This window comes from Dermacentor albipictus, chromosome 4 (assembly GCF_038994185.2).
Source record: "Dermacentor albipictus isolate Rhodes 1998 colony chromosome 4, USDA_Dalb.pri_finalv2, whole genome shotgun sequence".
Taxonomy (NCBI): Eukaryota; Metazoa; Arthropoda; class Arachnida; order Ixodida; family Ixodidae; genus Dermacentor; species Dermacentor albipictus.
In genome coordinates, this window is record NC_091824.1 from 37,564,067 (window position 1) to 37,625,594 (window position 61,528).

At 46.4% G+C, this 61,528-nt stretch overlaps 1 protein-coding gene across 1 annotated transcript; it reads left to right on the forward strand.

Moving 5' to 3' along the window:
- Positions 1-30,969: 30,969 nt before the first annotated feature.
- LOC135916743 (antimicrobial peptide microplusin-like) lies at positions 30,970-41,909 on the forward strand. Its single transcript, XM_065450191.1, has 5 exons — positions 30,970-31,101; positions 32,130-32,191; positions 34,649-34,738; positions 38,173-38,199; positions 41,677-41,909. Exons 1-5 carry the CDS (start codon positions 31,023-31,025, stop codon positions 41,818-41,820), a joined length of 402 nt encoding a protein of 133 aa, XP_065306263.1. The 5' UTR covers positions 30,970-31,022; the 3' UTR covers positions 41,821-41,909.
- Positions 41,910-61,528: the final 19,619 nt, after the last annotated feature.

Consider the following 61,528-nt stretch of genomic DNA (forward strand, 5'->3'; position numbering starts at 1 on the left):
GCCCACCCCTCATGTAAAACCCCTCTCCAGGGGCATTTGAGGAATAAATAAATAAAAAAAATAAAATAAAATCTGAGGTTCCTGGAGCTGCTTTTCAAGAGCATTCAGGCGGCCGGGCTAACAGTGCGCCCCAGTAGGTGGTTTTGAATGGAGGAGATTTACTTCCTAGGTCATCGAGTTGGACGAGGCAAATTGCAACCATTGGAAAATACGCTGGACAAGATTGAAGCTGCACCATGCCCATCAACAAAGCGACAGGCACGCGCCTTCCTCGGATTGACCGGTTACTATCGGGAATTCATCCCGAACTACGCCGAAATCAGCGCTCCTTTCACGGAATTAACCCGGAAGCATCGGAATTAACCAGCATGCGAAGAAGCGTCTCGGGAACTCAAACGGCAGATCTCCAAAGACCCGCTATTGCAACTCCCGAATGTAAACCAGCCCTTCGTCCAGCGCACAGACGGATCGGACACAAGTCTGGGAGCGGTGCTCATGCAAACCCACGAGAACAACAAGCTCCACCCCATAGCTTTTGCCAGCCGAAAGCTACTACGTCAAGAGGCCGCCTACAGTACGGTGGAGTGCGAGTGTCTGGCGCTGGTCTGGGGGGTCCATCAATTCTCTATGTACTTGTATGGCGGTCAACCGACCACCAACCTCTCAGCCATATCCTACAGGCGAAACAATTGAACGGTCCGGTACTTCAATGGAGTTTACTACTTCAGGAGTATCAGTTCACTGTCGTCCACATTACGGGAAGCGAGAATGTGGGAGGGGATTATTCGAGGCGAATATAAGGATATATCCAGTTGGAGATCTTTATTATGTATACATAGGCGCGTAGTTTTCTGTTCGATTAACCTTTTTTTCGTATAGTAAACAATGTAAATTGTGTGTATGTGGTTTTGTATACATAGTACAGTGTTTCTCTTCTTGTTTCTCAAAAATGCCACTTGTGAAAGCGAATATTATTTTGTAATATTCTGAAATTGGGGGCAGTTGTCATGGTGGGGTATTATTCGATTCGGGCAAGCACCGATAACGGGTGCCAAAAAGTCGTGGAAATAGGAACCGGCGAGCAAGACGGGTATTGCCGGCCACTCGGGCAAGGGACCGAAAATAGGAGAAGGCCAGCTTAGAGATTACTTTTTGTTGTGGCTTGGCGCGACCGTGACGCCACGACGATTTTTTGTAGGAACCGCTGTGTACTCTGTGCCCCGCGCGTGCATTGAGAACCTTGCTATGAAAGAAGGGGTGCAAACACTCCGAAATATGTGGTGTCTCTGTGCAATTATGTGTCCACGAATGTGTCCACGAAGCGCCCTATTGCCGGCTGCCGTCGTTTCTCCTGTGTTTGTGAACGAACTATAGAGGCCCGCCACGGACTCAAGGGAGTGCGTGTGTGGTGCAATACAAGTGCGCGACCTTTCTCAGCAGCGGGGTACCACCCGTTCCCTCGCCCCTAATTAAAAGGGGCGCGACCAAGACCTTGGGAGGAGCCGGGATACAATTGGGTGAGCTTGATTGGATCGTCACTAATATCTGCAGTTCCCAACACAGGACGCTATAGGGAAAGGAGAAGTTATGTAAACGCAGGTTTTATACCGAGCTAAGCAGTCAAGACGCTGAGCCTACAATCTGTTGGGAAGCGCCAAAGAGCTAGTGCCGTCCAGCATCGCCTAGGCCACCTAGCCGCGTCTGAACTGCGAGTTTCTAGTTGTCGTAAGAGAAGACAAACAAACGTCTGCAACGAAGCTCGCGGTAGTTCCCGTGAAGTTAGCTCAACCTGCTCGAGGGAAAACGTCAACCTAGACTGCCGGGAAACGCAGCCCAGCAATCGCATCCACCGCAACCTGATCGGCTTGTCAGCTTTCTTCGGAAGAGCTCCGCCGTCGACTCCACGCTTTATGGACTTGCTGCTGCTGCCCGGCCGTGCGCTGCCATCATGTGTTTTCTTTTGAACTCTTTTTAGTTTACCACCGTTAAGTGTGTTTTGTGTAGTGTTAATTTCTACATTTACTGTTAACTGTTCCCTGTATTTCTTTTGTCTTCATCAGCGATCTAGACTAAGTGCATGTGTGTTAGCATTGTGTTTTTTCTGTGTCTTTTAAATTGTGTGTTGTTGTCAGTCTATAAATTTTTTCTTCTCTTTTTCTCCCGACTCTGACTCCTTCGCTGTGTTCGCTTGAGTACGGAACGACCTTCCGGCTTGTATACCCTGTCGACGAGGTTGCGCCGACGACGAACAGGTGACAAGCCGTGACGAAAACAAAGAACAACGTCAAGCAGGCCACCTGCCTGCCACTCGCATACTGAGAAACACGCTCATGTGTCTATAGTCCGATTGCAGACAATGGCGGACGGAGTCTTGCCGTCTTATTCTTCCATTCTGTGCTTCCATTTTACTCAGGGTGAAAAAAAGGTAAACTTCGATAATTGTAAGGTTTTGTCACTCTGACGTCAAATAAAGAACGAAGCTGAACGAGAAGCCGTACCGTTGCTTTGTTATAACTAGCGTATTCGTGTGCGTGAGTCTATTTACGTATGACATATTCACTAATTTACTATCGCGTGCCTAATAGGGGCCTCATGTAAAATTGGCCGTTTCGCCTGATAGCAGTGGGAGGCATTGAAAATGATAGGAAAATTTAGCGTAGTGCTGAGAGTGTCTTACAACTTTCTCGTGATGAAGATCAAGGCCCTGTACCTCGATTGTGCTTGAAATAAGATATTAAGGAAACCGCCTTCGTTTGCCAGATTCCATGGACAGGATTACGGTAATTTAGTGTGACGTTTACTCTTTTATGTTTAGTTGTATATGCAACAAGAGTGCATGAGAGTGTTTATTCCGTAAGAGCATGAGAGCGCAAACGCCATCGGCGACGACGCAAGTGCGCCTCGAGCGTCCTTCTAACTGCTCTCTCAAGAATAAGTACGAGATGTCAAATTTAGTAATTCCTGAAACCAACAATAAGACTATAGTCACTGAAAACCTGAGAAATGCAAACAAGCTCCTCCCAGAAAAACGTAGTGGACCTGCCCTCCACCTCTGAAAAAAAGCCGAGCCTGCAGGAGTCCACTCACAGCTCAATGATTTGGCTCAGCTAATGTAACTGCTACGCTAATTAGAAAGTATGAGCTGATTGTTTCAAGCTAAAAAAGTTAGCTGTGGCTAGAAGCTATATGAAGATTACCTATAACATTTACCCTCAACGTACATAGTTTACCATTAAACCAGTGACGCAAAGACGGTTCTGGCGGAGAAAACAGTTGTTTTACGCGCTCCATGCCGCCTGACGTCCAGCAAATAAGTGAACATAATTGTATGGCACATCTCGGCAAATTGTGTTCGAGTGTACAGCGTACATATTATAACCTCGTAATTCTTACATTGTCACCAACTACAGGTGTCCGCAAACGCTGAAGCTGGGCCTCAGCTATTAGTTGGGCAAATGTGAATTGGAAAACGAGTCTCTTGCAATTAACAGACCATTACACTAATTCACATTTGCCCATCTAATGGTGTGCAGGCTGATTGCAAAAAATTAAGACACCGCCATTAGCTTGGGAAACTGCCTCACAGCGAAAGTAGTTACAAGCAAGGTCCATTGTGACATCCATTAACAGGATGCTGATGGTGTTAAGCAGTCCATCACCTCCTCTTCTTCATTTCCCAGTGTTGAACCAGTACTCATGTTACATTGTCTCATCCAATTTGAGCAGTGAAATGTTGAGTGCAGAGAAACAAATGCAAAAGCTGGTAGATGGCTGCGCACCCTCATTGTGATTTGGGTCTCCTGTTTTTTCACCGTGTTGCTTAAATTTGGTGCTGGCTGCCATCATGCAGTCATTCTTCATTAGAGAAACCAACAGGTTACATACAAATGGCTAGCACGTTGATTAACACTTGCTTTTTGTGATATTCTGTTACTGGAGTGTGACCGTTCAGAGATGCTTCACTAGTTGGAAATGTGCACTCTGTTCAAGGAGCTAACTGTGAGAAAAACAAATTTTATTATATTCTGTGATTTTACATGGCGAAATCATGATGTGATAATGTGCCACACTGTAGTGGAGGACCCACGGTTAATTTTGACCACTTGACCCTTACAAGGTCACATAAAAAATTTTGGTTATGCATCGCATGTTCACGTGACCTCTTGGGTGAGTTCTACTGCAAGAATTTTTCAAATTGGTTGAATAATAACCGAGATAGAAATATTTCAGTGCCGTAAATCCATGATTTCAGCAGGCGAGCGTCACCGCCAACAAGGACACTCTCTCCGCTTGTCCCGTGTATGCTCCGCAAGAGAAATTTCTCCCCTGCGTTCAGAACTCGAAGATCGCGTCGTGCATACGTTACGGGAAGGTCAAAAGTAAACAGAATGGGCTGTGAGAGTAATACATGAACCTCGCCGACCTTGTCGGCGATGAAAAATCTCCATCATGCCAATCGGTGCAAAACCGATTTTCGTCGCCGAAAAAAAAAAAAGCCGCGCTTGTCGCAAGCCAATCAGATCGCATAATTTGTGCCTTGCTAGTACATTAGCGATAATCATCTAGATTTTCACAATGCGTGGCATGGAAGCACATCAAGTTGGAAGCACACGCAGTTGGCGTACAGCGAAGATAGGCAAACCGATAGCTAGATTCACTTGTTCGTGGTGTTGCGTGTGATCCCATATTTGTGGCCTGACACTGCAATGACACCACAAAAACTTCAGATCAGGCACATTTCCAAGACTCCAGTGAAGAAAAAACGAAAAACAAATTTCTCCAGCAGTAGTGCCGAGCCCATGCACTTATTGGTTAAGAGACGGACCGCCTGAATGCCTGACTACGAAACACTTCTTGTGTAGCTTCCATAGCTTTGCACCTTAACTATAGGCTAAGCTTTTGATGAAGGCATGTAAAACTAGGTGGACGCGTTTTTGCGTCAGCGTTTCTTTTTCCCGCCATTGCGCTTGTTACAGTTAGGGGTTCTGAGGCATTTGCGCAGATCAGTGTGTTCGAACAATTCCATTGTGCGAGATTGGGTGATGATATTAAGAAATTCGCGGACGCAAGTTGGAATCGGCTGGCGCAGGACAGCGGCAATTGGAGATAGCAGGAAGGGGCCTTCATCCAGCAGCGGACATAAAAGATGATGATGATGATGATGATGATGATGATGATGATGATGTGTGAGCTGCCGCAATCGAAGCGCGTGTGTTGCCCGAAACCACTTGGAAACAAGCTAGTGACATGGCCGTCTGCTTTTGTGTGTTATCATAAGCTAGGCCTCTACATTTTATATTGAGAAACACTCTTATGGTGTGCCGAGACGGCATCGTTCGATTTGCTGCAGGAGTGATGCAGGAGGAAAATGTGCTCAGAACTTTATACTTGCCATGGACTGTGGCCCTCGAAGTCAGAAATCTGAAGTGCGCAGGTTGCGCGCAGCCATCTGGTATGTTGACGTACATTTTGCTCTACCTTTATACCAAAAGTCTTTGGCGACACAAAGCGCTTTCGCGATGAAAAATTCAAGAGAACGAGCGCAAGTAGGAAACATGCGCTCATGCACAGGAATAACACGTTACACTTGTGCCCGAATGCACTCTACGTAATGCAGAACATGATTAGCAACAAGATAAGAGACATGGATAAGCACGAAGCGGTGAAAAGAATACAATGCAAAAGGAGAAACGCTCACGAGTGTCCACTCAGTTATTCATAAGCAATTCTCGAAATAAAGTAATTGATCTGGAAGACAGCTCGAATGAGGCACGCAATCCATGAGAGCAGAGGAATTGACGCCATTTGCCTTTCAGAAAATGCGCTCACGGAAGAGTTGCATATGTAATCGTGAAGGCGCATGCCCTACGGAGGGCAAAGGGCTCAACGGGTAGCGGGAACGTCTTATTAGTGAGAAAGTTTTTGCGAAATGGAGGCTCGACAGTGTGATGGTGCGGCGAGTTGCAACAGAGAATCGTACGGGACAGCTCTGTTCTTCAAGCATTCAGTTGCGGCAGCTGGAAAATGTAGACCAGGCGACCACATAGAAGACGCGAGTTCCCTCTGTGGTGTACAAATTTAAAGTGACTTGTCTCTATAGAAGGCCCATTGAGCGCCGGGCAAGCTGCTAGTTTTCAAACCATGTTACGATCAAACTGTATGTTGTCTTGATTTAATTGACGCAAAAACAAATATTGTAACGCCACGGGCACTAGGCAGCGACGGGTACAAAGGCGCTGCCTTTCTAGGTGATATTTTCCCCAATTCCTAGTAGAAACCTTATTTATTTATTCAAAAGAACCTTACAGGCCCTATGGCAGGCCATAAAGTAAGGGGGGCATATTAAATAGTAAAGGTGTAAAAAGTACAAATTTCCAACAGGAACAGTGCTATAAAAAGATTACCGTGTTACACAATATTGAAGGCACTAGGAATACAAAGCAATATCTGAAGGCACACGAACACTTGTTACTGATAACAGAGCAAAGGAATACCGTTTATGAAAATGATATACAACATGGCGAAAATGCACGATAACATACACTAGATTGGTCTCTCGTGAACGGTATTAAATGGGAAAAGCATGAGTAACTGAGTGGAACGTGTGGGGTTAGATATGGAGGCTATGTTATCAGGGAGGTCATTCCAGAGACGAATGGCACGTGGTAGTGCCGATGATTTAAATGCATTTGTTTTACCGTATATGTGCATGAAACTGAACTGATTATGTAATCTGCGTGAGAAAGAGTGGGGTATTTGTAGTTGTAACCGGGTTCGTTTATTAGTGCAAATATATTTGTGGAATAAGCACAGAAGAGCCATGTTGCGGCGGATATCTAATGGCGGCAACAGTAGGTCTAGTTTAATTTGTGTAATGCTTGAGTTTATACTGTAGTTACGGGATATGAACCGGGCTGCTCTATTTTGTATCATTTCCGTCATATTTATTAGGTAATTTTGATGAGGGGACCAAATTGGGGAGGCGAATTCTAACTGTGGCAAAATGAATGTTTGGAAAGCGAGTTTTCGAATGTTTGGCGGGGCATTTCGCAAATTGCGTCGTAGATAGCCAAGAGAACGTGATGCTTTGGCGCATGTAGAAGTGATGGAAGAGCTTTTGTAAGCTTCCTATATTGGGTCCTATGCTTCTTTCACTTCAGTTTCTCACATAACTAAAGTGCCACGCCGAAGTTCGTTCAGCCTTTAAAGGGACACTAAAGGTTAATATTAAGTCAACGTGAACTGTTGAATACCATCCTAGAAACCTAGAAACGCATATTTTCTGTGATGAAGAGACCTATTTTAAGAGAAAATGCGTTCTAAAGCGTCCGCGTACCTCTAGCGCAGTTAAAATCGCCCGCCCTCTGATCTAGGACAGGTGAGGTCATGGTCTCATAGTGACGTTGCGCCGTCGGTGAGTAAAACGGCGCCCGCAGACGGCGCTATACGGCTTTTCTGCGCAAAACGCAAACGCGCGGCCAGACACAGAGCCAAGACAGAACCGACAGAAGCGCGAAAGCGGAACTATGGTGGCGAGCGGAAGGGAAAGCGCGCGGCGATAGCTGGTTCTTATTTTATGACGCCAACTTTGACGCTCGTTGCAAAGGACGACCCTGACAATGACACATTGGCTCGCGATGCCGGGATAGACTTCAGCGATTTAAGCACTGATGAACGTGACCTGCTGCTGAGGGCTCGCGCTGCCGGCGTCGTTGCGTACTACTACGACAGCAACTATATGTCATGGTTGTACATATTCGCACATTTGTAGCGTTTCCTTCGTGAAAACCAAATGCCGCGCTCGCCTGCAGTTGTTCTTGCGCTTCGTAGAATGCAGGCAAGACCGATGGAAGAGCGCTACGGGAAAGCATTGCTTTGAAAGGCACTCCACACGACTTCAGTAAGTCGGCGTTGAACTCGTGATCCTCAAGATGAAAGGGCAGCGAGCACACTATGCGATTTTCCGACTCTTTGCCAACGCGATGTGGCAGAGGTACGGCACTTAACCACTTCGGACGGAGAGGTTCACTCGTTGGCACACAGTGATAAGTAACGTTGCATTCGCCGCTGCAACTGCCATTGGCCAAGTTCCGCGGACAGTTCGCGCATGCCACGAGATCACATGGACGTGGCATTCTCGCTGCTTGTTCCAAATGCAAGTTTCGCGTGCCAGCAGAACCAGTGCGGCACGACACGATAACGAGACAACTGAAACTCAAAAGCGCACGCGCAGAGTCGAGCGAAAACGAAACATTTCGACCGCCCATACTACTCAAGGGTAACGTCAAAATGTTATTTTTTTCTTAGAATCGAACACAAGCAGACAAGCAGAATTTTCTTCCATCTTATACCCTAATTTCTTACCCTAATTATACCCTAATGATCTTTTTAATACACGTAGTTGAGTACTAGTGACATAAATTATGATGAGGAGTTCCTTCGTCAACGGGCTAGTACCGGAATGTCGCTGGGGGTTCTCGAATTGTGTCATGCACTTACCTCAATTTCTCGGTTACTAAAGGTCTGTTCGCGATTATATTGACGCCTTAGACGCTCTAGAGCATTGCTTTATCACTTTAACTTGACTTCATCGTAACCTGTAGTGTCCGTTTAACTGCAGGAAAAAAAGAAGGAAAAGAACCTTGGAATGGCGTGAGGGTTCAGGTGCAGGGATGAGTAACTTGTCGTCCATGCCAGGTGAGAAGGCATATATGAATGTGGTATGCTGTAATATCGGTGATTGAGTGAGCGTTCAAGACATTCATGATAAGGAGAGAGCGTGGCAGCGTGCCGAAGATAAATAAAAGCCATCAAGCTATAGTATACCAGTTATACTATAGTTTGACACAGTACACCTAGTATAGTATTTCAAGCTATACTAGGTATAATATATATATATATATATATATATATATATATATATATATATATATATATATATATATATATATATATATATATATATATAGTCATATCATGAGAAGCCAACAACACTGACACACCAAGGACAACATAGGGGAAATTACTTGTGCTTAATAAATGAAGTAAAGAAACGATACATTAATTGAAATTAAAGAGGGTGAAAATACAACTTACCGCGGGTCGTTTTTTCACCCACTCAAGGACCGAAATGACAGAATGCATGGCTGGCACGGAGACGTCGAACAAGTGTGCTGGCAGGCCTTTAGAGCTATTTTGCTCGCGGTTGTAGCGACCTGAGCCCTTGTTTCGCACACATAGAGCGCCTCGTATATGAGCTAGACATCGTAACAGCTAGGATTATAATAATACGCGCTCCTTCATTAATTACCCTTGCACAAGCACCTCAGAATCACTATGGACCTGCGCCACGTAGCCAATATATCAGTGTTACTGTACAACTTTCACAAGGGTCTACTGCTACGAAATTGCATGACGGCCATTTTTCTTTACCATACATCTGTTCAGCATTCATCCGCAGAACGTAGTGTTTTGCCAATGTGGCTGTACAGCTCTCAGAATGATCTAAGGCTCAGATTGCATGGAGACGCAAGTTTTAGTACTTTCACATACTGAGTACAAAATATTCCATTCCCACGAATCTCCAAGTGTGTTGTATGCTCAGTTACATTGAGAAGTAATGCATCGGCACGGCGTAATGCATTGCCATTAAAGTCATCCGAGAAAATGCATCACGTCCAAATGTATCCCCCTCCAACTATCAGAACTTAATTAGCTGCCGCCGCAAATAAAACAAAAGCAACAAACACGCATCGGCACGGCAGTCGAATTCAAAAACTGTTTCCGTTCCCGCGAATTTCCTGAGGTGTGCGCTATGGTGACCTTGCTCATCGACACTAATGAACAATGCATCGGCACGATGTAATGCTTTGCCACTAAAGCCATCCGAGAGGACAACTCACTTCCAAACGTATCCCCCTGTTGACTATAAAAGTGTAATATGCTACCGTTGCCACAAAATAGCAACAAACTCATCTTCGACACGGCTCCTTCGCCTTGCCGGCCACGCATTCTGTCGATTGTGCTGCCAGCTAGGCTAGGTACGAGCGGAGCTAATAACTTTCTTCCCCGTAGTACCTAGCCGAAGAGAAATCTTAAGGACTGAAATTCCCCACATTTCTCTCTCGCAACCACTGCTCCTCGCGCATGCGCAGAAAGAGCGGAGAAATCCAATTATGATGTACTCGTGGGGGTCTTCTGTGTTTGCCGCAAGATGGCTCTGCGTGTGCGCAGAGGGCAGAAGAAATGTAGCGGAAACGTACTTCGCTACTCGTGTAACTGCGACTTCTGTAATGTACATGCTCATAATTGCCGATATACACCGCAGTACAACTTTCTACGGCGCGTTTATAAGGCACGACCGCATTCATTAGAGGCACTTTTGTCCCTCTTTGAACTGTCGAACTCGTGGCTGAGGGGTAGCGTCTCTGTCTCACACTCCGGTGATCCTGGTCCGATTACTACCCGCATCTTGCAAGTAGTTTTCTATTTATGGAGTGCCTTCCCGGATTTATCGCTCACGGCCAACGCGCCGACGCCGACACCAAAGCCGAAGACACCGGCTTTTCTGCGACACGAGCTCCTTAACGCTGTCGCGTTAAAAACAATATGAACTACCAACACCAAATTTTCTGACCACCTATTGCGAACGTTGCTTTTGTACGTCTCCGTTTTCTGTCGTTTCCCTACTTTTCTTCCACCAATCTTCCAATCGCCTCTTCCAATCGCCTAGGTGAAAGACTCCACAGCGCCGCCTCGTGGCCGCAAATGCTTCCGGGATCGTCTGCTTCACGCGCGAGCACTGCCCGCGCCTCCCCATCGGCCCACTGACCCTACTCAAGTGCACTGTATACAGTCAAACCGCATTTTCTGTGTAATGATGAAATGCTGATGTCAAACCACTGCGACGGATTAGTCGCACAATTTTTCACTCTTTCGAGTGGATTGGCGATGAATGTGTTGCGAGGGTTTTGAGTCGCGGCCAATTATTTACTTGGAAGTCTCAGAAACGATTCGTAGGCGAGTAATTGGGCAGGTTGTGCTACATGAAGTACCATGATGTTTTATGAAGCGTAAGGTTTTATTTTCCGGTGAATTTAGGTCACTCGAGTGCGAACCACCTACGTCCTTAAAAGGAAACCATTTCTGCGGCCTAATTAGGCTGTGCAGATGTTCGTTTTCCATTAAAAGGAAAATTTTTGGTGTGCCTCTTCGGCATCTGTTCTTTAGACTTCTAGGGATTCGTGAAAGTTTATCATTACTATCATAGAAGCCGATTCTCGCTCGTTTTGTGTTTACATTTCGTTAATGTCTATCTCATATACTATATGCTCAGCTAAAATTTTGGCATCGATTAATTAATAACCAGTTCAAGAGTAAGTCATCAAAATATTTCCCTTTTTCAAATTCTAGTGCAGCACGACATCTTTACATCTTGACTGAGTTCACTAGCCATCCACGGCGGCCGCATTTCGACGGGGGCGAAATGCGAAAACAGCCCTGTACTTAGGTTTAGGTGCACGTTAAAGAACCCCCGGTGGTCGAAATTTCCGGAGTCCCTCACTGCGGCGTGCCTCCTAATCAGAAAGTAGTTTTGACAAGCAAAACCCCATAATTCAATTTTAATCACTAGGTATTATGACACCTGCATTCATTTCATTCATTCATTTTTCCGCTTGCAGTTTAGGAGTGGAGCCAACTCGGTCCACTGATTGCTATTTGTTTATCCCTAACCACTTTTACCTGCAGCACGTAGAATGCAATTGTAAAAAAAACACTAATGATTAGTTTTTGCGTATAATCTGCATAGAGAAACTGTGTAGAATTGTGTGCTCTTACTTTCCCTAGAGCTTGTCTTCCTGTTAGACTACACTAGAATGAGAAATTCTATTAGCTGCCTTGCTTTTTCGCATTACTGTTAAGAAGAGCTCTTTTAATATTGACCATTGTTTATATATATAGTATTGTCCATCTTCCTTGGTCTCACATAAGGCATGATAAATATTGAAAATAAATAAACATGGCAAAGCCAGTTCAACTTCACTGCTTCCTCGTAATCTTCGATAGAATATGCAAATGTCTACCGTAAGGGTACGGCGACCTTCTCCAAACATGTCTGTCATGTTGCGAGCTACCATAGCGGTAATGCACTTTGGATGACTACTGGGCCCTAATAACACTTGTGGCTATAGGTGACTGAACAGTCAACATGGGAAAGGCGCAGGGTGACTCTCCTTCCTCCTTAATATTTTCCTTTTCCTTTTCTCCCTTCCTAACAAGTGGCGAAGCAATCATCTCGACCATGGTCATTCTCTGGGCATTTACATCTCTGTCTCAGCTAAATCATTTTACTCTTCAATGCGCACTTGTTTTTCTTAACATAAGGCCTATACTTCTACCTCGGTACTCGCATACAGTTTTTGTTGTTCTGAGATACCACACAAATGTCACTGGTTATTCGGCGCGGCAAAAAAAAAAAAAGAAGCACATTAGTCATTAGAGGTTACAGGTTGTGTCGCGACTTCTCTACACATTGTTCTACACCCTTAGACAGCCACAAATTGCAAGCACAGCAGATAGCACAAATTATGTTACTCTGACAGATTGCGCTGATTCCTTCGGTGAACAAAAAGTTTTCAACCATGAACCAAACGTCAACAAAAGTATAACGCGTCACATACACGAAAAACAAAAGTGCAAGCTTTATGAGCAACGTAAACAAATAGTTTTTTCTGCGTGGGAACCTCTCAACCTAGTGAAGGTGATTCATAAGCTCATTTTCATTAAACACTGCTGCCGCTGAAGAAGAGTCGAGTTTCGGTACTTTAAGCTCCGATGACTCTGGGTTTTTTCTTTTCAATGCGTAGAATTCTGTAATTTCTTTTTCGCTTGGGCTAGCATTCATATGATTCAATTTCGTATGTCTACTACGTTTAAATATTTCACCTGAGCTTTCTTTTATCCGTCTATCCCTCTCAAAGTTAGCGGACGTTATACTAACAACGGAGACTTCTTGGCTTTGGTGTATAGAACCCCCTCTATCTCGACGGTTCATCAAAAAGTGTGCCCCACCGAAGTTGCCACTGCTCCATGGCGGAAACTCTACTCGCTCGCACGTCTTTGTAAGTTTCATTGTTATCAAAGAAATTGACTTCCAGGAACCGGCGGATTTCCTTAAGGTTGCAATCCCTTTGATACATGTAATCAGGATTCGGTTATGAAGAGGTGTCTGCTAAAACAAGATCAGTAACAAGCTCTTATAGACATTCATAATCCGCCCGCTAGCTGACGTCATTGAACATTTCACACATTTCTAAAACAGCTGCAAATGTATTGGACCGTTTCTTGAATCCCAAGGGCCATTTCCCGTTCTGTTTCACCTAATCTTCTACAAGCCCTACACGTCTCTTGTCAAAAAAGGGAGAAAAAAATTATGCAGATCCCACGCACTGTGGGAATCGATGTAAGTGAAGCTTTCCGTACTGGACGCTTTGATTGACGATAATTAGTGGTGACGTTCGCTGCTAAAGCTTAATTTCTTCAACATTTATGCTAATACGAGAGTGGTGAGTTGATGTTAAACGTTACCTTGCGTGCACCACTGCCGCTTGTCTGCGCAATGCACAGTACACACAGGGAGAGGTGTTTGCTTGAGGCGTTGTTGCGCGTCATATTTTATAACTTCTTAGAGGGTTGAGCGTTGTCATTGTCTCACATGGCACATCGCATTGCGGCAGAAGGATTAAACTTAAATTCGATTATGGGGTTGTGCGCGCCAAAACCATACTCGGATTATGAGGTACGCCGTAGTGGTGGACTCCGGATTAATTTTGACACCTTGATGTCCTTTAACGTGTCCCTCAATCTAGGCGCGCGCGCGTTTTCTACTTCGCCCCCGTCTAAATGCGGCTGCCGCGATTGGGACCAAATATACGACCTCTAGCAATGCCATAGCCGCAAAGCTGACGCGGCGGGCACAAAAGTGTTGATTTGACGTTCGACCGCTTCCGCAGTGTCTCCTGGACGCGGTGGTGCGCTTTAATTAATGATGATTTAATGATTTAATTAATTAATGATGCTCTGCCCTGCATAAAGCGCGAGAAAGACGGTGCGATTTTTCGTGCGATCGGTCGTACGGCGCGTCGTTTGCGACCTGCCGCATGCGACGACTCGGGACACATGGTACGAATGAGCGGGTGGGCGTAATTCCGCCCAGAACTGACGCCCTTGCGTGGAAGCTCGGAATGCTGCGTAAGTTCGAACAGAAAGTGAAAGCAAAGGTATTAGCACAGCACTCTTGTTTGAAACAAAAGATGAAACCGCAGCCTCACACGTCGGTCCCCCAAACCGCAGCCCTCGAGGCCACTATTGCTGCCCAGCAGCTCCAAATTCAGGAGCTGTCGCGCCAGCTGCAGGCCGCGCTAGTGCGTCTGTCCTCCCCCGCTCCTCCTCCTACTTCCCCAGCTCCCGCACCTCCACAGCCGCCGTCGCTAGCTGAGCAGCCGATGAATACGGCATCCTCTGCTGCATCATCGCGAGCCGCCTCCCCCAACCGCAGTCCCCCGCTCAAACGCCAGTCACCTTCCTCCGACCCCGTCGCGCCCAAGCGTGACGTGATTCGTCAGACAACCTCCTTCTTGGAGGCGTTTGAGAAACGCGTCATGGCCCGCTTTGCGCGACTTGAGGAGCGCGTCGCCAGTATCGACACCCGTGTGGCCGCCATCGAATCCCACCTTACCGCCCTAGACACCAGGGTCGCGGCCTTAGAGACCCGCCAAAGCGCGACTGAGGCCACCGTCGCACACCTGTCGCTCCCTGTCCCACTCACCCCGGCACCTACCCCAACTCTGTCGGGGGACTCCGCCATCCATCACGGATGGCGGAGTCCCCTGACACGTGCCTTAATTTCTGGCAGTGGAACTGTCGGGGGTTCCGCAGCAAGCGGAACACCCTGCAGCTCCACCTCCAGAACATCCCTCCCGACACTCTCCCCTCCGTCCTAGCACTCCAGGAACCCCTAACCCCCGTGAAACTGCGCGACTACACCTCCTTCCATCCTTCTTCTGAGGTCCGCCCAAACGTTGCCACACTGGTGCAGCGCAACCTTGCTGCCGTGCAGCACCAGTTGGACGTTTCGGACTGTGCCCATCTCCTCCTTGAAATCCTTCCTCGCCGTCGCACTGAGGCAAGCCTCTTTGTTCTCAATGTGTACAGCCCTCCCAAAGCCCCTTCAGCTCCTCTCCTCCTCGTCCTCCGCCGAGCGCTCTCCTGCGCTGGCCGCAATGCCCTGGTCGTTCTTGGCGACTTCAATGCCCCACATACCAGCTGGGGCTACCCCCAGAACACTCGCAAAGGCCACTCACTCTGGACTTTCATCCACAACGAGTGCCTTTCGGTCCTTAATGACTTCGCTTGCCCCACCAGGATAGGATCTAGTGTTCGACGAGACACCAATCCGGACCTACCCTCGCCAAAAATGTCGCCAATCCGACATGGACTAATACAGGGGTTTTCCTCAGTAGCGATCACTACGTCCTCTGTACAACTTTCCCACTCCCCTCCCTTGCTCGCGCCTCTACTCGTCCCACCCAGATAGTCGACTGGGACCGCTTTCGCTCCACTCGTCTCTCTACTTCCTCCTCTCCTCCTATCACCGATCTCTCTGCCTGGATCGAGACCCTTTTGGCGGACGTCCACACTGCCACATCCACGCTTCCTACAGCACCACACTCCACTACGGCAGACCGCCGTCTGCTGCACCTTTGGGAGGCCTATCACGCTGTCCACCGCCGGTGGCAGGCTCAGAAATACAATCGCCGCCTGCGCCTCCGTTTGGCCCGACTCGCATTGGACATGGCGGAGCACTGTGCCTCTCTCGTTAGACAACAGTGGGGCCAGACCTGCGACCGCATGGCAGGCAACCTGGGCCTCCGCGACACGTGGTCGCTTCTCAGGGTGCTGCTAGACCCTACACACACTAAAGCTTCCCAGCGCAAGGATATCTCCCATCTCCTTCATTCCTCCCCACTCACTGATACTGACTTCCTGGCGGCCCTCCGGGACCACTACCTATGCACCGACCTACCTACTCCGCTTCCCACCTACTCCGGCTCCCCAAACCCTGACCTTGAGGCAGACATCTCCGTGGGCGAGGTTCGTGCGGTGCTACTCACACTCCGCACCACCTCGGCCCCGGAGGCAGACCGCATCACCAACAAGGTACTCCGCAACCTAGACACCCCCTCCCTCGAAGCCCTTACTGATCTCCTCAATACACATTGGCAGGCTGGCACTCTTCCATCCTCCTGGACCCATGCACGTGTCTCATTCATCCCCAAACCCGGCAAACCTATTGCCCTCGAAAACCTCCGCCCCATCTCTCTCACCTCCTGTCTCGGCAAGCTGTTCGAGCATGTCATCCTGGCCCGCCTCCAGACCTATCTGAATGATCATGACTTTTATCCGGACTCCATGTTCGGTTTTCGTCCCCAGCTGTCCACCCAGGATGTCATGCTCCAACTTTCCGAGGATGTCCTACACCCCTCCCACCACAAACGCACTCGAGCTATCCTGGCGCTGGATCTTACTAAAGCATTCGACAATGTACACCACACCGCCATCCTGGACGCTCTCTCCTCCCTCCATGTCGGACCCCATGTCCATGCTTACGTCACTGCGTTCCTCGCCCACCGCACAGCCGAAATCTCATACGGCCCACTTTCTTCTCCTTCCTTCTCCCTTGGCAACAAGGGTACCCCCCAAGGCTCTGTCTTGTCCCCTCTTCTGTTCAACATCACCCTCTTCCCGCTGGCACGTGCTTTACGAGCTATCCCAGCTCTGTCTCAAGCTTTCTACGCCGATGGCATCACCCTCTGGGTTACCACCGGCAATCTTGGCGACATGGAGACCACTCTACAGGCAGGTGTGGACGCGGTAGCGGCTCACGCCCGGGCCATCGGGTTGAGCTGCTCCCCGGTCAAATCGGAGCTTTTGCTCCTTCGGCCTGGGCAGATGGCCCCCCTATCGCCTTCTCCACTCTCCGTCTACCTTGACGGCCCACCCATTCCTCTCGTCTCTACCCTCCGCATCGTAGGACTCTTTCTTCAGTCCAATGGCAAGCAGACCACCCTCATCACTCGACTCACAAACACTGTACACCACACTGTCCGCCTCATACGCCGCATTGCAAACCGCCACCACGGCATTCGCGTACACGACCTGCGCCGCCTGGTCCAGGCCTTTGTTCTCAGCCGCTTCATTTATTCTCTTCCGTATCTCTACCTTTCTCGTACCGAGGAAGACAAAGTCAACAGCCTCATTCGCCACACGTATAAGTCAGCCCTGTCCCTTCCCACATCTACGTCGACGGCTCGGTTACTGTCGATGGGCGTCCACAACTCCCTGACGGAGCTGACGGAGGCCCATCGCACGGCCCAGCTCCTCCGTCTCTCCCGCACCCGCTCGGGTCGCGCACTTCTCACCACCCTTAATCTCTCCCCTCTTATTCCTCTTCCCACATCACTGCCCATCCCTTCCCATGTCTTCCCCCTCCTAACCGTTAATCCCCTCCCAAAAAATATGCATACCGAACACCACCCCTCCCGTAGAGCAGCGCGAGCCTCCGCGCTCTGGCGTCAGTACGAACGGCAGGCCACCGTGGCTTACGTAGATGCTGCCCCGTACCGCCGCTACCCAGCACATGCCCTTGCCGTCACTGACAATTCTCTCCGACCCACTCTTACTGCCTCAGTCTACACTTCTACCTCTGTCGAGGCCGAGGAGGCAGCTATCGCCCTTGCCATCACGCAAACCTCCGCGAAGTACATCTTCAGCGACTCCAAACCTGCGGTCTACAACTACGCGGTTGGACGGGTGGCACACCCGGCCATCGGAATCTTGCGTTCCGATACCGTTCCCTCTCGCCCCATCCAAATCATCTGGGTGCCCGCTCACGCGGCCCATCCTGGTAACGAGGCGGCCAATTCCATCGCTCGAGATTCGACTGACCGAGCAAGCCCGCCCCCGCCGGGAATGGATACGCGTGACGCGCTCCTCACGTACCGCGATATCACGCAGCACTATCGCCTCTCTCGTCTCACCTTCCCCCCTCCACACCAATCCCTTTCCCAACCCCACCAACACTTATGGCGCCACCTTCAGGCCCATACCTATCTTACTCCCGCACGTCTTGCCCTCTTCCACCCCGGGACGCACTCGCCGGCTTGCCGCTTACGTGACGGCTCCCGCACCGATTACGATCACGTCCTATTCTCCTGCGCGGCACACTTGCCCCCTGCCTCTTGGCGCCTAAGCAATCCGCAGCAGTGGGAGGCTGCTTTGTCCAGCACCGAGCCTGATATCCAACTCCGGCTCGTGAAATGGGCGGAGGACGTCGCGACTAGGCATGGCCTGGACGCCACAACCGGCAGCCTGAAGGCCGCCCACAACGCTGCTTTTTAATTTTTTAATTTGTTTTTACTTTTGGCCTTCTCACCAATAAAAGTTTTTCACCACCACCACGCAAAGTTGAAATTTTCCTGATGTCTACCACGCTCCAAGCCGGCTCTAGATGTGGTCCTAGAGAGGGTTTTTATTCCACGATCACCAAAGCTTCCAACAAAGCCTTCATGAAAGTTGTTCTCCTACATTTGTTTTGTACAGCAGGTACAACACGTTCTTATGGTTCACAAATATACACCTTCTGCAATGGTGGGTGTTTAGCCCAGTGGGTAAGACACTTGATTTTTGATCGTGGAGACGTAGGTTAGGAAGTAAGCACCACCATCGTTTTTCCTTTCAAATTTACTTTATTTTATACATTAATTTCATTATAGCGATTGGCCTTACGTGACAGATGGATGGACGGATGGGTTTCCTCGTTCTGTAGGCACAGAAACGCTTACGCGTTAACAGTTCGTGGCCTGCGCGCACGCGCTACGAGCCTAGTTGAGTACGCTTTAGTGTTCTGACACTGTTACGTTCGACCTGCGGAGGCTGGCGATCTTTGGGGACGCGACACTCCCCAACTGAACGGCGTCACCATGTCTACTGCGGCAGGTCACTTTCTAAGGACGACAATACGGCTGTCCCCAACCAAACGGCGCCACCACGTCTACAGCGGCGACTCGTTTTGTAAGGACGACAATACGACAGTCCCCAACCGAACGGCCCCAGGATGTATACACGCAGTCGGCGGACCAGGTCTTGTTTGTGGATTCGCCATAACCGTCACGGTTTGTTTGAAGCGGCGTTACTCCTAGAAGAAGGCGTTTTGCGGCGGCATCTCGCGGTGGCGTCTCGCGGCTCTTAGAAGTCACTCAATGGACAGATGTGGCGGCCACTGTCTGTGGGGTCAACTCTGGGACCAAGAGGCGTCTTCTCAGGGTAAGACCCGTGTCTGCGAAAACCCTCTCACCTCGGCGTGGTTAGTGAAACCTGTGCGGAAGTGAGTACTTAAACCCTCCCCCTCAAAGGTGGGTCGGATACGATGTCTTTGGACGCTCCGAATCGGTCGACGGTTTAGCGGCAGTTTTCTTTCACCTAGGGATTTAGGGAGCACAAATTGTATATAAGGAGCCGTGGCGCGGCTGCTGAGGGTGAATTCCTCTTTCAGTCATGCTAGACTGATGAAGTGTAACCTTCTCATGTAGATAATGCAAATGAATCTCACATTGCTCTTTCTCAATGTGAACAAGTCTCTCCCTTCAACAACGTCCTCAGCGTGGATAAGTTGGACGGCGGCATGAGCCAGCTACCATCTATTTCATGCCCGACCCCAATCATTACAGCACCTACAGCATGTTGACCGCATAACATGGCCTTACCAAGGCAAGGCTAGTTTGCCGCAGTGTGATTAGTGGGACATATCAGCATGTTCCCGCCCTTGCAGAAAGAACACATGCCGACAATACAAGGCGAAAGCGACGACTGGGAGGGTCCTTGATCGCAGGGATTTGAACTTCTTCATCGCCTACTAAGAAGTGGCGCATGCTGCGCGGCTTTGTTAAAGACCTGGTGCGGGCCCCATGGTGTTCAAATCAACCCTGCGTGGTCACACAGCATAGCCAAAATGTTTCCTCGCAAACGCAACAGGGTTGGGCAGCGGAAGCGGCTGTGTCAGCTTATCCAAGCAATCATTGCCCGGCACCGGCGCGCGTACTCACAAAACCTTCTTACGCTAGAAATGTTCGTAAGGGGGAATTTTCGCCAATCCTGACGTTGAACGTGCTGTTAGAGAAGGCAGCAGGCCAATGGCAAATATCACTTTCGAAAGGAAAACTTCGTATTAGGCCCGTGGAGCAAGATTCGCACTCACGAAAAAAAAAAGATCTGCATGTCTTAGCCTGCATTTTATTCGACACTGAGACTAACTTTCTGCAATATGTCATCAACAGACATGACTGGGCATAGCGAAAATGTTCTAGTTGCTTGTGTTGAAACACTTTCATTAGTCAAATGACTCAGTCCTCACCGCAATGTGGCTGCTGATGTTCACAAGTAGAAACATGGACTCAGGGTTCCTTGGCACAGTGGCCCCTTTTTCAACCAAGATACATTTCATTCATTAATTTTTCATTCAGGGCCAAACTCGCAGGATCGAAGTAGCTACAACACAAAAAATATACATGAACACTATTAGATTAAGCATAAAATGACCAGAAACTTAGCATGATGGCATATGCATCCGATATACGAATACTCAACAAGCATAGGTGCCCACGCAAGTAATGAGCAAGTAAAATTTCGAAGGAAATCTTTAGGTAGGATGTCTTACCGCTGCTTTATTGAGATCATATAATTTCTGGTCAGGTAAGTAAACAAGTACCACCAAGTTATGTTCTACTCTGTAGCGTACACAATGTATCTCTCTGGCTATTATTCTGGTAACCTCCATAATAACACTTAGTTTTTGTATTGAAGAACAGCAGGTCGGCCCATATGGGTTGTTTCGGCCGACCGCTTTTGTTCGAAACAATGGGTGATGTGTCTGTATAAGACAATCACTTGTCTTCGTATACCATAAAGGTCATTTGGGAGAAACATGAACAGGCACAAACATAGCACGGCGTTCCAGGTAACCCGCCTCAGTGGGTGCCGTTAGCTTAAGGTCTCCTGCACGGGGACTGTAGGTAAAGGCGCACATGCGAAGTTTCAGCATTCTACACTTGGATGATTTTTATAATGCAATGAAGTTTCATAATGGCAAGAGGGTGTGGTTATAAAGTATGCACAAACTTTTCATTGTCACTGCAAGCATAGCTAAGAATTCTGTATTGCTATGACGAAGTCTCACTGTGCCAGATATTCTTGTGCGTCTTCATGCGCTGACATGATGAAAGGTAGTGAAAAAAAAGATAAACAAAGGGAAGCAACATGACAGATCTATTCACTTTGGGCTAACATCTTCATTGGGCCCTCGACATTGAATAATCCCTTTGAAACGGTAACGTGGTGTCATGTCGTTTTTAGATATGTTCTCGCACAACGCTAAATCGTTTCAACGCCTCACGTATAATATCAGTATCAGCCTGTACAAGTACAATCAGCAACCGGTCTGAATGCTTCCAGAAGCAACTCTTAGCGCTATTGGGCAGTACTTTGTTACTAAGCGACCTTTACCCTGCCTTGGAATTGGAACAGGAGCTGCTCTTCATGTAGCTGGAATGTATGCGGCAGGCCAAATTTTAACAAATATTGATACCAGCGTCCTTTGTGTGTCCATGTGGAGGTTTTTGATCGTGTGATGCATCATTTTGTCACTTCTGGGTGAACACATATTGCATCTTTTCGAAAAAGCTCATAGCTTGGTTACACTGAAAGGAAGGTTGTAAGGATCAATCAGTGTGCATTTTCGGTCGAGTGCCTTGAGTTGGGCAATTTTTGTTCAAGAAATAATTCAGAGTACTCGACCGAGGGAAACACACCTCTAGGAGAGTTCGCAAAGAACGCTAGCTTGTCTTTCAAGCTGTTTCCTTGTTTATTTACAAGGGGCAATACGTGGATTTTTTAATATCTCTTAAGCCGTCGTAGGTCATTCCGTAATTTGGCCTCCATTGCGTAAGACATAATGCTAGAGAGAAAGCTTTCCCAGGTTGCCGTCCCCTGTCATCGCACTCACCTTTCCTTTGATTTCACAAGTTTAGGTTCGCCAAGATTTTCTGCAGTCGGGGAGAAACGCAGTGTTGCCCCCGCTTTGTTGTCTTTCTTTCGCGCCAGTGTACAGTCTTCATTCGATCTGGAGACCTGCAACTTACATGAGAGACCATTTCTTCGTGGAATAAATCGTTTGACCTGTGTCATGAATAGAAGCAGTCACATTTGCTAGAGTTTCATTATTACTAAAATTGCCGATAAATAGCTTGTGTTCAGTAGTTTCCATAAATCCAGTCAGCCGATGGTATTGTCTATACGGTGGGCGTGGGGTGGACTGTTCATGTTGCGGTATAGGTTTGAGCGTTACAGCTAAGCAGTTACTCCTAAATGGTTGCTGGAAAATCGATGGAAGAATGCGAATAGTGCTCGATGTATAATAGGTGGCCTCTTTTATTGTTAAAGGCTCACGCACCAGAGGTTACTAAAAGATTTATATAAGTAACCTTGCTGCGCACATACGGAGCCTCCCAACAAGTTGCTGTAAGCGTTAAAGTCATCGGCGATAATGTATGCTTTCGGGAGCTCGTCAATGAGAGTGTGGAATTATGTTTAATTTAACTGATATTTTGGCGATATGTAAATGCCACCGTTCCTTTACAACTTCTTAGAGAGAATCGCTCGTAAGGACACCGCCTCAAGAGGCGCCCGCAGAGAAAATCATGGCAAGCAACCGATATTGCACTTGATGGTCTATCATGTCATAGTCCTTTCTGAAGATGGTCTATTGTCTGAGTAAATTTCTATGTGCAGGTTTGAGATTTGTTCACTGAACACACAGCAACGTTAGAAAAAAATTTATGTATTCTGATATAGTCGAGGTTGCGGTGAAGTCCTTTGACGTTCTAATGCGAAATTTACGTATCTATGTTATTTAATGTCGGTTGTTCTAAGTGTTTAAAACAGAGATAAGTTCACAAAGGCCCTTCGCGATGCCATGGTGCGAGGTATTTCTTTTTAGGAAAGGTCGAAGGAATGGTTCCATTCCTTGTGCTTTGGACGAGTGTTCTTGCGAGCAGTCTGTTTACCATGAAGGCTTCGCCTCGAAAGATGACGTATGAGGCCACCAGCCCGCATGTGGATGGACCCTTGTTGAATGGCGGAGAAGCGCTGGCTGCAGCTGCGGAGGGAGCGCAGGGTGTTGCAGCCGGCTCACTGCGTGTGGGCAAGGCAGCCGCTGGAAGCCGTTGTGGCGCTTCCCTAGGACACTCCACTTTGGCAAAGCTTTACATTGGCAGGAATCTTTCCCGCCTTCGTGCGTCCATAAACGATACATTATGTTTGCCTTCAAGGCCATGATTCTTTTCTTCTTCCATGATGGGCAAGACAGCGAGTATGCGCCACGCTCCTCAGCGTAGCTGACACAGTGTGAAGTGTCATCGCAATGCTCACAGGGTGTTCGTGTGTATTACACTTAGCGCAAGTAAATTGACCTGGCTAGTTCTGCGAACTGTGGCTCAATATTAGGGACTTGAAATCGTCGAGCATGTTCGGCACGCACGGCCTAACTGGGTCTTAATGCACCTCAGTGATCCCGGGGAGCACAATTGAGCCGGGAGTAAGTATTTCGTGTTTCGTCTGCACCTCTTTTCCATCGCGCCTCATCTTGATACGTAGTACACTGATACGTAGTACACTGATACGTAGTACACTTGATACGTAGTACGCTGATTCCAAGGGAAGGGAAGCGTAGCAGAGGGCGGCAGAAAGTTAAGTGGGCGGATGAGATTAAGAAATTTGCAGGGACAACATGGCTACCATTAGTACATGACCGGAGTAGTTGGAGAAGTATGGGAGAGGCCTTTGCCCTGCAATGGGCGTAACCAGGCTGATGATGATGATGATGACACTGATAACGTTTAGTTCTTTCCATTCTTTCGAAAGCTCCTCCCCGGTTAGCTCCATCAACTGATCGTTTGAGATGACGCTGCGGATCGTGTTCGTGGTGCTGTGTGGTGTTAGTGTAACTGGGTTGCCTCCGAATGTTACTACATTAGGCAGCCCATAAAGTAGCTCATTTGACGAAGTTCCGCGAACGAGGGACTGCAGCTTCTGCCAAACACTTGGCAACGAAAAATGATGAGATGCCTCTCACTCTGTTTTCTGGTTGTTTATGGTGGATTACATGTTAGCGCGGAAGATTCTATCTCTTCTGGCCAAAAACTTTGAACATTTTTTGTGTACGCCCCCTTTTTCTGGGGCAGATGAGAAAGCAAGGGGAATGAAATTGCCATAGTTTATACTATAATTCGGCCACAGCACCCACCATCCGCCATGGATACCCACGAAGGAACGCTGCAGTACTTGTATAGCGCAGGTTCTGCAAACGTTAACAGGTCCTCAATACCATAACCGAATATGAGTAACCAGGATTGTAATTCCACACAAGGTTCAACTTTGATGCCTGAAAAATTGGAGGTAAAAACAGAAGAGAGGTAGTATTGATGAAGAGACAAAAAGATTAACATTGAAGAGGAGCGTAGGAAAGGACAGATTTTCCCGGGGTGGGTCAGACCGGCGATGTCGTGTACTTAGAACAGAAGCCAAATGGGTGTGTTGCCTCGATCGAAGGGCTTTAATGTGCCAAATACTGAGCATCGGCTCCACCATTAGGATCACCTTTTGACGTGAAAGGTTATGTATACGCATTTATATATGTATTGAATACTCCGGGCAGTGACTGCCCAAGAGGGGGAGCCATGAAACATGGAACGTAACAAACTGCACAGTGCGGATTAACGGTTGAACACTTTATTAGTAATATAACAAGTCAGAAACAGCTCTGTGATGAAGATGATGCTTGTCCCGTGGTTTAAAATATTTTTTAGCCACATCAAGGTATACTGGAGTAGGAAAAATTCAAACAACGTTATGCAACACTTCTAAAGCATTTAGAGAGTGATAACTAGCATTCGGAAGGGGGGGGGGGGTACTCCTTTCGAACATTCTTCAGAAAAAGAAGGAAAACTTCATTAGGGTACTTTGGGAGCGTACTGCTTTGTCAATAACAAAGGCTGAGTATGACGGCTTCATTACGTTGACAGTAAGGTTTTACAGGAGGCATTTTCCAGGATGGTTTTGTCGAATTAAGACTAGAAATAAAAGGTTAAGACGTAAAGATTTCCTTCCGTACAATATGGTATGGTTACCGTTACGTTCGAATAATTTTGAAGCAGCGTCATTATGGCACTCATCGAAAAGAAAAACGACACGAACAAAAATTATCCGGACTATTTCTAAAGTATCAATCTTACATATATTAAACTATGTACGGGTCTCGTATGACACTTCCGTATTACATTTCTGGTCCTATGAATTTCTGAAAGTTGTTCCTGGATAAACGAGATACACACTGTACGTAGGAAAGGAGAAGAAAGCAGTCTGCACGTATGACGAGGCCCCTAATTCCAAAATTGTCATGCAAAATGAAGAAAGAAATATTTAAATTTTCGTCACGCTACTAAGGGATGCAACCATGTACTAGTACTGTTACCTTTTCAGTTTTTGTTATTCCCAAACCCTAACGGCCCTTTCTGAGCATTACATAAGAGGCTTACATTTAAGGAATAAATATTGTTTAGTTCCTGCCTGCAGCAGTAAAAATGAAAACAGATGGTTGTTTGAGGAGGAGAAATGACACACTTTTATTGTTTCAAGTACAACTACAAAGGAAGACGTGAAAACTTTAGCGTGTTCAAAGCAAGAACTTACGAAAAGCAATGAAGACAATAGTGCAAACATGATTATCAATCGAGTGTAAAAAGGCTCTCCAGCTTATGAACAATTCTTTCGTGGTTTATGTGGAGGCGACGTAAGTGTGCGAGATGATTGTAATGAGGAATGCTAAAAAATAGGGTTGAGTGATTTCGGAGACTACTACGCGTGAGCTGAGCTTCAAATTGAGCGGTTCATTGGTGATCTAGCCGCGGTAAAATGAGCTGTGCGGGTTTTATACAAGACGTGAACGAGAGTGACTGAGGGAAAGCTTGTGAAATTGTTGCGACAGTGCTTACAGATATAACGATCTAGGCACACCACCAACCTAAAACCGCATAGCTAGAAAGATAAGAAGTTAATCTATAATCTACGTGAGAGGACGACGAGAAAGGGGATAAAAACTGGTGACTGCGTATCAAAGTCTGCGTATCGGCCGCATTTCGAACTGTCGAGTCACATTGCTTCGTAAAGCTTTTACAATTTTCCTTTATGAAGGGGTGGTAGGCTGAGACGCTTTGCTACCAGCGATGCTGGCATGTTTTGAGTGACAAATTATATTGACACGTGTACGTATTTATCGGTTCCTCGGGGCTGCTTTTCACCAACTAACAACTTAGTTTTCGCGTAGCGCGAAACGCGCCTGCATGATTCGAACTTATTGGAATATTATTGATGGTTCTAGGCGTTTTCTGTTGTCAACGAACCTTGTGTAATCCGATTGTATGCGCGACGCGTATTATATAGTACTTTCTGGAAGACACGTGGGCACGAAACAATTATTCTAGAAACTTCGATGACTCATGTATGAAAGCCGACACGCTTGACCGGTAGATCAGATTTTGGACGATCGCTGACTGTGTTCGCCGCTATCGTTGTGCCTTGAGTGTACCTTGGTTTTGTGGACACAGGTTCGCCCAATAAAAAGTTGGCCAAGCTACTGACAGTTTTGCTGGTGTGTTTGTTGACCTTCCCTGCAGCGTGAGAATATGTTTAAGTTAGATCTAAGCTTTACCGCTTGCTGTGCCTAGCGTGGGAACCCACGAGATCTGCCATTCGTGTAGGAGTAAGACAAATATTCCCAACGAAAGAAACATCATTCTCCCTGCGACCGATATTCACACGTCAATAAGTTCGACCGATATATTCACTGCCACATGACAGCGGAATGATGTACAGCGTCCCCCTCCTCCTCTTACCCCACCTCTCATCGCTACCGGTTACACAAGTGACTAAACTTGAGCACGTGTATGAGGGAACATTTTCCATTGTTTTATGAGCGTCCGTTTTCCAACCTTCCGGGACCTTGCGTGTAAAAAATGGCTGTGGCTTAGGCAAGGTTAAGCCCAGGATGCGAAGCATACTAGCCTTTATTTTAGTTGTTGAACCACTGTTTAGCCTGGTGAACTGCTGTTGCTTGGCTATATTTGGTTCGGCTAGACGAAGAAACAACTCATGCATTACTGCTTCGCCTTCAAGAGTGGAACGCGACAGCGTTCCCGTCGACCCGCCAAGGGGTGTAAGACAATGGGCTACAGGGCAGCGACTACGCGCCCCGCATTGGACGCGGTGAGCGTCGAGCAAAGCAGCGTTCGGCGCGGCAACGAAATGTGCGCCTGAGCAAGAGACGCACGCCTTAGAAACAGCTCGTTTCTAAGGCAACACCGCATTCACTAGAGGCGCTTTTCCGCTTTGAAGCATCGTACTCGTGGCTCAGTGGTAGCGTCTCCGTCCCGCACTCCGGAGACCCTGGTTCGATTCCCACCCAGCCCGTCTTGCAAGAGTTGAGCCAAAGCCACTTCTCCTCTGTCGTGACGTCACGGTGTCACGTGGTTTCATGGCGACACCGCCGCGCCTGAGGAGCTGGGTTGAGCTCTCGTAATATGCTTCGCATAAAAAGGCATATATATTTTAAGTGACGCATTTCTTAGTAATCGCGGTTCTTTTGATCTCTCTTTTTTCTATCCGCTAGTCACCTGGGTCATCATCACCCACATGATGATGACGAGTCACGTGGTCCGCGTGCACTAATGATGCATTTAGCAATGCGCTTGACATTGAGCTCTTCTTGACTTTCCCGAGCATAGCGCAGTGCCACCCCCTAGACTGAAGAAAATCTTTGTCGTCATGCATACCTAGCGCTGAAGGCCTTCATAGATTACGGATCGGTAGAACATACAGAATAGACAGCGGAGCGAGAAAAAAAAAATTGAAAAGAACTCATGCACAATCTCTGTGACGCCTCCGATTGCTTATCACGACCGAAGACTGTTCGAAACATCAAAATTTGTCTAAACTCCGTCCGTCTTGCTGCAAGTGGCTGTGACTTTGGAAACCAATCATTAAAAAAATATTCTTTGATAAACGCAACAATTTGTAGTTATTTTTACTTCGGCGTTAGTCTTATTGCCTTCTGCGTCTAGAAATGTAGGTTTTCCTGAAAGTTTGGGCTACTATAGGCTAATACAGCATAGTAAACAGCCGCAAGAACATCTGAAGCACACGTACCGAAATAAGACCACTCCATGTGCTACCAATTGTGTTCATCACTGTACCTAAAGGTTCGCAGCGCTATAATTACCTATAGTAACTCTAGTAAACTCTATGGCCTGTAGGACTTGGCTGAGGAGCCCACCTGAACTTTAGCTATTCGGACAGATGACTGAAAGAGCCATGGAATCATCTCGCGGTGTCATTCAAATGCGCTGGCCACTTAAGTCGATGTACGATGCTGTGAGGAACATTCGCATTTTGGAGAGGCCATGAATCGAGATGAGCAACAGACGATTAGAGTACTGCCGGGAAAGAAAGACACGGAAGAAATGCCACTGCGGGCCGAGAGCGAGAGAGAGAGAGAGAGAGAGAGAGAGAGATCAAGGGGAAAGGCAGGGACGTTAACCAGAGTATGTTAGTCTCCGGTTGGCTACGCTACACTGGGGTTGGGAGAAAGGGGTTAAAAAGAGGAAAGAGGTACGGCAAACATTTATGTGCCAAAGTGGAGAAACAGAGAATGCTATACCACAATAGATGTAAAAATTTCATGTCACACGTAGACTCTACATTCTTTCGTTTCTGTTCCTGTAGGTACATCGGAGCCTCTTGCCCCCCCCCCCCCCCCCAAAAAAAAAGTAATGAATTAAATAAACCAGCTGCAACTTGAGACTTTTTGATCCTCTGAGGTCAAACGTTTCAACTGTTGGGCTGTTTGTGCATTGGAAACGTTGGTCAAACGTCATCTTCCTTTCAACCGCGGTTAAACACTATATGTTCGTATTGCTGCGACTGTCCTATGGGGATGTATTCTCGTATGATCGCTTTCGGCGATATCACTTTCAGTGCGCGTTTGTCGGCTGGTTGTGCACGACGTCAGGCGAAGGCGATAGTATCGCCGAAAGTGATCCGCCGAGAATACGTCCCACGTTTTCTGAAAGACACTTGTGCCACACAATCATTCTGCATGGCCTACAATAACTCTATTGTGATATATGGCAAACAAAACATGCGTAACGTGCCTGCACATCTCCCCAACGATGACGCCTCTTAAGGAGTCGCTGCGCGCATTAGCGGTGTGGTTTTTCTTTGTTTTATGTCTAAAGTTGTATTTTGTTTTCATTGATAAAGGTGTTAACACACTCGATGGCAGGCAATCCGGATGTATTCATGCATGTCGCCGGTAAATCACACCTGCCTCTGCAAATAAAAAAAATTGAAGCGAGCGATGTTGTGTTCGCACATCACTTCTTTGAAATAAGTCGCTTTTATGCACTCATATTATTCTTTTTTGAGTTCCACATTCTTCCCACACCGGATCGCAGCAACGCAAAAAAGCGCACTTGACATTTTCATAGCGTGGCGTGTGTTCCCTAGCAGCAGAAGCAGACCCCCATCACGTCTTCAGGACAGTAGTATTTCGTGGAATGTTTGAATAAAAGTACTACTTGACAATGTCTGCATCCTTGGCCTGATAACCAATGTATTCTTATGGTGGCCACAAGAAAGCACATGCCGACCAAGGAGTAAGATACCTTCACACTTTTGAGGTACGGCTCCCAGAAGGTAAGGTTGGGAACTAGGCTCGCGACGGCGGTCGAACATTGAAGTTATGTCTTTTTTTTCATTAGGTTCCGCTCTGGGGAGGCGTTTTTTTTTCGTGATTCTTCACGACCAGGCAGATTTTGTCACACTCTTGACTTTGTTTTCAAATGTTCAACAAGTAGTCGGCACAATTATTGCAACCACTACTCTCTATTAAATCCGGTTGGACTTTGCAGGACCAAATTATGTCCGCAGTGGTTGCCTTCAGATATGGAAGAAATGTAAAAGCTGCGGTCTTTTAGACTCGCTTCAGCAGGAAAAGGGAACTACAAAGGGATATAGCGCTGGGTTGATTATTTGCCGTCGCAGCATACGTCAAACATGTGTACAACTGTGAGCATTGTCTTGGTCTGCAATAAAAGGCGCTTAAAAAGAAGAATAAAGACCTAGGAGGTTCCGTCGTAAATTTTCGGCACATCACAAAATTTGGAAAGCGTCTGTTGCTGGTTATTCATTATTTGTGTAGCAAATATGGTCTATATTGCGTTTATATGAACAATATAAATACATTCACGGAGTTTTGAGAACTACCGTGAACGTGGTAACAAAGCAGACAAATATACATTGTGCTCCGTGACCTATACCACCACTGCTCATGTAACAGGCATGAACTTCACAAGAAACAACGCCCCTTCTTGTGCTGCCTTATAACAAAGGCTCTTGTGCCACACGAATGATTCATGTTTGAAAAAGCATACTTTACCAGGCTAAACTATCTTGGTATTATTTACCGTTCGGGAATATCTAAAAGTAGTTGGTAGACCGACGAGTAAAGTTCTGCATTCTAGAGGTGAAAATCAAGAGCAATTAGGTGATTTGCAGCACTTTACCAGGTAGACTGTTTCGCGGCTCGGTACAGCGAAGTCTTCTTCCTATGCAAGCTCTGTTTTGGTCGTCGCAGCATCGTTGTCTTTTGTTCTTCCTTCACTTTCCATGTATTTTTATTGTTGCGGTGACAGCATCGTAGGCGATGGGTATATAAGACATTGAAGAACTGTGCCTTGTCAGTGTCTCGGCTATCCGTCTTGCACGAGCTGTAGGAGTTCTCTAGGTCATCACTCAACATGAAGGCTGTATTCGCCATCTCCTTGTTGCTGGTCGTCTTCGTGGCTGCAGCTTCTGCCCATCACATGGAGCTGTGTGGTAGGTTCCTCAGCGAGGCGTATCATTTGCGCAGCTGTTCAGAAGGTCTTAGTCTCTAATCGACTTTGTGATTTGGCGCTATCCACAAATTACTGCCATCTTTTTCGCGTCTGCGAGCTGCAGGACGTCATTTAAACCATTACCTACAGCAGTCTGGACACAAAACTACAGGGAAACTGCCGAGCTCTAACAGCGCAAGATATGAAAACTTCGTTCTGTGCCTTTTGTTTTGTTACAGATAAATACCTCACATTGAATATAACGGACAGCTTGCGGCAGTAAACGTCATCGGATCGCGATACACTCTGATAGGGGCGGCATCGTAATCAGATAGGTGCAGAAAATGAAAGTAGCCTAAGTTTATTGGTAGCGGCTCTTCAGCACTACTTAGCAGCCAAGAGCTTTATCTTCGGAGTTTGAAATTAGTGAATGATTGAATGAATAAATTATTATTATGGCATGATTTCTTTGTCCCAGTAAGCCCGGGAATCGTACTCCTTATCGACGTTTCAAATGTTTGAAGCAGTGTAAAATCAGCCCTATCGCCTTCAATACTTTAGCAGACAAGCTTCAGCTTTCCAGAGGCCCTGTTTGTTTTTTTCTTTGACTCTACTCCAGGATAGTATTACTAGTCGTAGAACTACAGACCTATTTCTTAGGTAATTGAGGGCAATCATCAGGGACGATATTCTTTTTGAGGCTAGTGCATACAGAACGTAACTTATCGTTGCCAAAACTCAGTACTTTTGCGTACTGCTGTGGCAATTTAGGAAAGACTGCTTCGCACGCTCTCATCCTTCACCCAGTTATGGTCGAAGCATGTCGCAAAAATTCCTGTACCATTCGCGCGAAAATAGAGCATAAAGTTTACAGTTCATATACCGGCATCTAAATGCAAATAGCTTTGCCGTACAAAGTGGGCTTTACATTATGCCAGCTGAAAAAAGATATAGCTCTCTATAGGGCGTGATGTCAACAATTTCAGTCATTTGATTATAATTCATTATCTTTTTTCCTGCGTGTTCCAGGTAAGAGCCATCCCGAGCTGGACAGGGAGCTGCAATGTATTACGCGACGCATATCTAGACGCGTGAGTGCCCCTTTGTGAACTAGCTTTTCTGCTCCCAGTTATAAAGAAACCATGTCTTTTAACATGTATATCCCACTCCACTCTGCACTCACACGTTTACCCTCTCGATATCCCCCCTCGTCTGAATAAAAGTACTAGCAGCGTCACGACTCCAGTGTGGTGGTCAATCTGTTTCAATGACAATCCACGGCAATTTCTGAGCGAGAATTAGAATACACACAAACAGCAATTTTTGGTATGCGCATGAATGCACAGGAGTGAAGGTGTGTTTCTCAAGCATTGCCTTGCAATGGGAGTCAGAGAGCACATTCTAGCCATGCAACACCTTGTTAACTCGACAAAGAGCTGTGCTACAGTGGGTGAAGTGGAAAAAAGAGCTTGTAATCAATATCCCATAAATAAAGATCATGTAACGTCAATCAATGTAATGTGCACAAGCCAGTTTTGTAGTGATAGCATAACGTGAATTTTAATAAAAGAAATAAAGAAGCACGATAGTCATACGCGCATCCCACGTAAGCGAAAACAGATTCTGCTCCCGGCAGAATATGCTTTCTGCCGGCGATATGAGCCAAATATTACGAGAAATTTGAGAACAGGCATCAATTGGGGATCTAATACTAATTTATAACATCAGTCGAGCTATCCTTGAGTTCCAAATTGTGTTCAATTGCAGAATATATTATTCTGCAATTGAACAATTCTTATTATTAAACAGAAATCTTATTATTGGTCACATGGACACCTACCATGTAAACCTGCAACTGATCAAATTCAAAGTTATGTTCCTTGGTTCTAGCTGAAAGTGCTCGGACTGTTCTTGCCCTAAATATAGCATTGCAGTACGATCGTACTTCATTAGCAGGAGTTCTTGGTGTTGTGTTGAATATTTGTTTCTTATCGATTACTATACCAAATAACATCTGCCATAGCAATCTACAATGTCAAGGATTAATGCGCTTGGAGACTCTTCCAAATGATTCCGCAGAGGGAAGCCGCACTTTGCGCAGACGCACCATTCTCTGAGCAAACGCATTCTGATCTTTCCTAATCAATGGTTTCTGGTGGATAAGTAAGTATGGCTTGTATGACGTAGCCTATGAAATTATTTTTTGTCTCAACTTGCGTAAAGCAGTTTATTATTTCGCTGAACTAGACGTTGTTTATGGATTTAGGATGACGTAACGTATTACAGTATTACACATAGCAGCCCCTTGGCTTATTCAAATCTTAACAGAAACTAAAGCTGCCGAAACTTAAAATGTGATTTCGCTACTACGGCATGTTTATTTTAGTCACTGATGACTAGGCGCTGGCCTTCTTAAATTAGATCAAACTTTGTCACGAGCCAGTATATGTCATAATTAGACCTGAAGGTTAGTTTCAAGATTTACATGTACAGAAACATAAACACGCAACCAAGTTATTGGCAAGGAAACTACTTCTTAAATGGCAGATATAGGTTTCCTATTGAAGATAATAGGTACGTTCACCGAAAGCAACAATTCACAGGGTACCATGAGCTCATTGCCGCATGTCCACGTCAGCAAAGATTGTTTGAAGCTCAAATGGACGGCATTACTAAAATTTACAGGAGCTTATGGGTATCTCCGCAACAAACAGTTGGAATTAGGGTATTCCACAATGCGAGCTTAGCTAACCAAACTTTCAGCAACAAAAGTGATATGTGCTCATGAAGGGATGAAAAAAAATTTATAGGTGTTACTTTAAGACGTCGCTACAAATGCATTAGTAAGATCTTGATGAGGGCTAGTTGGTTCATACTTAGAACTGAAGTGAAACAGCGCTGTTTCGCGCTGTTTCACTTCAGTTCTAACTACAAATGCAGTGTGGATTAGAAATAAAGTGTGGGTATATGACGTTAACCCTAAAGGTGTCATTAGAAGGCAAAATTGTAGCTATTCAGGTAGCGGAATAAACAGCGCTGATAATCGGTTGTTTGTAGGAATAATAATATGAATGCCAAAAGAAGGAAACCTGCACTTAGTGACGGCAGAAAATTAGGTGAAAAAGAAAGAGATTTACGATGATAACTGATGGAAAAGACTTGGTGTATTTCAAGCAGAATGTCTACCTTGTGGCCGAGATGCACTTACACTGCACTGCATGACAATCGCATGTAGCAAATAATCAAGAGAAAAAAAATCATATACACTCCAGGTTAAACGTGTGATTCTTTTTTTCATGTGACCCTCAGTAAGAGCCGTAGCTATTACAATTCGCGGTGAGTTTACGCCGACTGTGCTTCTATTCCATGAGTTCAATTTTCAGCGGGGAACACTTACACTGAACAGCTGCTGTATGAATCAATACATTCGTTTCTTCTTTAATTTTACGTGACCTTGTGAGAATAGGTTTTCTTGTGGATGGAATTGCTGTGCTGACTACGCTAGAATAAATTTATATGTTTTTGCATGTGTACAACTTGTTTTACAGACTCACCAAGCTTTTGCCCATGCCGTGTGGATGTTGCGATGCCCTACCTATGCCTGTGCAATAATGAGGATGTGCTCGTATAATGACCTGGTACGTGTCCGAGTTTACCTTCAGTTGGCACTCGTCCCATGAATGCATTCGCATTAGTTGTTAGAGCTCGTCAGATCGCTACTGCACTTTCAAATTCACTGACCTATGATATAATTTAAAAACAACGCTAGTTGATGCAATATTATTTCGGATAGAGTTTGCCTTTATTGACCAAATACATACAATTGCGTGTCATTGATTAAAACAAGTTAATAAATATAATAGCTCGTATGCTGTAATTTGCCTTGCGTGCGCAAGCTCCTATGCATTTCCGTGGCCTCCCATTACGCCAGTCGGCTTAAAAACAAAAGCTCCCAGATAAAGTAATCCACAGTCTGAAGAAATCAGATGTATTGCACGATGCTTAACACGAAAGCTTTTATCAGGAAAAGTCGAGACGGCAGTGGTAAAAGCGCTTTGCACGACGTTGTTGTGTCCAGCAGTGTATGAAATAGGAGTATCGTGCGCATCGTTTTTTTTCACTTATGAAAAGTACATGGTTTATTGGGGCATATGTTAGCTCACGTATTCTCGATCGTATTGCTTAGCTACTGGGTCATATTTTACGCTTATTTTTGCCACCGTACTTTTACGGGACATTATATTTTTTCGTGTGTGTGGCCAGATAAGGCTCATTACCACTTTTTCTCCCGTAGAGTATTTCGCAGCATTCCCCTGTGGCTTATGTTGTGCCATAGCATAGTACTCGTGGTCTGTTTCTGTCTGTAATCGTCAAAATTGATCAGCCTGTTTTGTTGTCATATCATACGCGATACTTACCGCGCGCTTGCATGGTGCGAATATGTTTTGGTAGTCCTAAGGAAGCTTCATTCTTTCCGATCTTTAAATCCTATTATTGGTCACATGGACACCTACCATGTACACCTGCAACTGATCAAATTTAAAGTTATGTTCCTTGGTTCTAGCTGAAAGTGCTAGGACTGTTCTTGCCCTAAATATAGCATTGCAGTACGATCGTACGTACTTTATTAGCAGGAGTTCTTGGTGTTGAATTACGGCTAGACCTCACATGGTCCCGTGAAGTCGGGTGCATCATAGCGTTTAGGTTATCTATGTCGCCGAACACCGCTGAACTCATAGTGAACAACGTCAATTATCCTTAGTATCCCAGCCTTGCCCAAATCATCTATGTGATATACCTCTCAAGATAATTTGATCAGTGGGAAAACATATGCTTTGAATGATGTCGGTAATTTATGCTACCATCGCAGTACCTTTCGACCAAGAACTCGCAATTAATAACCAGGGAACGCGCTGCCCCTCAATGCTGCTTTGCGCATACCAAAGCACCTTGATGATATCTCCGCTTCACTGGAGTTTCCGCTGTCGTGCCCGGATTCCACTGATATGCCCACCCCATTGCTACCTTATCATCCAGTATATTATCAATCTTCTCATATTATCGAAAATTACCTTTCCAATTCGCTAACAACATTGTACACTATGAAAAGCCCATAACAGTGCACGTGTAGTACTACCAATTCTAATAGAGACGCCGTTTCCTCGACTTGCTTGATTCCTTGATTCCTCTCTTGTACTTGCTTACATTATTTATCAACCTAAGTAGAATTGTGCATGTGGCTTTTATCGTGATCACCCATAATTTCTTATTCCTAACGCTTTGTTTTTTTTTGCTTTTAAGTCTCGCTAACTGGGCTTTGTGTTTATTAGTTCTTGCTGTTGGTGCTCTAATGTACACTATAATAGCCATAACTCGAGGAAATCTCGAATAAGTCCTTACATTTCTATCGGTCCCAGCAATGTACCGCACCGCGTATAACTTAATCTACAAATAAATATATCGACATAGCATACACAAGCGGGAACGCAGATGTGATTTGTGAAAATGAAAAGCCTCCGACACTGCCACGTAAAAAGATACCGTACCTGTCGTATAACCGCATCAAACTACTGATACAACTAGTACGGTATAGACCAAAGCTGCAAATAAAGCCTGACATTATATCTTACTGCCTTCCACTTTGACTATATTGGTGCAGCATTTATAGAATAAGCAAAAAGCGAAGAGCATCAACAGAGATTAGCACGAGTTCCATCATTGAGATATACAGTCTTACGCCGTGTAATAACGTTCACAATCGAGATCAATTTCGCCCTCTGCGTGGTCAATAACGAAACTAGAGCAAGCTATTAGGCGTTGAATACACACGGCATACTGATCTGAACCGAAAACAACGTCCTCAGAGAGACGTGTATTAAAGTCCTGCACGATGGTACTTTGTGTTAATTTGTTGCAAGGTGCAAGCGAACTTATTCGATTAGCGTTATTGTCTGCTCTATTTCTTCATTAGATGCTTCGAGGTGAAGCAGTTACCGAATATATATATATATATATATATATATATATATATATATATGGAGAAACCTACTAGTAACAACGACGGCGAGCACAGTGAGTCGTTTGGAAATATGTATGCTGTATTACAGCTACAGTGTCTTTGAAGGCGTAGTTTGTTGCATTGAGGATAATTTTATATCCATATAAGGCGATACGACATGCGTTCTGCGGAAGGTGACTGCCATCCTCTGCTCCCGCCGACGACTCCCTTTTCCGCATCCATCACAGGGTGAGATGGCGGTGGGAAAAGTAGAAGACTTCCGTTTCCGAGCGCTCCACCCCAGTACGTAAACCTTAAGACGCCCCAAGACGAGCTTGCGGCAGCACGTGTATTTCAAAAAGCTGTAATAGTTCGAGGTAGGCCACGAACGCGCACATAATGTGGTTGCGCGAAAGTACGGACATTATACAGAGGCGCTTTTGTAAAGACGGTGAAAGTCCGACCACCCACCACCGACCACCAGGAAAATTGGCATGGAACCCACAAATCCATTTCTTATTTCAGGTTATGTGTCTATTCAGCCCTCTTTATTGGTTAGATAGATCACCACTGACATCTTTAAGGATGTCTGCAGACCGTGAAATGTCTATACTATTATTGTTTTCCAGAAGTATGCGTTACACACACATATATATATATATATATATTTATATATATGTTGAATAGACAATTTTTTTTCCTAGCTCCTCATTGCTCAAACTAAGCTGTAGTAGTATTTACATAAACAAGATTAATATATTGAGTATAACTAAAGGATATCACGGCAAGAAATGCCGACTCACTGTCCTTGCTCTTTATAAAACAATATATAATAGCGACTACGTTTCTATATTCAACGATCTGTACCTATTGCATCTGTTACAGTTATTTCAGAAAATAAGTGCTTTCAAGGCACTACAGGATGAAACAGCTATTTTTATATCATCCCGAATCCCAAAGTTTTTTTTCTTATATGTGTTTGACAAGTTTTCAACGGTGCAGACATGTACTTTTTGGTGTGTTTGCAACATATTCAGCACTAACGACTTGCCATGCTTCTTTCTTTTAATTCAGGAGGGAGCCATGGCCTATTTCTTTACTGTAAGTGTATTTGGCTATTTATGTTTTGTTAATTTCTCGTAACGAGTCATTGGTCCACACGGTGGTGAGACAGGTTACTGAAATAGTTCTTGAAATGTCGGTTACCATGGATAGTGCTATCTGTGGTGCTTGATTATGCACGCTTAAGAGATTTCCGAGAGGAATTCAATCAAGAATTGTCCATAAACAAGGAAGGACAAATACATGACGGCAATTGTAGCGCCTGGCCCCAGACAAGCCCAGTCTTAACGTGAAAGCATACGTAGTCGAACTCGCTAGGAACCACGAACGCTGTGGTTCAAAGGTGGCCTCAAAAGATGTACTACTGTTTTAGGATGCCATGTGCCGCGTGATGCAAGCGATGGCAACACGAAGTCATGGATTGTTAAAAATAACTGTAGCTCAAGCACATGACATTGTGGCTTCTGGTATACAGTATTCAGGACGATTCAATGTCGTTAACCGCAGTTACAAGCATGATGAGCTAATTTTAACATCTTCTAATAATGCATCTACATGCAGAATATTAATGCATCTTTAACAGGCAAAGTGGGTGCAGCTGGAAATCTTTTGACCAATAGCCGAGGGATAATGGTGAAAAGGCACCGAGTCAGAAATAATTATTTTTATTTTGTTCGGTCTGATCATGCATAATCAGTGTGCAGACGTCATATAAAATTGGGAACTACCACGGTTTTCATGACGTCGCGTACCAGACATACTGGCGAAGTGGAGATTGCCCGAAAATTGTTTGACCGATCTCTGAGGCCTGATTGCAGAATCGAAATAGAAATGTTTGGAATAGTCATACGTTATAGCGCCACAGGTCAGTGTTATGGCTGCACTCACTGTATAATAAATGTCACGAAAGTAGATGACGTATTGCATGAAGTCATCACCTTTGTCAGAAAGCCACAAAAGAACAGGAATGGGAGAAATAAACTGTGCTTCGTTCATAGATGAAGGGATGAAAGAAGCCACGAGGATCGAAACATATTTGGCTGGTGAGCTCGGGCACCAATATAAGATTTGAGGCCCGGAATTTAAACAAAGGCATTGTGTTTACTTATACGTATGGGCTGCTTTGACCAATACAAAGGAACTTGTTGGGATTTAGAAACTGGTTTGTCCCAAGGCATTACAAGTTGCTGCTGTAAGAGGACTCGTAAGAAATATCTTTATTACTTAAATTATCACTCCTTAGACACCTGCAGCTCTTCAAAGTTCACCAAGGACACAATGTCCCGGATCCGATGTCAGTGTTATGTTTTATGTGAATACGCACTGTAAAACAGCGTCTGCCATAGAATTGTGTTTGCTTAATAACAATTGATAGGGACGCTATGACAAATTTGGTGGTTGCCAAAGTGTGTACTTTGTGATTGTACAGCTTACCGGTACTAATTAAACTATCAAACTTTAAAAAATGCTTGCAGAATAGCGCATCATGAAAATGCGCATTTAAAAAGTTACCACAATAATCGCTTTTCCCTTGACGTCAGGTAGATATTGGTAAAAGAATGAGGTGTCTCTGCGCTATATCAATGTCGCAATATTGTCTACGCCTTTCCGAATTCCTAGACTTTCATCATGGTCTCAAACCGACCACATGATCTGTAAACCGCAGCGAATGTCCAGTTGTGAAAACGTTGTCCCAGTTTCGCCGTATTAGCACGAGATACTTCGAGAATACGGCTTGCCTTTTTCTCCCTCGCCAGTTTCTGCTTGGTTCGCCGAGAATTAAGTAGTAATGACAGGCCACATAAATGCACTAGTGAAACAAACTAGGTCACGGAAAGGCATACAAGATAGGATGACCGGGAACCGCATATTCATGTCACAGAAGAAACCTGAGACGCCGTCACAACAAAAATTAAACTCCTAATAAACAACAAGAGCCTCGAGTTTTATTGAGAAACTACTAATGCAGAGAATGTCAGGATGGTTTGCGCTAGAAGTTCCCACGTTGACTTTCGTTTCGTTTCTTTCATTGGCTCTCAGGGTGCTAAAGCCAATACAGGCTGCATACTTATTAATCAGCGCGAGAAGAACGGAAGACACAGGGTTCGAAGGACCTAAGACGAGCACTGTCTAACAACCGAAATTCGCTTAGCAAAACACTTGAAAAATAAAACGCGCCCAAAAGGTCCATTACAGATGGGTAACTCCAGAACAAACATCGCTACTGAAACAAACTACGGTCAAAGAAAGGAGCAGCTCATGGTCTAAAATGGATGTGATGGAATTTAAAAAGCTATAGGAGTGTTGCCTAATATTAAACACAAAAAAAGTTATATCATAGGTTGCACTTGCACTGAGGCATCTTAACTTGCAGGATAACAGGTGGCTCGGACTCGTAAAAAGATTTTTTTTCGTTAATATTGCAGTACATGTTGTAGAACAATATATGCAGGAAAGTTGGCACCTAGGAGGAAGGTCTCGAAGATCAGGTGCTCACTTCATGCAAAAGAAGCTGGTAAAAGCATAATAATTACAGAGGCTAAATCGAGTGGACTGACTCTAAATGGATTCTAATATGTTAGCAAAATATGGCGCGGAACCCTTATGATGAATGCGCATTGAAGCTTGGAACATAACACACACAGTCTTAGCTCCGATAAGTCGGTAACGACGCGGAACATCCTGCGAAAAGGAAGAGTCACTGTTAGGTTCTTTTAGTAACGTGCTGATGTTGAAACTTGAAATGTTCGCCAGGTATAAAACGCTGATTTCACTGCGCATATTTCAGCGCACCGAAAAACCTGTCCTTGTAAGCCGGGATTTCATGGTGTGAAGATACTGGGCAGAAGATAAATGGCACGCGAGCTATTAGAAGCGTTTTACATAAAAAAAAAGAAGTAGTGCTTGTAACGCGGAGCACACATTCATTGTATCTGCCGAATGATCTTGCTAGCCTTCATAGTCGCCCTCGGTAGTGTCAGGTTCTCCTGCATGTTGGAAACAGTATAAATAATCTCGCTGTCTTTCAAACAAAGTTGTTAGTAGCGCCTGTGAAGTCTCCTGTGTTTCTTCGTTGTAATAGTGCCTTCGCGTTGCATTATGTCGTTGAGCAAAAAACACCAACAAGCCCAACGACAAGTCCTTCTACAGAATAAAAATCGGAATAGGACAATTGTCACTGAAGTCGTTACGTGCGGTGTGCAGAGCCTTGTATTTTCGTTTATTGTTTGAACTATTCTAACCACTTTGAACGCAGCCATCTAAAAAGATACCACTGAAAGAGATCACCAACTGCAATTTTCTAACGGGCACGAAGTGAGGAAGGAGTGAGAAATAATTTTCGTCCGTGAATATAGCCAAGGTCGAAATTAAGTTAGAGTTCTGCTGTTCGAATTTCGTAGACACCACATTATAAGTCAAAACAAAAACTCGACACTAACTCAAAGTTTGCAGTAACGGTATTCGTTCTTTAAACTTATTTCATAATTACCTTGCCAACGGGTTCTTTTTTTACAGCAATTCCAGATCAGGCAAATTCACAATGCGGCTACAGCGTGTGATCGCAGTGCCCATGAAGGCAGCGGCTGGCAGCCAAGGTGGTGGCAGGCCCTGTTCCCTGGGTATGGCTCTTGGTCTAACCCTTCCCAAAACTGGTTTTGAAGAGACACAGTTGCCTATGGAGAACTGTGGGTGTCAGTGTGAAAACAAAATAGCAAAATAAACATTGTGTGGCCTCTTTACCAACTTCACTTTAGCTGCCTGCTTCAGCATGTGCCCTCATTCCGTGTATGGCGTGAAACGTTTCTTCTATGCCGTGATTTCAATATGACCAAATTAGGCATGTTTCAATGCAAAGAAAATTTTTTGCGCACGCAGGCGCGCTTAGAAAGCCGTAGCATCAAAGCACCATCCCCTTCTCCGCAATCCAGGCTAGGATAGGTAGGATAGGATAGATAAACTTCATTGAGAAAACATAATAATAATTTCTAATGGTCGAGGCCCCTGGTCCAGGCCTCCGCTGGCTCTTTCCTTCTGCTCAGCTCTCTGGAACAGCTTGAACTGGTCATCGAGGGCCAAGCTGCAGAGTTGTGCCTTCCATTACTCCCCCGTGGTGTTTGTGTCGTGGTATTCTATGTTGTGAAGCCTGCACTCCTTCGTAATGTGGTATAGGGTTGTTGTGACCCCACACCAATGGCATTCGTTCCCGCAGGTTGTGGGCTGTATGCGGTGTAATATGTGTAGGTTCGTGTAAGTGCCTGTTTGGAGCCTACGCCAGGCAGGGGCATCTTTTGTCTTTAGTTTTCGTTAGCGTTGTGGATATCGCAAGCAACTCCTTCTATAGTAATTTATGGTGGTTGAATACTCGAGGTCGACAGGGTCTGGTTCTTCTGAGGCGGCGTGATTAGAGCTCGATTATGCACGAATTTTCGAGCTGCTCTGTCAGCGTGCAGGTTACCAGTGATGGTGGTGTGGATCGGTATGTAGATGATGGTTTCCTTGGTGATGTCCTGTATCCTGCTTGAGTATTTGTACTAGGACTTCTGCAGCAGGTCTTTTGATTCTTCTCTCTAGGAAGCTGCGGTAGACCTGCTGGGAACCTATGAGGGTCGTCACTGGTTTATTTGCGTATTGGATTTCGCGGATGGCTAAGACGATGACCAGCTCTCCGGATTCCATGATCGTGTAGGGGTGGGTTGATGCACAGGAGGTAACATGGCGTCGGTGGTTGTACGGCCAATGCGCCCTTGTTTTTCGTCTCATACATCGCGGCGTACTTAAAACGGGCGGTGGTAAGGAACCTGAATGTGCTCTCCATGTATATGGCCCTCGCTTTCCTCCTGCTGGAGTGTACGTTTGGGTCCATGTTGCGTGGTATAGAGGCAACGTCATACTTGTCCTGGACGTGACAAGGTATCGAACAGGTTTCTTGGGTTCGTCTCGTTGTAGCTTTGAGGGCTAAGTTCTGTAGGACCTGCCGGCCAAGGTGAGCCCCAGCGCCAATAAGTTATTAGTCGATGTACTCATCGCCAGGTGGAGAGTGGTCTTCAAAGTCGTTTTCAAGAGCATAATCCAAGATTACGTCAGCAAACCGGGACTACAATGCTCCCTCGAGAAATCGGAACTCCTACAAGTCTCGCGAGGTTCTCACGCTAAGGCGCTAAGCGTGCGGCGCTCGCCTGGCACTTGCTTAAGCTTTTCCTAGTTTCTAGAGCCACTCGAGTTCGCTCGACTCAAACTAAATAGTGTCCGCGCAGCCTTGGGCGATCGGAACGCACATGATCTGCACCCGGCCGGCTGAACAAGGGGCTTTGGGCTGGCCACTGAAGTACATGACTCAGTAAGGCGCCTGGTTTAGTCTCGTGCGGACGCGGTCCTCTCGGTAAGCGCGGCGACTATCTTATATGCCCTCATCTTTTAAAAGTATCAAAAATTAGAAGCAATCCTCTCGGGAACCATTCTTACTTCAAGGGAATTTTTCACACACACACACTATATATATATATATATATATATATATATATATATATATATATATATATATATATATATCCTTAGCGCGTGCAGTGCGCGGCTACATGACCGGTCGTTAGTATTATCTTAGGATTCTAACAATATAACTCGCACCTTTCCGTCTCCTTACCTCCTCCAGCGCATTCATCCCGCCATTTACCTTTCTCCCTCTTGTAAATTCTGCATCTCTCCCAAAGCAGACTTAAACCACATCATGTGGGGGTGCCCGAAGCACCCCCTTCCCCCTTTACTCAAGCAACTAATATCTAGTGAGGAGCAGTGGGAGGCTGCCTTGCGCAGCTCCAGGCCCGATCTTCAGGAGGCCATCCTGGAGTGGGCTGAGAGGATAAAGGAGGCCACCCCCACCCTCTATTCCATTGCCCCATTCCCTTTAAAGAGGGATAAAGTTTTTCATCATGGTCATCATCATCTAACACTATACGTCCACAGGCGGTCATTGACCTATGTGCCCGTTTACTTAATACGTCGTATACTTCTTCCGCGAAAGCATCCAGCATACAATCACTTTTATTAAGGAACACAAAAACTGCAACCTAAATTTGTTTTATGTTCGAAAACCTAATTTTTCGGAGCGCACCTTGCGGCATCTTACGCCATCTTGCCCCTAAAGGTTGAGCCGAGGGGGGCTCCGAAAGGGACGATTTTTCAAAGCGATATAAAATTTAGTTGGATAAACTTTTTTCTTTACTTAAGTTTATCCAGACTAAACAGATATCTGCGGACTGTTTACCTTTGATTTTTGACATCGAGAAATCGCCGTAGTTGTCCTTTGATGTGGAAAACTTGATTTTCATAGCTTCTGTGCATAACGGGAAGACAGTATTTAAGAAGAGCGCAATCTAACTGTTGTGAATGACCGCTCCATTATATAGCTTAGAATGGCTCAGTGCGAATGGTTGAATGAACCAGCATATAAAACTGATGAATAAATGAAGCGCCAAATCAGAAAACCTAATCACCACACATCACACACACACACACACACACACACACACACACACACACACACACACACACACACACACACACACACACGCGCACGCACGCACGCACGCACACACACGCACACACGCACACACACACACACGCACACACACACACACACACGCACACAAACACGCGCACACACACACACACACACACACGCACACACACACACACTGAACAGCTGATGTGGCATAAACTAACGGTTCATCCTAGCACTGTAATAACGACATATCATATCACAATACTTAAATACTTTCGCCACCCCTAATTCCGGGAGGAAGAAGAAGCCGACTAGTGCGGTCGTGCAAACATTGGATCCCGCTTCCATCAATGTTTTTGTGCCGAAATTTTTGTGCCACCCCTGAGAACCTGGTGTCGATCGACGCGCCCTATGACAAGTATTATGTGAATGCCCATTTTTTGCCGGTGGTTCCGTTTTTTGGCTCTTTGCAAATGGTTTTCTGCATGACACGTAGAAAAGGTGCTAGCTCCTAACTCGCGCTGTAGGCCTAGGCGTCGCGCGCACGACGGAGTGTAGGCATGTCCTCCGGCTTAGCTGTTGAAGATATGGAGATCACCTTGGAGGAAGATATCGCATGGATTACAGCCATCACTCGCTGAAGGAGACGTGCATTAGCCGCTGGAAGAAAATGTGTGGCTATAAAGTATACCAACCATGGCGGGAAGGGTAGTCGCCGCACGGCCACCTCGCAGAACGTGCTTAAGCGCGTCGCTACCGCCTCTATGATCCCGATGCTACCGGGGGATTACATCAAGATAATTGACGGAGGACACGTACTGTCCGAACGGCTGTCCAAACATTTTGGTGGTGTCGACTCCGGGGGAAGAAAACGCGAGAGCTTACGCCAAGGTACGCAAGATCCATACGAAGGATGGATCCTTCGAAGTGGCGGCATACACCGCAGCACGAGAAGATACATGCAAGGGGGTCGTTCGCGGTATAGACCTGGACATTAGCGACGCGGAACTGAACACCCTTTTCGTCAATCATCGAAATCCGGGCCTCGTCGAGGTGTGTCGGATCAAGCAAACTACAACGGCGGTGGTACTTTTTGATGGACAAAGAGTGCCAAACCACGTTATTTGTGGTAACGTACTCATGTCCTGTAATCTCTACCGAAGACAGATAGATGTGTGCTACGGTTGTGGTGAAATCGCACATAGATCCGACGTGTGTCCTAATCCAGGAAGCGTTAGAAAGTGTAGGTGCTGTGGAATCACTTCCCCACTTGAGGATCATCAATGTGATCCCAAGCGTGCAATATGCGGAGGCGGGCACTCAACTGGGGACCGAAAGTGCAGTGGAAGGTTCTAGATGCAGTATATATCGTGAGGCAAACGCGTCGAAGGCGCCAACGACAGCAAGAGCGCTATACACAGGTGGCCAACGACATTCACGATAGCGACGATTCACAGCGCAAATGGATGATGCAAGAAAATGACGCCAACTTGCGCTCTCGCACGAGAGAGCGCTCCAGCTCACGAGGGCGCTCCGGCTCCAGGGGGCGTTCTCGATCCAGAGGACAACCCAGCTCGGAGAATCTTCTGGTGTCAACTCGCAACCCCAAGGGCCCGGAGGAATACCGAGGTCCCGTTCATAGTCGACCCCAAGAGCAACATGGACCGACCGAGTCAAGAACAGAGGTCGTGGGAAACCAGGACAACCGACAAGGGCAAGGTCTAGGAGTACTAACGGTAGGGCACAGCGGGAACGTGAGCCAAATCCTCGAATATTGGCATTAGAATCCGAAAATTGGAAATTGAGGCAAGAACTGTCTGAGCTCAGATAAGCTTTCAAATACTTTAAAGAAGGGTCCGAAACACGCCATAGTCAGATGGATACAATGGCTCCAAAACCGTTGGCCGACAAACCCCAACGTAAAGCCCCCCCCCCCTCCCCACCCTGTTGCCATTAGTGAAACGTAGGAGGAATATTTAGAAACCACTGAGCCAGGGAAGATGGGAGAGAGTGACGCACTCCCCAAATCCAAAAAAGTGAGAATATCCACAAGGTTAGCAACAATAGACAGGCCTCTGGCAAAAATCACTAATCTATATGCTAGAGTTGGTCAACTAGAAAGGCTGGAAGTTAAGGCAAAGGCAAACGCAGCGGCTGCATCGGCAGTCCAGGGAGGCACAAACGGTAGCCCGAGCGCAGACAAGGGATTTGGGTACTCAACCAATGGTATCGTAATGGCTGCAAACGACAGCAATAACATTAAAATCTGGCAGCGGAGTTGTGCGAGTTTCTGAAAGCGCAAGGCTCCCGTGCAGCAGCTCATTGATCGGCCAAACTAAAGAAACCCTAGCTAAGGAGGATATCTCTCTACCGGGTTACAGCTCCGAAACCTTGATCTTTGCAGGAGGTCGGGGAATAGCGACTTTGGTTAGAAAGGGTACTTCCTATGAAACTCACGAGCTTCCCAAGTACAAGGTTTGTCTAGGAGCACAAATGATCGAACTTGTCCTGAAGAAAAAAAAGCAGCTAACGTGTTTATACCTAACGTTTATAGCTCTCCGGCAGATAGGAAAAGGGATTTTAAGGCCCTCTTGGGTCGCATTTCCAATAAGGCAGATACAGCCCCACTCGTAGTTGCTGGGGACTTCAACGCTCCCAACAAAGAATGGGGCTATGGTCATCAGAGCGTCAAAGGTACTAATTTAGCAACCTCGGCCAGTGAGTTAAAATTTGCTCTTATTACAGAAGCTAACTTCCCCACGGGAACTGGTACCTCCACTACCAGAGATACAACTCAGGATCTAACATTCCTTCGGGGAATTGAAGGCTTGTGGGATATTCTGCAGGAGAATTTAGGAAGTGATTGTTCATTACTGAGGTCATCTTACCGACGCAACCACCACCACTAAGGAAATATGACTACTTGGACTGGGATCTCTTTCTTAAGTTGCGTAAGGAAACCAGCATAGATGGCGATTCTTATGAGGAGCTTTTAGATCAAATAAAAGCAACAATTAAGAAAGCTACTACAGCAGTCTCGACAGAAATCGAAGTCCCAAAAATAGACTCCAAGCTTGCTCACATGCTGGAGGCGAAGAATTCCCGTCTAACCTGATGGAAGACTAACAGACTTAATGGAAGACTTAGAGCCAAGATCGCCCAAGTTAATCGTGATATTAAAACTTACGGAGCTCAACTCCCACGTCAACAATAGGACGAAGCCTGCTCACAAACAGACGGCAGATTGCGCTCAGGAGGCAAGTGGAATGTCTTAAAGAACCTCCCTGATGACAAGCTCTCCAGAGGTACTACAAACCTCGCCATAAACACACTCGCCAATAAGCATGTAACTATAGGGCGGGTAGCAAGAGAGGTCGCAAGCGAGCTCGTACGCCGGTACCTGCCACTTAAAAATGAACATCAGAACAAAGAAGAAATAAGCGAACCTTACCCCGGAATATCGCAACCGGACTTGGACAGTGACTTCACTGCAGCTGAGACAAGGCACGTACTCTTTAATGTAAATGGCAGATCTGCCCCGGGTCTGGATGGTATCACAAATAAGCTTTTGCGAAACCCGGACGATGATGGCATAGACATAATCACGGTCAAAATTAACAGTCACTGGAGATCCGGCACGGCCCCACCGGAATGGAGGGATGCCAAGGTGACGTTTATACCGAAACCCGGCAAACCACTAACAAAGGAGAACCTCAGGCCAATATCAATTACATCATGTATTGGCAAGGTAGCCGAACATGCTATTCATAACAGGATAGTAGAATATATAGAAAACCATGAGCTTTTCAGGCATGATGTCATAAGTTTTCGGGACGCATTATCCACACAGGACGCCATGCTCATGATCAAACGTGCTATTATTGACTGCCCTAGCAGGGATGTAAAGGGCCTCCTGGATCTTATCAAAGCATTTCATACGATGGCACATAAACACACCCTACATTAAATCTCAACCTTGAACCAGCGAAGCAATTTTCAAAATTATGAGAGGCCCTTTCTAGCTAATTGGACTGCTCGAGTCAAACTCAGTGTAGTCACAGGCGGTCCATACAATTTAGGCAAAAATGGCACACCACAAGGGTCGGTATTGTCACCGCTCCTCTTTAACATTGCCATGCACAGGCTCTAGGAGGAATTGTCCAAAATCCCGAGCTTGGGGCACGCGATATACGCTGACGATATCACAATGTGGGTCGCAGCAATCGCAGCACTAGAGCAGACACTACAGGCAGCCGTAGACGCCACAGAATCCTTCCCTAAGGGCAGCGGGCTCAGGCTATCACCTAATAAAGCTGAGCTGCTGCTCTTTAGACAGGGAAGACAGGATGTTAAGAACCTTGCGCCTTTAGAAACTCTGCCAATTAAAATCACAGACAACACAGGACGGGTTATACCGAGAGCAGACACAATTAAAATTCTGGGTCTTCTCACTGACGCAAGGAGCTGTAATGCTACTGCCCTAAACCATCTCACAAAGCAGGCCAAAAGTACTTTAAAGCTCCTGGGCAGGGTCTCAAATCGAAATGCAGCCCTCAAGGAGGACAATCTCATCAGAGCATATCAGGCATTCTTGATTAGTCATGTCACGTACATTGCATCATACCTGAACTGCGGGAAAGCAGAGAAGGCTAAGTTAAACGCACTTATACGCTCCGGACTCAAAAGGGATCAGGGACTCCTACACGGAACGAGTACCGAACTCCTCAACAAGTTAGGACTTGATAACATTGCAGATTAGCTCATTGAGGCGCATTCCGTGTCACAAATTGCAAGACTCTCCAAAACTAAGCCAGGGTGCGAAATTCTAGATGATGTTGGAGTACTGGCTCGAGGAGGAGTCGCCTCTAAGTTCAAACCACCCAAGGAGGTGGAGACAATTATTTGTGGACCCCATACCTAGAAATATTCATCCTGTCCACAGCAAGGGCAGTAGGGACGCCAGGGCCAAATTAATTGTGGGTAAACTGCACTAACAACAAAGCTCAGCTCTTTTTATCGATGCAACTAGTTATGGATCGGGCAACCGCTACGCTATTGCCGTGGTCGATTGAAACGGTAAATTAATAAGCGCGGCGTCACGAAGAACGAGCTCAATTCATGCCGCCGAAGAAGCAAGCATAGCACTTGCAATTACAATGAGAAGCTCCACGACTTTCTCCGATTGTCGTATAGCTGTTAGGAACTACTCAGCCAGCTTCGTCTCAGTGGAAGCAGACAAGTTACTTATGCACAGGCTTAATACTTATAATTAAGAGCAGCTGGATAGCTCACACCTAGTCTGATTTCCGGTTCCTCAGGGCCACTCGGTCAGCCCCAGTGGCTGCAATCCTAACGAGCAAGCTCACTCTGCTGTGCGAGATCTCATATGCCGCGCATCAGATCAGGAACTGCTACAGGATGATTGCGTCTCCTACAAAGACCCACTTAGTACTTTTCACGAGATCACCTCACACTATAGGGACAGCAGGAGCTTTTTTATCCCCCCATCAAAGGCTCAACCAAGCTTAGGCAGTGACATTAAGAGTGATTCAAACTAAATCTTTTCCCACACCTTTTGTGCTTAACAAAATGGACCAGGATTTTCCCGCGGTATGTAAATGTTGTGGACACATTCCGTGTCGATTTGATCATATGTTCTGGCTGCGCCCCAAACAAAGGGCCTCGGATCTCAACAGTGAGGAGGACTGGAGTCGGTGCATATCCAGCGAAGTCCTCCACGATCAACTCCTGGCCGTCCGGAGAGCTCACGACACCGGGAAAGCCTTTGGCCTACCGGTACCTACGTTGGCGGAGCCACTGACTTAGCCTGGGGGCTTTTGCCCTCGAGCCCTAGTTTCTTTGGATCAAAATGAAGTTCTTGCCATGCCATGCCATACCGTAATCCTTCCAAGCAGGCTTACGGAATCCTTTCACAGTAAACAAGAAAGAATTAGCTTAAGGAAAACGCATATAAAACACGTTCTTGGAATCACGTTCTTGGAAACACGTTCTTAGCTGGAACGAACCAAGATAATACCTTTGCCGTCACTTGGAGATACCCAAATTATTAACGCGATAGCGTCAAGGGGCCCGTGTCGCAAAAAAAAAAAAAATGGCGTCGGACGTCGCTTGGCAAAGCGAAGTCGTTACTGAACTAATTGAACGTCTGAAAGTAACATGCGTCAGAAAAACCGTAAAGTACTATCTAAACACAATCTACACACAGTATAGCGCCGCAGTGCAATTTGAGTATACGAAAAAACAATTCTGTTACGCGAAAACTCATGAAGAAACCCATTTTTCAGCTTTTCTACCACTCATACGGCGGTCATGGCCTCCAAGATGTGCGCGCACCAGCCGGTGCATCCGCGCGCGCTTATCTCGGACGCCATGGAGCGGCGCTCCCGTCTCCTTGCAACATCTCCAGATGGCACTCGCCTCCACCGCATTAAAGCCCCTCAATCTCCCAAATTAGCGCCATTCACTTCCCTCCTCTTCCGCTCGGCGCGGCCTCGACGGTGGCGCCACTGGTGGTGGGCCTGCCGTAGCAGACGACGGCTAACACGCTACGGGAGGAAATCCGCGGAAAAGTTCGTTCGAGTCCTGCGGAGCAGTTTTTTCAATCTAGATCTTGCTTTGTCAGTCGGTAATTGGCCTTAAGAATGTCGTGTCGGATTTGCGGAAGAAATAGAGAAAAGCACCATTATTCAAGGCGTATTTAAGGCGTAAAGCGCGCGCACGTTGAAAGTTCGTGTTGCTGAAACACGACACAAGCACGCGGTGTGCTCAGACACGCGAGTAATTACCAGAGTTTCAGGTTTTGACAGCGCGAAAGTATGTGCACGTGGTTTCGTAGGTTAATTTACGTACTGGCAGGATGCTTTTGTTCGGCCGGCGCGTGAGAGATTCCGACTGTCTGCGGTCAGCAATGCCTGGCAGCAGGGCCGTTTCTGTTCCGCGCCTTTTACAGATGTACGTAGCTCATGGACAGGTTGTGGTGGCCATGAGCAACGTTTTCACACATAGGCGGTATAGATAATTTTAACAACGTACCAGCATATGAAATCGTTATTTATTTATTACAGTGCAAATGGTTAGAATTTGATAGAAAAGAAAGAAGGAACTTGATGGGGCAACTGGAAAGAGGTTCAGAAAATAATTATCCCCCTCCCTCATTGGCACCAGCGACACTTTTGTTGAAGTGCTAATTTTATCTCTGTATACTACGTGCGTCTGTATTCTTTTGCGTTGTAAGTTTTCACAAGGAAGCAGTGTTGCGTTAACTGGAACAGTCAAGGCACACAAGACAGAAGAAAAGTTGATTCTTGGGTTTTACATCCCAACACCACGATCTCATAAGGCACGCCATAATGGGGCTCTGGATTAATTTTTTTTGCAGCTGGGGTTCTTTAACGCACCCCCTATGCACTGGACACGGGCCCGTTTTGACACGGGCGTCAAAAGAAGAGGTTGGAGGAGCCGTGTCACTTCACAAAGCCGCGCGTTCTTTGCCACTTGCTCGAAGTCAGCCCGCCCGATCTTGTGAATCCACACTTTTCTTCGTTTTGCGTTGCGCCCGGCGGATGGTAAAACAAAAAGCTTTTTGCCGTCACTGGGTCTGTTGTGGCAACCGTAGGCGCAGCAGCGCGGCATCGCAATTAAGCACTCGGCCCTAACACATTGTATAAAACTACCGCGCTCCTTCAAACCGCCTGCCGTACTTCGTCGCGCAGGCCCAAGAATGGGGGTCGCAGGCCCAAGATTGGGGGTCGCAGCGCGCTGGAAAGAAAAGATATACAAAAGCGCGGCGCCTGCTCTGCGCCGGAAAGAAAAAAATATACAAAATCGCGGGGCCCGCTTTCACGTGACACAGATTGGCCAATGGGGGAGCGGAGGAGGCTGGGGCGACAGGAGGAGTGGAGGAGGAAGCGCCTGGGTGAGCGGGGTGGCGGAAAGATCTAAGAATGGCGCTACTTTTGGAAAATTGAGGGGCTTTACCGCATAGCGTGACATTTTACGAGAAACTCGCCTAGGGCAACATTGGATCATGTGTTGTGGGAGTGTGAAGTGATTGGCACCTCCTTCAGCGAGGATAGGATGGGCTGCGCTCTTGAGCAGCCCGGAAGTCAACGACCAAACCCTCGCCTTCCTGAGTGCTCGCGGAGGGACTAGCCGGGTGGCGCGGGGTCTCCTCTGCGTCTTCTCTGGACCGAAATAAAGTTATTTCACTCACTCACTCACTCACTCACTCACTCACTCACTCACTCACTCACTCACTCACTCACTCACTCACTCACTCACTCACTCACTCACTCACTCACTCACTCACTCACTCACTCACTCACTCACTCACTCACTCACTCACTCACTCACTCCTGCATAGCGTTCGGGGCCAGCGTTTACGGCAAACTTTACGTTTACATAAGCTGCAGTTGCCGGGAATCGTGAAAAGCAGTCAGGGATCTCTGATGTTATCGCTGTCCACTCTTAAAGACGAAGCTTAAGTGTTCCTCCAGTTTTTTACGCATACCACCTAATTGTATATCTAGTATTAATTAATAAACTTCTCGAATATTATAAATAGACTTAAGGTGTCAATGAGAAAGTTGTACAGCAACATGAAAAAAATGGCTGTGGCTTAGCTAAAGTTAAGCCCAGGATGCGAAGCATACTAGCCTTTATTTTAGTTGTTGAACCACTGGTGAACTGCTGTTGCTTGGCTATATTTGGTTCGGCTAGACGAAGAAACAACTCATGCGTTACTCTGCTTCGCCTTCAAGAGTGGAACGCGACAGCGTTCCCGTCGACACGCCAAGGGGTGTAAGACAATGGGCTACGGCGCAGCGACTACGCGCCCCGCATTGGACGCGGTGAGCGTCGAACAACGCAGCGTTCGGCGCGGCAACGAAATGTGCGCCTGAGCAAGCGACGCACGCCTGAGCCTTAGAAACAGCTCGTTTCTAAGGCAACACCGCATTCACTAGAGGCGCTTTTGTACCGCTTTGAAGCATCGTACTCGTGGCTCAGTGGTAGCGTCTCCGTCTCACACTCCGGAGACCCTGGTTCGATTCCCACCCAGCCCATCTTGCAAGAGTTGAGCCAAAGCCACCTAGAAAATCAGTCTCTGTAGCACGCCGCAACCTTCGCTTCTCATTCCAACGAGCAGCTCTGTCTCCAGGAGGCATCTCACCTCGTTAGTGTCTAGCAGAGGCAAGCGCAGCTGCTTATATACCGCCGCGACGCCGCGAGCGACGGCGCGAGTTGGAGCCCCGTTTCTCCTCTGTCGTGACGTCACGGTGTCACGTGGTATTGAAGGCGACACCGCCGCGCCTGAGGAGCTGGGTTGAGCTCTCGTAATATGCTTCGCATAAAAATTCGCTCTGCAGCTTTCTCTTGCTGAATAAGTAATACATAAATGTGTTTTGCCGAGCGTGAAACAAGCCCACGAATACACATAAAGTATTATTATAAAACACTTAAAGTGCCTCGAGCGGCCTGTCACGCGGAAATTTTTGAGCTAGAAGAACTGAGTGGTCAATGCTGTCAGATCCCTAGCAAAAATTCTAATACAAAAACTAATAGCCTATGAGGTTATTGACACTAATAAAGTGTTTTGGTATTAGACTAATAGCTTGTATTCGGCTATTAGGTTGACACTAATAGGACTCGACTAATAGCCTGTATATGGCTATTAGGTTGATACTAATAGCCTGTATTACGCTAATAGGTTGACACTAATAGGACTAGACTATTAGCCTGTATCGGGCTAGTAGGTTGAAAATAATAGCCTGTATTCGACTAATAGGTTGACGCTAATAGGACTAGACTAATAGCCTGTATTAGGCTAACTGGACAAGACCAATTAGGCCAGGCTAATAGGTCTATTAGCGCTGGTACTAATACAGTCTACATACAGGCACGCTGGGCAGCTAGATCCTCCTCGCAGCTCACCACAGTGGCACGCATGTACATTGTGAGCAACACTAAGACACCTGTAATACACAAAAGGTTTTATTTCGCTCAAGATACATGTTCTTTACCTGCTTCTTAATGTTCTCCAAGATTGCTGGCGCTTTCTTCGTCGCTGTCCTGCTGCGCTCACTTTCGTTATGTCAGCAAGCTTGGCAGCAAGGATATTGTTCATCAGCTTTTTTTTCTTTTGTCCGTTTCCCCTATAGGGTAACTTGTAGCAAAATGTCGCTGAAGAAATCTGGGAACCCATCACACATAAGTAAATAAATTTCACGACACACACACTCACGCACACACACACACACACACACACACACACACACACACACACACACACACACACACGCACGCACGCGCACACACACACACACACACACACACAAACACACACACACACACAGACACACAATCACACATAGGTAAATAAATTTCAAGACACACACACACGCACACACACATGCGTGCGCACACGCACGCACGCACGCACGCACAAAACAAGAAATGCTCACAGCAAACCAACAATATTTGCAACGAAGTGTTCTTGATCAAGCCGGAATAAAAAATTGGCCAACATTGACATTCTGAAAGCTGCCAGCAGCCTCCTTGTGTATTGCTTTTCAAGCTATTAAGCACAATATGATCCGTCAAAAAGGAAAGCACATATAATGGTGGAATCTTAGTCTGGTAAAGTAATCTTTATTAGATTAGCATAAAACAAACATACAACTCGTGTTTTCATGTCCTGATAAGTATACCGTGAAGCAAATAAATTGTGTAGGCTAAGCAGACAAGACAATCGGGAACATACTATAATGGGTATTACCCTATTGATTTAACCATTTGTTTTAGGTAAGTTAGCACATGGAAGACTTAACTATAAATATTTAAACATACCAGTTAAGATGCAGTACTTAGTTTTGTCCAACGCCAGCTTTGCGCCAGTTATCATCCGGTTCGAGTCACACTGTGGCCAGCCAAGGTTGTCGTTGAAAAAAATGGCACAGCAGCTTCACGGACAAATCGGCTGTCCGTCTTCGCAGCCATGAGGCGGTTATGAACAGCTTCCGTAACGTACACGTCCTTCCACAAATGTACCTGGAACAAGTTGCATGTTAAATGTTTTTCTTATCATTGTTATGCAGAAGAAAGTACTCAAAAAGACTGGTCATTAGGAAATTAGTCACAAAGTTGTCACAGCATGACACAGGATCTACGTGTTATCCCATGTTTATTAACAAGCACAAAGCTGCCGCATTAACCTATCAAAGAAGTGTGTGTGAAAACAGAAATACTTACTTGTCCTTCAGCACATTCATGAAGAGAAGCTATCAGAGAAGCTGTCGACTTTCCAAAATTTGGTACGCCATTTTCATTTAAGTTGCTGGATAGTATTTCTTCTGAGCTGCCCTTCACTGGTCCTCTAGGACTCCGGAAGGGCTGTTGTGCTGCTTTTGATGCATCTGCGCTCCCGGAGGGCTGCAGTGCCTTCTTTATGCATCTTTCCGAGCTTGTGGGCAGAACACTGTCACTGCGCGAGCTCTTTTCACAACAGCGTTTTTCTGGAATACAGATCACCAAGAAATGCCAAATGAACAATACAGACATTTGTGTATTGTACATTATGTATTGTAATGACGGAACATTTTCCCACTGCAAACATCATCTGAAGACACTGATACAAAATGGTGCCGAATTCTTCGCCATCAAGATTCATTTTGCTGGAAAGAGTGCAGTTCATTTGCTTCATGGTGGTGAATGCACCACCCATAAATACATGTGACATGACAATGCATGGCTGATTTAAGGGCAACGCAGGCCTATATTGTGTGTATCAGATGACGCAAAGCCACATGTTCAGGTGTCGCTGCACTAGTGCAGGTTTGCGTGTACAGGGTCGTCCTTTTTGAAAGGGAACACGCGAGCGCGTGGCCTGTGCTCTGCGGCGGCTGCGTAGAGCGCCGGTCAGTGGCAGCAAGAGGAAGCACGTCCGCTTTTGGCGTCATCTCTTGACGGTCAAAATGACTAGGCATGGCCGATTGGAAGCGCCTACTGGACTCCCTTCCCCGTATTACTGATGCGCAAGGAGCGGGGCCTGCAGCTAGCAAATCGCGCTCGCGCTGCAGGCCCCACTCCTTGCGCATCAGTAATACGGGGAAGGGAGTCCAGTAGGCGCTTCCAATCGGCCATGCCTAGTCATTCTGACCGTCAATAGATGACGCCAAAAGCGGACGTGCTTCCTCTCGCTGCCACTGACCGGCGCTCTAGGCAGCCGCCGCAGAGCACAGGCCACGCGCTCGCGTGTTCCCTTTCAAAAAGGACGACCCTGTACATGACCAACTTGCTGCACTGCCTCTAGATTGTGCACAGTGACGTGCTTGAATGTTTACTCCAAGAGTAGGTGTGCCTCTGCACTATAAGCATATAGATAGGACAAAGATGTCACAGGAAGACAGAAGCTGCAAGTCAGCACTAGACTGAATCAGAGATTAAAGTGTTGAATAGCTTCACTAGGGGACAACTTTGTCTGGCAATGAAAACTAGAAGGGTAGAATTTCCTCAACGTTTTACTCTGCTATATAGTCAGAGCGCTTTCAGTATCTTGGAATAGACGCTGAATCAGCGCAGCTTCTACGTACAATGGTTTCGCATTCTCCCCAAACGCACAGTAGAAAAGCAGCGAAATAAATTAAATTTAGGACCAGTATTTTTTAATTATTCTGCATTTGCAAATATTTCCTTTCCCCCAGCAGGTATTGTAGAGGAGAATAAGGGACTTTCAATGTTTAATAGTGCAGAGCTATAGGGAAAGAACGTGCATGTTAGTGAAGGAACTTGACAGATAATTGAGGAAGCTTAGGACAATGCAGAGGAAGGTGGAAAATAAAAAGTGAGATAAGACATTAGGATGAAAGCAAGCAGCAGATATTACAAATAAGGAGACGACTAGATAAGCGCTGTGAAGGACTGCTGATCAAGGATCAGACTGCGTGATCATAGAAGAAAAACGCTCATGCAGAATGGGAGATCTCTGGAAAACACTCGATATGATGAAATTGTATCTGAAAGCTGCATCGAAGATCTTGCTGCACAGAGCTTTTTCTAGCATCTCTATTCTTGCAGAGTTTGACATTTTCTGATCTCGGCCTTGAAACTTCCTGCAGAAGCTCCTCTGTCTTGTGGTCTGGTTCCTCAGGGAAGAGAACCTCTGCTTTTTTCCGAATGTCGCCTCAACGTTCTTTTGCCGCAACTTTGAAATTAATTTGTTCTTCTTCTCCTGTGCGTGAGCAAAAAGGAAAAATACAGAACAAAGAAAAAACCATGAGGACCACGGAAGTGCATGCAAGAACATCTGCTCGTTCAATAGCTGATGGCGGACTACGCTGGTGTCGCCTAGAAATAACTGCGAGTTATGGTGCCAACTCAGTAACGCCACATGTGGACACACTGCATTTTAATTTCCTGGCTTACCCTGTTTAGCGTGGACATGTGCTTTCTGGATAATACGGTGCCTTTAATTATGATAAATTCTGTGTGTGTGGGCTGGGGAGAGATTACTATGCATGTCACTATACGCGCTTACGCACGTAAGCGACCTGACCGTACATCTCGCAAGTCCAAAGGTTTCAATAAACCATCGGTAGTCTGCGCCCGAGCTTTCTTTTTTTTCATGTTCCTCCTTGTGCAACATGGTCTTGCCACGGTACACAAGTCTTGCCGGCTCGCATATTGTTGAACAATCGTTAAAATGTACCAGCTAACCCGACATGTTCTACTGAATGGGTCTAGCTAGGACCATGCAGCTAGCAGGGTGGCTGTAAGCTGCCCTTTGCGCATTTCCCGGGGACCAGTAGTAGCGTCAGGAAGAAAACAGATAGTGCACTGAATTAGGGGCGCCAAATGGCCGCATTGTTACCATACACGCCTACAAGTGCCAGGTGCAAACTGCCCGACCATGCAGGTGCAACTCAATGATGTTTGTATACACAGATGTTTATGGGCCTCAACTCTCAGTAGGAATCCTGACTGAGGCAAGAATCTTCTTCCAGATCACTGTACACTGGCATTTTAGGGCAAGAAAAGCGCTTGTCCTCACCTTCCGTGCAGGCATCGACCTCTTCTTTGGTTGCTGGCAATCACATGAAATGCGCACTTGTCGATACCCGTAACAGTCACGCCATGAAACATTACATAGAGAAGCATACTTACCCCGGGCCCGGAAATATCCGCTGTTTTCCTCGTCCTCCCAGCGCACTCCATACCAACTTGTGGAGTTGAAGTCCCTGAGATTTTTCGGAGCGAAATTCTTAATACGATCGACTGACATGGCTAACTACATTCATTCCATCATCCCTAAAGCGCACAAAGGCACACATCGTGTCGGGATGTCGCGACACACGTGCTACTGGCACTAATACTAACACTAGAAGCCTCAGACGACAACAAACCAGCAAGTGCGACGCGACAATAGAACTGCTTCGTCGGCGAGACTCCGCCACAGGCACATGGTGATCGACGGCAATGCCGATGGGTTGGGATATGTAAAATGATCGAAACACTATTCTATTGTTATAGCTTTTATAAATATATTTCGACGTACTGTAACGTACCTTAAATTACAGTGATAGTTACATATAATTTCTAATAAAGTATCAACTATGTATTAAAATGCATTTAGTGACAAAGAAGATGTAACACGCAGCGCTAGCTTTTGATTTTTAAACTCTTTAGGGCGAAGTCGTCCTGTAGGGCTGTAGGTTGCAAACTATGATGCGTGCAACACATGTGCAACATGTTTTTGGCATGCCTATGCTTTTTTTCCTTCGTCCATGCCATAGAATAAAGAACCGCATTACATCCGTTCAGGAAGCTTTCCTCACGCCTTGGTGTAGGATGAGTTGGTCTGGCCTTCAGTCGTAATACTCACAACTCAATTTTTATTCGTTCAGTCTTGCTGCGCCATTTTTTATTTGTTCAGTTTTACCGTGTCGTGTACGATGCCGTGGATATACGTGTTAATGGTGGAGAGCCGAGAAACACCTTAGCGTTCTGCATTATGGACCAGACGCGACACACTAGTGCCGGAGGGACCTCGCTGCGTAAAAAGCCCAGGGAACGTTATTTAGAGTCAGGGGAGACCTACGCTTCGCCACGGACATCGTTGCGGCACCAGGAGAGGGTCTGGGACACACAGTCCTCTTCGCAGACGCCTACGCAGCTTAGAAGCTCCGGTGCTGGAAGTGCAAATGCCGGCGTGTCTGAGATTGATGACGACGATGATTTCGATGCCAGTGACCAAAACCTTGATCATGCGGAAAGTGACGAGGGAGATGGCAACAGACAGTCTGACAGTGAATCGAGCTGCCCTGAAGACTGCAGTGGTGCAAAGGAGTGCGAAGGGGATTCGGATGAATTTTGTTGCTGATACAATTGCCTATGGCTCAGTGAATGCGAACCATATAGGCCCGCGAAACGCAGCCATCCGAGAAACAGGCCAAGCACGCCTGGTAGTAACGAACTCACATCTTTATTAACCCCAAACGCGGCTCCTGCGGCCACTTATATATTGCCCGCTAAGCATGGTGCAGCAGCAGCACAAAAGGCAGGGCTGCCAGGGGGCGCTGCAGTTTAGCAACATTTAACTTTGTGTCACTCCTCCCCTCTTAAGATATATGCTATGGGGAGTGCTTGACCACTGGGTTTCGAGTTCTTGTGCTACGGCGCAACATGGGAGTGCAGGGTGCAGCCATGACAGGGTTGTCCACGACACAGCTACTTCCAGATACACTTGACGGCGATTGTTCCTCATGTAGCACGTCTGGTGTAGCTGGGAGATATATGGCTGGTTTTCTCTCATGAAGCACATCCGGGACAGCTGGAGAATGAATGGGCGGCTGCTCCAGTTGAGCAGACACTTCGGTTCCAGCAGGACGAAGTGGTGCTGTTCGTGCAAGGCGCAAGTGGTCATTGTGTCGGCTGCATGCCGAACCGTCTTGACAAAGGACCTGGGCCGACGGTGGATTGACGTGCGAAACACTGGCAGGTACCCACGGTGCACCTGTGCGGAAGTTTCTCGCATACACTTTATCTCCTGGTTGGAGTAATGCAGCCTGCCGTGACCCTCTGTCAGCATTCAACTTCTGTTTCAGTTGTTTTAAAATCACCGATGCTTGTAGGCTAGGCCGCAGGACATCCAGAGGAGTCTTGAACATTCTGCCCATTAGGAGCTCACATGGTGGCCGGCCAGTTATTTCATGTGTGGTTGTCCGATAATAAAATAATAACTTGGAAATTTGTGTTTTGAAACCGCTAGAGCCAGACTTTTTGAGTTTGTTCTTTACAGTCTGTACCACTCGTTCTGCTGCACCGTTGGAGGCAAGGTGATACAGTGGTACAACCATGCGGCGTATTCCGTTTCGAGTTAAGAACTCAAGGTACTGTGCACTGGTAAACGCAGGGCCATTGTCTGAAACTATTACGTCAGGGAGGCCATGCTTAGAGAATGCAATTCTCAGGGCAGAAATGGTAGTTTCAGCAGATGTGGATGACACAGGGAAAACTTCTATCCACTTCGAGAAAGCATCCATGATGACTAAGAACGTGTGTCCTCGAAATGGTCCCCCAAAATCAATGTGAAGCCGTGACCAAGATCGGTGCGGAAACGGCCATGGCATCTGTGGGACCGGCTGCGCAGCCCGTTGTTGAGCATGGCACGTGGCGCAGGATTTCACACTGTTGGCAATGTCATTGTCTATGCTTGGCCACTAGACATGGCTACTGGCAATCATTTTGCTTTTTTTTCAATACCTGGGGGACTGGTGTGAAGTACTCCAAGAGCTTGGGCCTGCAGTGATTTGGGAACTACTACTCGTGACCCCCATAGTAGGCAGCCTTCATGGA

What these genes read in the sequence shown, in the direction of transcription:
- LOC135916743 (XM_065450191.1), top strand. Translation starts at nt 31,023, where the DNA reads ATGAAGGCTGTATTCGCCATCTCCTTGTTGCTGGTCGTCTTCGTGGCT. An exon ending in CCATCACATGGAGCTGTGTG is followed by an intron (nt 31,102 to 32,129) that starts GTAGGTTCCTCA and finishes TGCGTGTTCCAG; the next exon opens with GTAAGAGCCATCCCGAGCTG. An exon ending in CCATGGCCTATTTCTTTACT is followed by an intron (nt 38,200 to 41,676) that starts GTAAGTGTATTT and finishes CTTTTTTTACAG; the next exon opens with CAATTCCAGATCAGGCAAAT.